The 72,089-nt window shown below is 37.4% G+C and overlaps 3 protein-coding genes across 3 annotated transcripts; 1 reads left to right on the top strand and 2 right to left on the bottom strand.

Moving 5' to 3' along the window:
- Positions 1-31,019: 31,019 nt before the first annotated feature.
- On the bottom strand, positions 31,020-32,333 carry LOC109212211. The gene has a single exon (XM_019375836.1). It carries the CDS (start codon positions 32,331-32,333, stop codon positions 31,020-31,022), a length of 1,314 nt encoding a protein of 437 aa, XP_019231381.1.
- A 17,212-nt stretch (positions 32,334-49,545) lies between these two features.
- On the top strand, positions 49,546-55,034 carry LOC109212215 (proteasome subunit alpha type-5). The gene is made up of 9 exons (XM_019375839.1): positions 49,546-49,734; positions 49,841-49,922; positions 50,019-50,099; positions 51,379-51,492; positions 51,595-51,696; positions 52,944-53,002; positions 54,080-54,182; positions 54,418-54,483; positions 54,570-55,034. Exons 1-9 carry the CDS (start codon positions 49,721-49,723, stop codon positions 54,660-54,662), a joined length of 714 nt encoding a protein of 237 aa, XP_019231384.1. The 5' UTR covers positions 49,546-49,720; the 3' UTR covers positions 54,663-55,034.
- A 136-nt stretch (positions 55,035-55,170) lies between these two features.
- On the bottom strand, positions 55,171-60,110 carry LOC109212214 (potassium channel KAT1-like). Its single transcript, XM_019375838.1, has 11 exons — positions 59,925-60,110; positions 59,520-59,735; positions 59,287-59,442; positions 58,697-58,754; positions 58,288-58,605; positions 57,947-58,186; positions 57,261-57,359; positions 57,148-57,180; positions 56,864-57,049; positions 56,166-56,733; positions 55,171-55,543 (listed from the first exon to the last, which is right to left on the bottom strand). Exons 1-11 carry the CDS (start codon positions 60,053-60,055, stop codon positions 55,422-55,424), a joined length of 2,127 nt encoding a protein of 708 aa, XP_019231383.1. The 5' UTR covers positions 60,056-60,110; the 3' UTR covers positions 55,171-55,421.
- Positions 60,111-72,089: the final 11,979 nt, after the last annotated feature.

A 72,089-nucleotide genomic window follows, 5' to 3' on the forward strand; every position in this document is an offset into this window, starting at 1 on the left:
AGACACATCTCATAGCTCTAGGATCCAATTGCTCATGAGAGGTCCCGGTTACATAGACATAACACACACCCAAAAATGGTAACATCACTGCAGGTTCATACATGAATTTCAAACTAGCGAGTGTAAAAGGAAAACTAGTCTTCTCCTTTGTACATATTACAAGAAAAAGTGTAAATTTAGCATATTACAAGACTTGGTTTATTAACACAACGTAAAACAGCAAAAACATATCACCAAGTTTAAGTTACAACCTTATGGTCATGAGATCCAACAAGCCTCTAAAATTACATACATAAGTGCGACATATAGATCATTACAAGTCCCCAAACTATACAAAACCTAGATGTATATGCAAATGGGATCTCCACAAAAGCTCCCAAAAAGTCTACTCCAAAAGGACCTCTTCAAATCTCTTCTCGCACATTACCTACGATAGAAAACAACTATCGCTAAGCATAAAGCTTAGTAGCGTATAAACTTTAGTCTTGGAGCCATTAGATTCTCCAATTCACCTTTTTCAGCCATAGAATGAAACATAAATTTAAAGCAAGTACGCAAATATACCAAAGGTATCGAATATCAAACCTTGAAGTGATTCCAAATATCAATATCAATGTTCAAGATTCAAGTGTCAAGAAAGCGTATAACATCAATCCAAGAGAGTTTGCAACATATCCATTTTCGCCCAATATAAACGTCATGCCATTACACTAAGCATAATTAGATTTCAAGATGGACCAAATCCCCAAATCAAGAAGGGTCGAAACCCAATAGTCAAGAGAATCAAGAACCATATTAAAATTGGCTTTATAGTTTGTACTTAACACCGGCAAGTTCCATATTTAAGACGAAACACAAATCCAAAGTCAAGATGCCAAAAGATTCAAATTAAGAGGCATGTCAATATAGGTGACAAAGTCACTACCACAAGAAGGGAAAAGTAGCAACAAGGATGCAAACTGATCAAGCAATCCATACAAGTAGGCGAGTTTACGGATCTCTAGCAATACTTGATATAAACGAATACAGCGATATAAATTGAAGACAAGGAACACAAAAGTTAAATTTATCTCAAAATATTCTAGTACGTAAAAAGTGTACAAAGTTTATACACAAAACTTGGTGTTTTACCATAAAACAGTTCTACCACAATTTGAGAACGTTCGAATTGTCTACGCCATAGACCAACCAAATCCGTCCACTTCTTCAAATACTTTCCCTTAGCTTTAAAAAGGGAATATATACCTTAAATATATGATCAAGTATCTATATAAGTTCAGTGATTTAGCATTTCAAACTAAATATGATATCAGTGAAATCACTCTAAATCGTCAAAATAGAAATTCTGGACAGTACCATAATCTGGTATTGCGACTTTGTTTTGAGGTTGTAAGTAAAAACACTAGAATTTTTAGTCTTCATGAAAGTTGTATATATATGTCTTAGGGTTCTAGATAATCTTGAATCACCCCCATATCTGTTGCATACAAAACGTTAGGCTTAAACTACTAACAATAGTGCATGGAGGGTTTGTAAAACAAAAAATCTGGGCAGCACCTGTCCTATAATTCATCACCTTTTTCGGATAAATACAAGCATAACTATATTTTTGAGCCTGAACAAGAGTTATAAAGCTATGGACTTATAACCACCCGACCGGTCGTTTTGAGCATTTACACTCTGCTCGGTGGTTTGAGGGCATTAGTAACTCCGTATGATGTATTATGACTTGCGTGAATCACCGTTTTTGGTTATCAGGTTATTCAGAATTGATTTGGAAGAATTATTCTCAATTAGGAAGCATTAAACTGGAAAAGTTGACCAAGTTTGACTTTTTAGTATTTGACCTCGGATTAGAGTTTTGATGGTTCCGTTAGGTCTTGATGGTTATTTGGACTCGGGCGTATGCCCGGATTTGCATTTGGATATTTCTAGAAGGTTTCGTCGCTAATTGGCGAAGGTTGGAAATTTGAAGATTTGGAAAGTTCATAAGTTTGACCGAGAGTTGACTTGATGATATCAGATTCATATCGTGATTTCGGGAATCAGAATAGCTTCGTTAGGTCATTTGGGACATGGGTGCAAAATTTGGGTTCATTCCTGGTTGATTTGCTATGTTTCGGCACGAGTTATGGAAGTTGAAAAGTTCAAAGTTTATCATGTTCGGATTGAGGTGAGACTCGTCATTTCGATATTGTTAGGTGTGATTTGTGGCCTCGAGAAAGTCTGTATTACGTAATGGGACTTGTTGGGATGTTCGGACATGGTCCCGAGGGTCTCGGGTGTGTTTCGGATTGTTTTCGGACCATTTTCCTACATTTTTACATTGTTGGTGTGATCTAGTTTCTGGTGCTCAATTGATCTTCGCAATCGCGAAGTATGTGATGCAATACACTAGAGGGATAACTGGAGCTTGGACGTTTCTTAATTGCGGCCTGGATTAGAGGGGGCGCGATCGCGTACCTTGGAGCTGGTCACTGTTCGTGTTCGCATGGTGTAAGACGCATAGAGCTAGGAGAGGGCAACTGGGAATTTGAGTTTCTTCTACACGTTCGCACATGAGCTGACGCGTTCGCATAATGTGGGAGCAATGTGTTTCGCGTTTGTACGGCTCAATCCGCGATCACGTAGTGTATGTTGAAAGGCTGCTGAGTTTGTCTTTCGCGATCGCGAAGGATGTCCTGCGATCGCGTAGAGTATTTTTCCCCAGTGATTGTAAAGTACTCTATTTTGGGGACCATTTTTGCATTGTTGGAGCTATGGAGCTCGGATTGAGGCGATTCTTGAAGCAATTTGCACCTTATGGATTGGGTAAGTGTTCTCTACTCATTTTTAATTTTACATCATGAATCTATCTTCATCTTTGACATTTGATTGAGGGTTCCAAAAGAGAAATTGGAGGGTTTTAGCCTAAAGTTTCATAATGTGAATTTTTGAGTTTTGAACATCGAATCGGTGTCGGATTTGAGTGAAACTAGTATGTTTGGACTCGTAATTGAATGGTTATCGGATTTTGTGAGTTTTGTTAGGTTCAGAGGCATGGGCTCGGGTTTGACTTTTTGGCCGATTTTGGGCTTTTGATTAAAGATTCGACCTTTATTGATTGGGTTTGTTTCCTTTGGCATTTCAAAAGGCGCACCGTATTTTAACTTACGGATGCTTCATTAGTATTACGGTACTCGTCTGATTAAGTCGACTATTGATATTTAGAATTTTCTAGTGGCACGGAAAAAGTATAGAAGTATTCCTCGTGGGATGATTGTGTATGAGAGAGGTGTTAAACATTCGGGCGGTGGAGTTGGGATCAGATGTGGTGATTCATATGTTCTATGGATGTTGGAGACCAGGAGTTCTCAGATCAGGTTATTTTGTGGTTGTAGACTCTGAAGATGTGGCCAAAGCTAACCAGATGATAGCATGTGTGATGGTTCAGTCATTGTGGACTTTTGGAGGGTTAGTTATCTATTTGTGGATGGACATGGTTGATTTGGGAGGCCTAGTGAGGACGTATATGGTACCCCGGGTTGGATTTGCTGGCCCCGTACTGCTATTATCGAGGGATGTGTCATTTGGTTAGAACTGAGCTTATTCGTGTTCTAATATGTTCTATGTGCTACCCTTCTATGCTACAAGAGGTTGTGATCCGTTGGTTATATGCATACATGGTGTGGTTCTATTCGTGCCTTATAGCAGAATTTGAGTGAGACGGGTATTTGGGTGATGCATGATTGATTACGCATTGGTTATATTTTTGGGTTTGTGTGGCATTGTGTCAGTTTTTTCTCCGTGGTTATGGTCATGCACCTTGGGTACTTGATGTCGAAATACGCGTGGTTATTGATTTTGAGCAGGGTGGCTGGAGGTATTTCATATGGACCAGTGTTTGGATGGGGTATTGCAGTGGCGCTATGTGGAGATATGGTCCTTTGTGTTAGGTTCGTGTGTTGTGGTTATACGATGTGTGATGGGATTTTAGCATTTCGGTTGTGGTGGTACTTGTGAGCTTGCGGGACGGTTCTCTCATTGGGGACATTTTCTATGTTTGTGGATCTGAGTAGTATTGGCGTGGCAAGTCAGTAGAGTAACTTGTATTTGATAAGATGAGGTCGTCGGATCTAGAATTGGTTCTATCAGATTGGATTGCAGTATACTTAAAAGGATAATGTTGTTGATCGGCTTAGAAAGTTGCTATAGTTTTTGTCGAATGAAAGGGAGCTCCGTGACTTGTTGATCTGATGAATGGTTATGAGTTCTGCGTGTTTCTTTCATCATCGGCAGTGTAGAAAGATTTTAGAACGAGGTTTCATTTGATATGAGGTTTATTACCGGAATTGGGTTATTTTGAGCAGCTAATTTGATAAGAATTTTTTTATCGATATTTGAGTTATGTTGTATATCCTGTGATTGTGTCTTGGGTTATGGTTATGGCTTGATACAACTTATTCAGACTTATACAGTGTATAGATGAGAGATTTGGGTTTCATAGGAAATTTCGGATGTTGGAAGATTGGATTCTAAGGCTTACGGGCTAAGGTTGAATTAAGGATTTTTAGTTATGTTGTGTCGTCAGGCTTATATGGAATAGGGTGACGTGGGATCACCCCCGAGTATGTGCATGGTAAGGTTACAAGGTGATCTGACGGCTTAAGAACAACTCCTGGCATGTTCGAGGACGAATGTATGCTTAAGTGGGGGAGGATGTAACGACCCGACCAGTCGTTTTGAGCATCTATACTCCGCTTGGTGGTTTGAGGGCATGAGTAGCTCCGTATGATGTATTATAACTTGTGTGAATCGCCGGTTTTGGTTATCAGGTTATTCGAAATTGATTTGGAAGAATTATTCTCAACTAGGAAGGTTTAAATTAGAAGAGTTGACCAGGTTTGACTTGTTAGTATTTGACCTCGTATTGGATTTTGATGGTTCCATTAGGTCCAAATTGTGATTTTGGACTGGGCGTATGCCCGGATTTGCATTTGGATGTTTCTAGAAGGTTTCGGCGCTAATTGGCGAAGGTTGGAAATTTGAAGGTTTGGAAAGTTCATCAGTTTGACCAAGAGTTGACTTTGATGATATCGGATTCGGATCGTGGTTCCGGGAATCGGAATTGCTTCGTTAGATCATTTGGGACTTGTGTGCAAAATTTGGGTTCATTCCGGGTTGATTTCCTATGTTTCGGCACGAGTTATGAAATTTGAAAAGTACAAAGTTTATCAAGTTCGAATTGAGGTGCGATTCGTCGTTCTGATATTGTTTGGTGTGATTTGAGGTCTTGAGTAGATCCGTATTATGTTATGGGACTTTTGGGATGTTCGGACGTGGTCCCGAGGAGCTCGGGCATGTTTCGGATTGTTTTCGGGCCCTTTTCCTTCATTTTTGCATTGCTGGTGTGATCTGGTTTCTGGTGCCTCAATTGGTCTTCGCGATCGCGTAGTATGTGATGCGGATTGCATAGAGGGAGAACTGGAGCTTGGAAGTTTCTTAATCGCGGTCGCAATTAGAGGGCACGATCGCGTACCTTGGAGCTGGTCACTGTTCGCGTTCGCATGGTGTAGGACGTGCTCGCATAGAGTTAGGAGAGGGCAGCTGGGAATTTGAGTTTCTTCTACGCGTTCGCACAAGAGCTGACACGTTTGTGTATTATGGGAGTAGTGTGTTTCGCGTTCACATGGCTCAATCCGCGATCACGTAGTATATGTTGAGAGGCTGATGAGTTTGTCTTTCGCGATTGCGAAGGATGTCCCGCGATCTCGTAGAGTATTTTTGCCCAGTGATTATAAAGTACTCTATTTCGGGGGTTTCGGCCATTTTTGCATTTTTGGAGCTATGGAGCTCGGATTTAGGCGAATTTTGAAGCAATTTGCACTATGTGGATCTATCTTCATCTATGCGAATTTTTCATTTTACATCATGAATCTATCTTCATCTTCGGCATTTGATTGAGGGTTCCAAAAGAGAAATTGGGGGTCATAGCCTAAAGTCATAATGTGAATTTTTGAGTTTTGAACATCGAATCGGTATCGAATTTGAGAGAAACTAGTATGTTTGGACTTGTAATTGAATGGGTTATCGGATTTTGTGAGTTTTGTTGGATTTTGAGGCGCGGTCTCGGGTTTGACTTTTTGGCCGATTTTGGGCTTTTGATTAAAGATTCGATCTTTATCGATTGGGTTTATTTTCTTTGGCATTATTTGATGTATTTGAGTTGCTTTTTGGCTAGTTTTGAGCCGTTCGGAGATTGGTACACGCTAGATGGCATTTTTGGAGCATCGTTTGGCTTGCTCGGTATTAGATTTTGCTTGTTCGAGGTAAGTAACACTTCTAAACTTGGTGCTGAAGGTATGAAACCCCGAATGACGTGTTATGTGTTTGGTGTTGAGGTGACGCATATGCTAGGTGACGGGCGTGTGGGCGTGCACTGTGTGAATTGTGATTCTGTTATTCCTGTGGTATGGTGTAATTCCCTGATCGTATTTGTAACCATGAAATATCTATGTACTAGAGCTACTAAGCTGTGATTCATGTTAGAAACCATGTCTAGGCTGCATGTTTATTCTGTTGGGACCCGATGAGGTCATATTACTGTTGAATTATTTGATTTAGATTGCAATTTCATACTCAGTCATGTTCATTCATTTCATATCATATCTCACTCTCTGTTGCTATTTATTGACACATCATATCATCATTTTGGGCTAGCTTCATGGCATTGTGAGCCTGAGAGACTGGAGAGATTGATGACTGAGTGAGGCCGAGGGCCTGAGTGTGAGTGATATTATGGGATCGGGTTGCACGTTGCAACATGTTATATTGATTTATGCCTGGATCTGGCTTATTATGGCGCTTGGGCTGAAGGAGCCCCTCCGGAGTCTGCAACACCCCCAGTGAGCACGGTTGATTTATATTGAGGGATGGATCTTCCGTGGACATGGATCTTGTCCAAAGCATTTATATTTGAGGATGGATCTTCCCCAGGCTGCATTGGCCTCATACAGTACTGAGTGGCTGACTGTCAATTGCTATGTATATATTCACGATGGATCTTCCCTGGGCTTGATTGGCCATATACAGTACTGAGTGACTGAACATGTCGACTGGTTGAGCATGATGAGTGAAAAGTGTGAGACAGTGAGATTGAGTACTCTGAGAGTGTGAGTATATGTTCATCTCTGAGATACATTGCATTCACATGCACATATGACATACAGGCATAGAGATGCATTTTTCTCATGTTGTACGGTATCACGCCATTCATGGCTTCTCACACATATTGACATATAGGCATAGAGATGTATTTTTCCTCATGCCATTGAAAAAATAAAACATTTGCCTGGTGAAAGCTTTTGAGAAAAATTACAGTTTTTAAACTTACTCATATTTTCGGCGGTTTCGGCAAAAGATTTGGGTTTTCATTGATATACTTGAAAAACAGACCTATTTTCTAGAACTCTAAACAGGCTGAACATTTTATCTCTGAGTTACTTCTTCTATTACTTTCATTATGTTGTTATGAACTGTTGTTGGGTACTGGTGTTAGACTCTGACCTTTGTTCTAGCTCGTCACTACTTTCAACCTTAGGTTAGGTTTGTTACTTATTGAGTACATGGGGTCGGTTGTATTCATACTACACTTCTGCACCTTGCGTGCAGATGTTGGATGTTGATATTGCTGTGATCGAATGGAGTTGGAATTGAAGACGTACCTAGTTCCGGATGTAGCTGCCGCTTGTTCATGGTAGCCTTAGATTTGTAAAAATCTGTTTATGTACATTTCAAACAGATGATGTATTTATTTCATACCAGCTTTATAAATTCTAATCTTAGAAGCTCATGATTTGTACTACCAGTCCTTGGTAAATGTATAAGATTCAGATATTTTCTTTTATTTATTGTCTCATTAAATTTCATTAGAATTGGGTTATTGTAAATTGGCTTACATAGCGGGTTGGGCTAGGTACCATCACGACTTGTTGGATTTTGGGTTGTGACAGGAATAGATTTCCAACAAAGCTTGACTCACTTAAAAAGGATTTCTATATAAGAAGATATGATAAAAGCACTAACAGTTGTCTAGTGTAAAAACGGGTTTAGTAACTTACCATAAAAGAGAGGAGCAACCTCAGCTTCGCCACGAACTAGTTTTGTTGGTTGGTTTAGTGAAAATTTCTGATGGTTTTCTAGTAGTATTTCATATGATAATAAGTAGTGAGGGTAGGGCTTTTCTTTGGCATGAAGTAATGAAAAATGATAGGAGGTTATGAAAAAGCATGTTACAGAAGTAATATATAAACTTTAGATAAATATGAAAAAGGTGACTGCCCAAATACTAAATATCTCTGATTAATAGAAGGTTTTTTTTCCCAACATATTATATATATCTAATGTATTTTATAACAATTCATTAAAAATATATTAAGTGTTAAACATAGCAACACCGTGAAACTCTTTGTACATATTGACACAATCTAAAGTAGGCAATTTTTATATATCGTCAAATTCACGTTTAGGAAGTGCGAAGTAAAATCTATCCACATTATAAATATGGTCAATTGAGAATGCAAATATTAGTGTCACGATCCCAATTTTCCACATTCGGGACCGTGATGGCGCCTAACATTGCACTCGCTAGGCAAGCCAACGTTACAGAATATTTCACCTTTTTCCTTTATCCTTTTATAATTAAAGTTCAACAAAAACTAAATCAGCGGAAATAAAAGCGAAAGTGCATGATTTAACTAATTACCCTTATACTATTAACGAAAATAAAAGTAAATACCACCCGGAAACTGGTGTCACAACTCATGAACAGTCTACGAATACTACAAGTAATGGTTTGAAAGAAATTACATCTGTCTCGGAGAAAGTAAAACAGAAATGAAGTAAAGATAGGAGGGGACGCCAGGGCCTGCGGACGCCTGCAGGACTACCATGGGTCTCCTGAATGCAGTAAAAGCAGCCAACCTCTCGATCACCCACTAGCTCCGAAATCTGCACAGAAAGTGCAGAGTGTCGTATTAGTACAACCGACCCCATGTACTGGTAAGTGACGAGCCTAACTTCGATGAAGTAGTGATGAGGCTACGGCGGGGTATAACAATGTATAACCTGCAACAGTTTATACTAAAACAGAAAGGAAATACAGAATGAAATATAAAAGTAACTTGTATAAAATAAATACAGAACCCAGTCGTTCTACCAATGCTCAGCTATAACCAATCCTTAAGGGAGTTTCAACACCACAATAATGAACCTCAGCAGAAAAAGAATACATAAACAACAAATGATGCGGCGCGTATCCCGATCCCACCATATAATCAATAACAGTATAAATATTCACCCTTATTACTCCTTGTTGGCGTGCAACCCGATCCCACCAGTCCACCCTTATTACTCCTCAATATATCACCCTTATTCCTCCTGTTGCGGCGTGCAACCCGATCCCACCCGTCCACTCTTATTACTCCTTGTTGCGGCGTGCAATCCGATCCCACCAGACAATCACATTTACCCTTATTCCTCCTGTTGCGGCATGCAACCCGATCCCAATATACATCAGCACCAATCGAAAAATAAAGACAAGTGTTTCACAAGTTAACTCAAATCCTCCACAACACTTATACCTCAAACCAACACAATGGAATATCACTATAATTATGAAACTTCACCAGTTACAACTACACAGCGAGACCAACCAAAGTGTACCATGAAGCACCAATAAACCAACATAAGCCAACAGTGTGATATAATGGAACTATGGAATAATTAACAACACCAATAGAGAAACAACATTTAACATGAAGCAATTAGTCATGGAAGCATCAATAAGCATAACAACACCAATAGAGAAACAACATTTAACATGAAGCAATTAGTCATGGAAGCATCAATAAGCAAGTAGCAATTAAGACAGGAAAGCAATATATAGGGAAACGGGGAAAGGGAACAGGCTAAACAGGTAATTTGGCGACGCATAGGTGCTCGTCACCACACCTATACGCCACACACATGGTATTTCACATAGCAAGCAAGTCGGGGATCCCTAATCCCTCAAGTCAAGGTTAGACCAAACACTTACCTCAAGCCAACGGGTAATTCACAGCTCAAATACCACTTTACCTCTCGATTCCTCCACCAATCCACTCGTATCTAGCCGTATTTAACTTAATAAAATCAATAAACGCTAAAGAAACCAATTCCAATGCATAATTATAGATTTCCCAACATTTTTCCCAAAAAGTCAAAAATCGACCCTGGGCCCGCTTGGTCAAAACTCGAAATTCGGACCAAAATCAAATTACCCATTCACCCCCGAGCCCGGATATACAATTGGTTTTGGAATCCGACCTCAAATTGAGGTCCAAATCCCCAAAGTTCGAAATTCCTAAGATCTATCCAAAAACACCCTATTCCACCATGAAAAACCGTAGATTCTAGGATGAAATCTTGTAAAAAGATGAAATAGATTGAAAGAAACAAGTTAAGAATCATTTACCTATGATTTGGGGAAGAACTAGTCTTTGGAAAATCGCCTCTTGAAGTTTAGGTTTTGAAAAATGGGAGAATGAATGAAAACTCCCGTCCAAAAATCGTTTTGAACAGTTGCAGGTATCGCATTTGCGATCACAGGTTCGCAAATGCGAACTCGCAAATGTGGACATTACTTCGCAATTGCGAAGCTTGGCCTGGCATGCTAGCATCGCAAATGCGAACAAGTGTTCGCAAATGCGGCCCCTGTTCTCATCGCAAATGCGAAGGTCCCCTTCCCAGCCTTCTGATCACAAATGCGAAGCTTCTTCGCAAATGTGATGCTCGCATTTGCGAGCCAGACTTCGGAAATGCGAAGTCTGCAGACCAGCAACATACCAGAAAAATTCCTTAAGTTCCAAATCACTCCGTAGCCTATCCAAAACTCACCCGATCCCTCGGTGCTCCAAACCAAACATGCACACAAGTCTTAAAACATCAAACGAACTTGCTCATGCGATCAAATCGCCAAAATAACACCTAGAACTATGAATTCAACACCAAAACACATGAAATTTTGAAGATAGTTTCAAACTTTCTATTTTCTCAACCAAAGGTTCGAATCACGTCAAATCACTTCCGTTTTTCACCAAATTTCACAAATAAGGTTTAAATATTATAACGGACATGTACCGGGCTCCGGAACCAAAATACGAGCCCAATACCAACAAGATCAAATCATTTAAATCATTTCATTTTTAGTCTTATCAATTTTCTTCAAAAATTCATTTCTCGGGCTAGGGACCTCGGAAACTCGATTCCGGGCATACGCCCGGATCCCATATTTTACTACGGACCCTCCGGGATCGTCGAAATACAGGTCCGGGTCCGTTTACCCAAAACATTGACCAAAGTCAACAAAAATCATCTTTTTAAGCCAAAAATCATCTTATCTTAAATTTTGCACATAAAGACTTTCCGGATACACGCCCGGACTGTGCACGTAAATCGAGGAGAGGTTAAATGAGGTTTTCAAGGCCTCGAAACACAGAATCGGATTCTAAAACAAAAGATGACCCTTTGGGTCATCACATTCTCCACCTCTAAAACAATCGTTCGTCCTCGAACGGACATAGAAAAGTACCTGAGTCGGTGAAAAGATGGGGATATCTGCTCCGCATATCGGACTCGGACTCCCAGGTAGCTGCCTCAACAGGCTGACCTCTCCACTGCACACGAGCCGAAGGGTAACTCTTTGATCTCAACTGTCGAGCCTACCGGTCCAGAATAGCTACTGGCTCCTCCTCATAGGTCAAATCCTTGTCCAACTGGACAGTGCTGAAGTCTAACACGTGGGATAGATCGTCGTGATACTTCCGAAGCATGGACACATGAAACACTGGATGCACAGCTGATAAACCTGGCGGCAACGCAAGTCTGTAAGCCACCTCTCCCAATCGATCAAGGATCTCAAAAGGCCCAATGAACTTAGGGCTTAGCTTGCCCTTCTTCCCAAACCTCATCATGCCCTTCATGGGCGACACTCGAAGCAACACTCGCTCTCCGACCATGAATTCTACATCACGAACCTTACGGTCGGCATAACTTTTTTGCCTGGATTGAGCTGTACGAAGTTTATCCTGAATGGTCTTAACCTTATCCAAGGCATCCTGTACTAAATCTTTACCCAATAACCGAGCCTCCCCCGACTCAAACCACCCAACTGGCGATCGACACCATCTACTATATAATGCCTAACAGGGAGCCATCTGGATGCTCGAGTGATAGTTGTTGTTGTAGGCAAACTCCGCTAACGGCAAGAACTGATCCCAAGAACCTCCAAAGTCGATAACACAGGCGCGGAACATATCCTCCAAAATCTGAATAGTACGCTCGGACTGTCCTTCCATCTAAGGATGAAATGCTGTGCTCAACTCGACCCGTGTACCAAAACTCATGCTGCACTACCCTCCAAAAATGCGAGATAAACTGCGCACCTCGGTCAGAAATGATAGACACGGGCACACCATGAAGACGAACAATCTCTCGGATATAGATCTCAGCCAACCGCTATGAAGAATAGGAAACTGCCACAGGAATGAAATGCACTGACTTAGTCAGCGTATCCATAATAACCCATACTGCATCGAACTTCCTCTGAGTCCGTGGGAGTCCAACAATGAAATCCATAGTGATACGCTCCCACTTCCACTCAGGGATCTCAATCTTCTGAAGCAAACCACCAGGTCTCTGATGCTCGTACTTTACCTTCTAACAATTCAAACACCAAGCTACATATGCAACAATATCCTTCTTCATCCTCCTCCACCAATAGAATAACGGGAACTATGGGCCTCCTCTAGAATCAACTCACGAAGTCCATCCATATTAGGCACACAAACTCGACCTTGCATCCTCAAAACTCCAGCATCTCCAACTGTAACCTGCTTGGCATCTCCGTGCCACGTTGTGTCCCTAAGGACAAGAAAATGAGGATCATCATACTGTCGATCTCTTATATTCTCAAATAATGAAGATCGAGCGACTGTACAAGCTAGAAAACGGCTGGGCTCAGAAACATCCAACCTCACAAACTAATTGGCCAAAGCCTGAACATCCAAAGCAAGCGGTCTCTCACCGACTGGAATATACGCAAGGCTACCCATACTAGCCGACTTTCTACTCAAAGCATCGGCCACCACATTGGCCTTCCCGGGATGATACAAGATGGTGATATCATAGTCTTTCAATAGCCCCAACACCATCTCTACCTCAAATTGAGCTCCATCTACTTGAACAAATACTGCAAACTCGTGTGATCCGTGAACACCTCACACGACACGCCATATAAATAATGTATCCAAATCTTCAATGCGTGAACAATGGCTGCTAGCTCCAAATCATGAACCGGATAATTCTTCCCGTGAATCTTCAACTGTCGTGAAGCATATGCAATAACCTTGCCATTCTGCATCAACACTGTACCAAGTCCAATACGAGATGCGTGACAATATACTGTATATGGCCTTGAGCCTGTGGGCAACACCAACACCAGCGCCGAAGTCAAAGCTGTCTTGAGCTTCTAAAAGCTCGCCTCACACTCGTCCGACCACCTGAATGGGGCACCCTTCTGGGTCAATCTGGTCATCAGGGCTGCTATGGATGAATATCTCTCCACAAATCGACGATAATAACCCGCCAAACCCAAGAAACTCCGGATCTCTGTAGCTGATGTGGTCTAGGCCAGTCCTTGACTGACTCAATCTTCTTAGGATCCACCTGAATACCCTCTACTGACACAACATGACCCAAGAAAGCCACCGAACTCAACCAAAACTCATATTTCGAAAACTTAGCATATAACTGGCTGTCTCTCAGTGTCTGAAGAACGACTCGAAGATGCTGCTCATGCTCCTCTCGGCTGCGTGAGTAGATCAAGATATCATCAATGAAAACAATCACAAAGGAATCCAGATAGGGCCTGAACACCCGGTTCATCAAATCCATAAATGATGCTGGTGCATTTGTCAACCCAAATGACATCACTTGAAACTCATAATGCCCGTACCGAATGCGAAGAGCTGTCTTAGGGACATCGGATGCCCTAATCCTCAACTGATGGTAGCCAGATCTCAAATCGATCTTCGAAAACACCTTGGCACCGTGAAGCTGATCAAATAAGTCATCAATCCTCGGCAATGGATACTTGTTCCTGATGGTGACTTTTTTCAACTGCCGATAATCTATGCACATCATCATCGATCCATCCTTCTTCTTAACAAACAACACTGGCGCACCCCAGGGCGAAACACTAGGTCTAATAAAGCCCTTATCAAGAAAATCTTGCAACTGTTCCTTCAATTCTTTCAACTCTCGGAATAGAAATGGGCTGAGCGCCCGGAGCCAAATCAATGCAAAAGTCAATATCCCTGTCCGGTGGCATCCCCGGTAGTTCTACAGGAAATACCTCTGGAAACTCCCGAACAACTGGCACAAAATCCATAGAAGGAACCTCAGCACTAGAATCACGAACGTAAGCTAAATAAGCCAAACACCCCTTCTCGACCATACGCCGAGCCTTTATATAAGAGATAACCTTGCTGATACAATGACCAGGAGTCCCTCTCCATTCCAATCGAGGCAACCCCGGCAATGCTAAGGTCACGGTCTTGGCGTAACAGTCCAATATAGCATGATAAGGTGATAACCAATCCATCTCCAAAATAATATCAAAATCAACCATATCGAGAAGTAGGAGATCTACACTAGTCTCAAGACCCCCAATAACAACCACACACGAACGATAGACACGATCTACAACAATAGAATCCCCTACTGGCGTGGACACATACACGGGAGCACTCAAAGAATCACGAGGCACGACCAAATATGGAGCGAAATAAGATGACACATAGGAGTATGTAGACCCTGGATCAAATAGAACTGAAGCATCTCTACTACAAACTGAAAATGTACCTGTGATAACTGCATCAGAGGACTCAGCCTCAGGCCTGGATGGAATAGCATAACATCGGGGCTGGGCCCCACCACCCTGAACGATATCCCTGGGACGACCTCCTACTAGCTGGCCTCCGTCTCTAGCGGCCAGGCATCCACCTCTAACGGACTGACTTCTACCTCTAGCGGGCTGACCCCTACCTCTGGCTCCCTGACCCTTACCTCTAGCTGGCTGGGCATACGGTGCCGAAGCCATAGCACGAGAACTCTGCTGCTGCGACTGAACACCCACTAATCTCGGACAGGTTCTCCGAACATGCCCATACTCATCACACTCAAAACATCCATCTGAATACTGCTACTGGGGAAACTGAGAATGGCCCTGACGGGCCGGCTGACCGCGATAATAACTCTAAAGAGGAGGTGCTCTGATGGGAGCTGGCGGTGCACTATAAGCTGGCTACCCTAAAGGAGGTACATAAGGACCACGACCCCCTGAAGCTCCATATGATGCCTGAAGCGCTGAATGAAACGGCCTGGGATGATGGCCTCTACTAAAAGTACCTCGACCTCCAGATGAGGTCCCACTGAATCCACCGGAGTGATGAGACCTCTTGTCAAACCCCTGACCGCTCCCCTAAGCTAAAACCAGCTCAACTCGTCTGGCCACATTGGCTGCATTCTGAAAAGAAATCTCACTCCCTATCTCTTTAGCCATCTGCAACCTGATAGGCTGAGCAAGTCCCTCAAGAAATCTCCTCACCCTCTCTCTCTCGGTGGGAAGTATAGGAAGAGCATGACGGGCCAAGTTCACAAATCTGGTCTCGTACTGAGTGACAATCATAGAACCCTGCTGAAGGCGCTCAAACTGCCTCCGATAGTCCTCTCTCTGAGTGATACGAAGATACTTCTCCAAGAATAGCTGTGAGAACTGGTCCCAAGTGAGAGCGGGTGACCCAGCTGGTCTGGCTAAACAATAATCCCTCCACCATTTCTTGGCGGAACCTGACAGAAGAAAGGCAGTAAAGTCGACCCATTGGTCTCCACTATCCCCATGTTCCGTAGAACCTCGTGGCAGCTGTCCAAATAATCCTGGGGATCCTCTTGAGATGTACCGCTATAGGTAGTAGTGAAAAGCTTAGTAAACCTGTCCAATCACCACAACGCATGAGAAGACATATCTAATCCATCACCGGTCTGTGCTTCAACACCCGGCGGAACTACCCCAATTGGCTAAGCTGTTGGAGTCTGAAACTGGGGAGCCATCTGCTCCGGAGTGTGAGTAGCGGGAGTCTGTGCTCCTTCCCCAGCCCGAGAGACGGCTGGTGCTACAGGAAGTATGCCGGCCTGAGTAACACTCTCTATAAGGCCCACTAGATGGACCAAAGCATCCTGGAGTACCGGGGTAGCGATGAACCCCTCTGGAACCTGAGCTGGCCCTGCTGGAACGGTCTGGGCCAGAACCTCATCATCAAACTCTACCTGAGGCTCCGCTGTTGGTGCTGCTGCTCGAGCTCTGGGCTGAGCCCTACCCCTGACTAGGCCTCGTCCTCTGCCCCTCATAGGAACTGCCACAGGGGGCTCGGGCTGCTGCTCAGCTGATGAAGCGGTACGTGTTCTCGCCATCTTCGAAAGAACAGAGTAGAGAGTTCAATTAGCATTGAGAGATCAAACTGCACAACAGAGATAAATATAAGTGTAATTGTTCCTAACTCTGTAGCCTCTGGGGGATAAGCACATACGTCTCCGTACCGATCCCTCAGACTCTACCAAGCATGTTCGTGAATTGTGAGACCTAGGCAAACTAGTGCTCTGATACCAACTTGTAACGACCCGAATTTCCCACCTTCGGGACTGTGATGGCGCCTAACATTGCACTCGCTAGGCAAGCCAACGTTATAGAATATTTCACCTTCTTCCTTTATCCTTTTATAATTAAAGTTTAACAAAAGTCAAATCAACGGAAATAAAAGCGAAAGTGCATGATTTAATTAATTACCCTTATACTATTAACACAAACAGAAGTAAATACCACCAAGAAACTGGTGTCACAACTCACGAATAGTCTACGAATACTACAAGTAATGGTTTGAAAGAAAATGCATCTGTCTCGGAGAAAGTAAAACAGAAATGAAGTAAAGATAGGAGGGGATGCCAGGGCCTGTGGACTCATGCAGGACTACCTTGGGTCTCCTGAATGCAGTAATAGCAACCAACCTCTCGATCAACCACTAGCTCCGAAATCTGCACAGAAAGTGCAGAGTATCAGTACAACCGCCCCATGTACTGGTAAGTGCCGAGCCTAACCTCGACGAAGTAGTGACAAGGCTACGGCGGGTAATAACAATGTATAACCTGCAACAGTTTATACTAAAACAGAAAGGAAATACATAATGAAATATAACAGTAACTTGTATTAAATAAATACGGAACCCAGTCGTTCTACCAATGTTCAGCTATAACTAATCCTTAAGGGAGTTTCAACACCACAATAATGAACCTCGGCAGAAAAAGATTACATAAACAACAAATGATGTGGCGTGCATCCCGATCCCACCATATAATCAATAACAGTATAAATATTCACTCTTATTACTCCTTGTTGCGATGTGCAACCCGATCCCACCAGACAATCACATTCACCCTTATTCCTCCTGTTGCGGTGTGCAACCCGATCCCAATATATATCAGCACCAATAACAAAATAAAGACAAGTGTTTCACAAGTTAACTCAAATCCTCCACAACACTTATATCTCAAACCAACACAATGGAATATCACTATAATTATGAAACTTCACCAGTTAAAAGTACACAGCGAGACCAACCAAAGTGTACCATGAAGCACCAATAAACCAACATAAGCCAACAGTGTGATATAATGGAACTATGGAACAATTAACAACACCAATAGAGAAACAACATTTAACATGAAGCAATTAGTCATGGAAGCATCAATAAGCAAGTAGCAATTAAGACAAGAAAGCAATATATAGGGAAACGGGGAGAGGGAACAGGCTAAACAAGTAATTTGGTGACGCATAGGTGCTCGTCACCACACCTATACGCCACACACATGGTATTTCACATAGCAAGCAAGTCGGGGATCCCTAATCCCTCAAGTCAAGGTTAGACCAAACACTTACCTCAAGCTAACGGGTAATTCACAGCTCAAATACCGCTTTACCTCTCGATTCCTCCACCAATCCACTCGTATCTAGCCATATTTAACTTAATAACATCAATAAACGCTAAAGAAACCAATTCCAATGCATGACTATAGATTTACCAACATTTTCCCCAAAAAGTCAAAAATCGACCACGGGCCCGCTTGGTCAAAACTCAAAATTCGGACCAAAACCCGATTACCCATTCACCCCCAAGCCCGGATATACAATTGGTTTTGGAATCCGACCTCAAATTGAGGTCCAAATCCCAAAATTTTTAAATTTCTAAGTTCTATCCAAAAACACCCAGTTCCACCATGAAAAACCCTAGATTCTAGGATGAAATCTTGTAAAAAGATGAAATAGATTGAAAGAAACAAGTTAAGAATCATTTACCTATGATTTGGGGAAGAACTAGTCTTTGGAAAATCGCCTCTTGAAGTTTAGGTTTTGAAAAATGGGAGAATGAATGAAAAATCCTGTCCAAAAATCATTTTGAACAGTTGCAGGTATCGCATTTGCGATCACAGGTTCGCAAATGCGAACTCACAAATGCGTACATTACTTCGCAATTGCGAAGCTTAGCCTGGCCAGCTGGCATCGCAAATGCGAACAAGTGTTCGCAAATGCGGCCCCTGTTCTCATCGCAAATGCGACGCTAAGCTTCGCAAATGCGAAGGTCCCCTTCCCAGCCTTCTGATCGCAAATGCGAAGCTTCTTCGCAAATGCGATGCTTGCATTTGCGAGCCAGACTTCGCAAATGCGAAGTCTGCAGACCTGCAACATACCAGAAAAATTCCTTAAGTTCCAAATCACTCTGTAGCCTATCCAAAACTCACCCGAGCCCTCGGTGCTCCAAACCAAACATGCGCACAAGTCTTAAAATATCATACGACTTGCTCATGCGATCAAATCGCCAAAATAACACCTAGAACTATGAATTCAACACCAAAACACATGAAATTTTCATGATAGTTTCAAACTTTCTATTTTCTCAACCAAAAGTCCGAATCACGTCAAATCACTTCCATTTTTCACCAAATTTCGCAGATAAGGTTTAAATATTATAACGGACCTGTACAGGGCTCCGGAATCAAAATATGGGCCCGATACCAATAAGATCAAATCATTTAAATCATTGCATTTTTAGTCTTATTAATTTTTTCAAAAATTCATTTCTCGGGCTAGGGACCTCGGAATTCGATCCCGGGCATACGCCCGGGTCCCATATTTTACTACTGACCCTCCGGGATCGTCGGAATATGGGTCCGGGTCCGTTTACCCCAAACGTTGACCAAAGTCAACAAAAAATATCTTTTTAAGCCAAAAATCATCTTTTCTTAAATTTTACACATAAAGGCTTTCCGGATATACGCCCGGACTGCGCACGCAAATCGAGGAGAGATAAAATGATGTTTTCTAGGCCTTGAAATACGGAATCGGATTCTAAAACAAAAGATGACCCTTTGGGTCATCATAACTAGTCTAAAACTTTGGAGTGTTACAACTCTCTCCCCCTTAAATAAATTTCGTCTCGAAATTTACCTTATACTAGTCCCGAAATGTGACGACCCGGCCCGTCGTCACGAGAGTTACCGCCCTGTTTCCCCCATATTGTGTTGCTTTATGTTTCAATATCAGCGTTTGAGTTGATCGGGTAGAGTTGGATTGGTTTTAGTTGGAAATGAGGCACTTAGCCTCTTAGAAGGAAGCTTGTTTTGGAAAAGTCAACCGGAAGTTGACTATGTGGTTAGAGGGCTTGGATGTGAATTTCGGTGGTTCAGTTAGCTTCAGGGGATGATTAGTGACTTAGGAGTGCGATCGGAATTGAATTTGGAGGTCCGGTATAGAATTAGGCTTGAATTGGCAAAGTTTGAATTTTGGCGAATTCCGGTTGACAGGTGAGATTTTGATCTGAGGGTCGGAATGGAATTCCGAGAGTTGCAGTAGTTTCGTTAGGTGATTTTGGATATGTCTGCAAATTTTCAGGTCATTTGGACGTTGTTTGGTCGGGTTTTTGATTGAATGCGCATTTCGGAAGTTTTGATAAAACTAGGCTTGAATCCGATGTATTTTAATGGTTTTAGCATTTGTTTGACGTGTTTTGAGGATTGGAACAAGTTTGAATAAGGTTATAGGATGTCTTGGTGCTTTTGGTTGAGGTCCCGGGGGCCTCGGGGTGATTTCGGATGGTTAAACGGGAGTTGGAAGCATTTGTTGCAGGTCAGATTTTTCTGTCTTCTGGTATTTCCGCATCTGCGGAAAAGGAGCCGTAGAAGCGGTTCCGCAGATGCAGCGGAGAGGTCGCAGAAGCGGGCAGGTGTGGCCCAGTGATTTTTCCGCATAAGCGGACGTGTAGGCGCTTCAGCGAGTCTGCATAAGCGATTAATATACCGCAGAAGCGGTTGGAGGTAAACCGCATAAGCGGGTGTTTGGATCGCATAAGCGGTCCCAGGTGTTTTAAGTGAGACCGCATAAGCGGTCAATTTGTCGCATAAGCGGCACCGCAGGTGCGGTTAAAGGACCGCAGAAGCGGAAATCTGGACTGTGTTTAATGAACAATGTTCGCGAATTTCAGAAGTTAAGAAAACATTTTAGACTTCGGGAAGAGGCGATTTTGGGCGATTTGGAGAGGATTCGAAGGGGATTCCATCAGGTATGAATTTATAGACTCGAATAATGTTGTTATGGTGTAAAAACAAGGATCTAAACACTGAAATTCAAGGAATTAAAAGGGTAAAAATGGAGGTTAGGGCTTGAAACCTAAGAAGGTTTGATTGTTGATTTGAGGGGTCAAATGGACTCCGATTCTTGTGTATTTTATATGTACGGACTCGTGGCGAGACGAGGATCCCGGTGATGTGAATTTCGTAATTTTTTGAGAAGTTGGCCCGGGGCTCCGGTTTTGCCAACTTCGTGTTTTTGGGTGTTTTTCGAGTTCTTTCGATTGGGTTATGTTTCATTAGCATATTATAATGTATTCCTTGTGGTTTTGATCAGATTCGGCGCGTGAGGAGGTTGATTCAAGAGGGAAAGGCATAGCGAGCTAGATTTTGGGTCGGCTTGAGGTGAGTAATGAGTGTAAATGATGAACTGAGGGTTTGAAACCCCGGCATTTCACATCGTGCCGCTATATTGAGGCGAGGCACGCGCTCTATGACGAGTGCGGGGCTGTTGGTTATTGGGGATTGTGACTCGGTCCGTCCCGGTGATGCTTTTTACTGTGTTTTTCTACTAGAACTTGCTGGAAACCATTGTTACTTGGTTTGACTATTGTACTTGGGCTTCGTGCCGGTTATTTGGATCTTTCAGGGATTGATTTTACGGATTTGCATACTTTGCACATTGTTTAACCTTTTTTCTAAGGTTTTCAGTATTGTTTTGCAAACTCAGCCCCTTTTTTTTTAAACTTGGAAACTCAAATGGTATATAAATAATATGTTGGGCTGTGGATTACCATTTTGAAAGTGCCTAAAGGGCTTATATTGATTTTCTGGAAATTATGGATGGCTCGGGCTGCACGTCGCAGCAATGGTATATGATATTGAGGCCGAGGGCCTGGTTGGTGCCACGAGATGGCTTGTTATTGCGCTTGGGCTGTAGGAGCCCCTCCGGAGTCGGTACACACCCCCAGTGAGCGCCGTCGACGTAATATATATATATATATGGTTGGCTTGGACTGCACGCCGCAGTGGGTACCTGAGTGTACCGGTATTTGTATATGGTTGGCTCGGACTGCACGCCGCAGTGGGTACTTGAGAGTACCGGTATTGCATTGCATTGCATCATTGCATCATTTCTTACCTGTTACCTGTCATGGTTATTTTTCTGTCCTACTACTTTATTGACTCGCCGGTTTTACTGTTAAAGGTTTGGTACTGCCTGTTATAGATGCCTTGTGTTTGCCGTGAATTTCTTACTTTCAGTTGTTATTTATGCTTATTACTCACTGAGTCGGAGTACTCACTTTACTCCCTGCACCTTGTGTGCAGATTCAGTTGCATCACAGTCTGAGGGAGGACCTATCTAGCTGAGCAGCATTTCTTCGGGAGCATCGAGGTAGCTGCTTGGCGTTCGCAGCCCTGATTCTTCCCTCCTATCCTTATCTTTTATCATTCTGTTTCTTAGATAGTATTGTTATAGGATGACACTCTGTATTAGAGGCTCATGGTCGTGACACCGGATCCTGTTTTGGGCTTATATTTTCCGTATTCTGTTGGATTTCAGTACATTTTCTCCGTATTTATGGCCTTTTGGTATAATGGTTTGGCGAATTTGATATCTGTGTTTAAACTCTTGAATCATCAATAGTTGGGCTATTTGAATGGTCGGGCTTGCCTAACAAGGTGTTGGGCGCCATCACGACCGGGGTTTGGGTCGTGACACGAAATAAATGTGGATATCGGACTCGCATATCCTTTTCTCGCTCCGAAGTAGTTTTCTTGCCAGAATGATTTTCCCAAAGGACTTTCACTAAGGGGATTCTATTATTTCTAAGCTCTTTTATCTCAAGCGCTAAGATTTGTATAGGTTTTTCTTCATATGTCCAATCAGGATTGACCTCAATAGATTCAACAGGAAGAACATGAGATGGATCTGAGAGGTCTCTTCTAAGCACAAAAACATAAAAGACGTTGTGGATATTGTCTAACTCTGGTGGAAGAGCTAGTTTATATGCAACTGGGCCAACTTTCTCAAGCACTTCATAAGGTCCAATAAATCGAGGATTAAGTTTACCTTTTTGGCTAAATCTCATATTCTTCTTCCATGGAGAAACCTTTAAAAATACCTTATCCCCGACTTGATGCTCAATTTCACGCCTCTTAAGGTCAGCATAAGACATTTGTCTATCCGAAGAAATTTTTAAGCGATCCTTGATGATTTTTATTTTATCTTCAATTTATTCCACAATTTCAGGACCAGCCAATTTACTTTCACTAACTTCACTCCAACATAGAGGAGTTATACATTTCCTCCCATATAAAGCTTCATAAAGAGGCATTCCTATATTTATTAATAGCTATTATTGTAAGCAAATTCAATCAGGCGAAGTGTATGTCCCAACTACCCTCAAACTCAATAATGCAGGCTCGAACCATATTTTTCAAGATTTGTATTATCCTCTCTGACTGGCCGTCTGTCTGCGGATGGAAAGAAGTACTAAAGTACAACCTGGTACCTGATGTGCCGTAGAATTTCGGCACATTTGATACCAATTACTTAGATTTTAGCTCGTCTTTTAATGCATTTTTAGTTAATTCTTATCAAGTTTGGTTGTTTTGTAGTGCATGAGCTTGAAGACCCAAAAACATGGAAAAGAAGTCAAAAAGTCACAAAAGGATAGAAATGTTGCAAGTATGCGACCGCGTAAGTCAGATGTTGATCACAAACTGAAGCAGACTTGTTGGCCAAATGAAGAGAAGAATATGCGGTCCATTATGCGGTCACACAACACTTTTGCGAGCCGCAGAATGACCACACAATTCCAGTAGAAGAAGCTTCTCAACATGATTTGCGATGGGATAATTCTAGAGGTTGGATCAGTGATTATATTCCCAATGGGATGGGAACTTTGATACTTGTAAGGTTTCACAACCACCTGGTTTTCTCTAGATGTTCCTTCATTGTTTTGTTGATGAGGGGCAAGTTTATGGATAGTTCCCTCGAGGTTTGAGGATCAGTTCCTCTCTGGTCAGTTCCTCCTGTCGGGTTACTTTGAGTGGAAGGACCTGATCCATCACCTGTTTCTTCCTGTGATTCAGCTCCAGGCTGGAATGTGGTTTCACAATTTGAATTTCTTATAATCCCAATCTCTTCATCATCTTGTTCCACCTCTGCTCACTTTCCTCATTGGTCCATACAGATCCATATGGACCAGTTCCAACGACCTGGTAGTACTCACTATTTTCTTACTTTTGAAAGAAGATTTTACCTGCTTCCCCCTTGCACAAAACTCACAAACTTTATCTTCCTTGAACTTAATATTAGGTAGCCCTATCACCAAATTCTTAGAGACTAGTTTGTTAAGTTGACTTAGACTTGCATGCCCAAGTCTCTTATGCCAAAGGAGTGGATTACTATCCATGACACTCAAGCAAGTGAGTTTATTATCTGAAGTATGGACAGATCCACCACATATATATTGTTCACTCTTCTTCCCTACAAAACTTTCCAACTCCAATAATCTTGCCTTTCTTTCCATTTCCAAAGGAGATGTTACCTCCTTTAAAGGCCACAAGTGAAAGGAACCTTTTCTTGTTTCTTGTCATGTGCTTTGAGTAACCACTATCTATGTATCATAGTTGGCTGCTCTCCTTCACTTGGACCTGCAAAAGGAAACAAGGGGTTAGCCTTAGGAACACAAACAAGTTTGGGTCCCTTTTTATAGGCAAAAGGATAAATCAGATTTTTTTTTTGCCCAACTTGGCAGCCTATTTTTCCCTGGAACAAAATTTTTGTTCCTTAAACTTGCTTTTTCTTTTGCTACACATTCACTCTTATAGTGTCCAGTGTTACCACAGTGAGTACAAATCTTATTTTCAGGGAGTGTTAGGTACTTATTTTTGGGATCTCATTTGGGTGCAGAATTTCTAAAGCCAAGTCCCTTTCTGTCAGTACAATGGTGTTCTTGTAGCCATGAAAGTGCATCGGAGAACCTGTTCCATTTACATATTCTATTACGCTCGTGTTTAACCTTTGTCAATTCCTCTTTCAAAGATCTTACATTTTTTCCTTTTTGTATAGCTCATCTTTAACCTTCCTTCAGTCATCCTCTAGTTTGAGTTGTTCATCACTGGCTATTCCTTTACCTGTTCCTAACTTTAACTTCAAATTTTCTAAATCTATGTTCTAAGATAAATGTATCAAGTGAATGAACATGGTTCTTTAAAATTGTATTTTTCTTTTTAGTTTTACAATCTTTTATTTCCCGATTTTTGCATTCTGCTTTTAAAAAGTTACACTCTTTTGACAACTGTTCTTTTTCAGAAGTTAATTCTTAGATTAATCAATTAAAGTTAGCAACAATTCCAATAGTCTATCTTCAAAAAGGAATTTAATTTTCTCCTTTAGGTCCAGAAAACTTATCTCAGGTTATTTTAATCTTCTTCCTAAGGATAAGCCTCTCCAACGATAACCTAGCTCTGATACAAATTGATGTTTTATACTCCAATACTACACAAGAGGGGGTGATTTGTGTGGTGCCTAATTTTCGCGTGTACTGAATTATTGAAGGACCTGGTTTTTCTATCCGTTCCTTATACTACGGTTGCGAAATAAATAATGTAGAAAGTAAAGAACACAAGAATTTTTATGTGAAAAATACCCGACTCAAAGATAAAAAAATCATGACCTACTACCCAGTAGGATTTTGTCCAAATACTTCACTACAAATCTGAGCCAACAACAAAGTTTACAAACTCTTGCAAACCTTAGGATTAACTCTAACCCTTGTAGCAACACACTACAGTCTGTTGCGACGACTTCAAGTTAACTCTAACTTGAATGATACAACTCAAGTACCTAGTACCATTTGCTTCTAAGAAAGCTGAAAGGTACAACTAAAATGCCTACTACACTTTGAACTAGAAATAAAGAAAGACACATTAAATACTTTATGAAACTGGTTCTTCAATCTGTTTCGTGTAGCTTTAGGTTCACACTCTTGAATCTCACAGGAATTGCTCACAAAATATCTTGCTATTTTTCTCTTAGTTCTTGCTTTTACTTCAGTACATATGTGTCACCTATAAAAGAGAATAACAATGATATTTATAGAGTTTGTAAACAAAGAGTAACTAGACGTCTAATGCTTTACTCTTTCTTGGTGGAAGAGTTCTTGTTAACTTCAACCTCTAACTCTTTCCTTATCTTAGATAGAGTTCTCTTCAAGTTATAAGGAGTACTGCTCCTTATCAAATATGTAATATTTTCGTTCAGGGATTATCAAAAATAACCATTTATACTTATCCCTTGCACGTGCATGTCTTTTGCTTGATTTTGACCGTGACATGTATACAGTGTCTATAAATCTGGTTCATGTATATATTTTTGTTTCAATCATTAAAACATATACCGCTTAGATCAACACACAGTAATCTTATAAGATGAGTTGTAAAGTGAAATAAGAGGGAAAATAGGCATAATTCCACTACCATTCTAGGTTTCTAACCTAAAAGGAATGGAAAGCGAAAGAATTTTTATGTATCAAAAAGTAGGTTTAGACTTGTGTGGGAGTGCTAGAAATCTGATCTCACCTCTGAACGAACTAAGGAGAGATGGGCTCATACTTATGAGCTCAAGTTTCACAGTTAGCTTTACAGGGATGAAGTCATAATTTTACTAGAGCCTGTAAAGAATGTTGAAGTAGCTTGAAAAGTTAGATGGAGAAGAGAGCTTTATTATAGAGATGAGAAGGCAAACCTCAAGTTTTAGTTACATATTTGAACCTTAATTGCAGTTACCACTACAACATTATGCATCTATAACTACGAATTCTCAGTTACAAATATGAAAGTCGTGGCTAATACCTAACAATAGCTACAAAAATTAAAATTTCATAGCTATTTACAATTTCGTAAAATTTATTAGCTACAAAAATATATTGGCAAAGCTAATTCTTTATTTTTGCTATAGTTGCTAATTACCGTGGCAATAATGATCTGAATAGCTACAAATTTATTGCTACAACAAAACTTTGTAGCTAATGGTATATTTTTTGCCACGCATTTGAAGTTATTATAGCAATAGCAACCTTATAGCCACAAAGAATTACTTGAAATAAAATGTTATAGCTAAATAGATCTTTTTTGCTTCAAGGTATAAAAATCCATGGCAATAAGTGACTTAATAGCTACAGACTTATTCATACAATTCAATTTTGTAGCTAATAGAAAGTTTTTGCCACGTGTCTGAAGATATTGTAGCAATACTAACTTTTTAGCCACAAAAATTACTTGAAATTAAATATTGTAACTAAATAAATATTTTTGCTTCAATTATAAAAAATTATAGTAATAGCTGGCTAAATAGCTACAGATTTATTTTCAGAATAAAATCCATCGCTAAATATAAGCTCTCATCACGCATTTGAAAATATTGTAGTAATATTTAGCCATAATAAATAATTTAAAACAAATTTTCAATCAAAAAGAAATTGTTTTATTCAAGTTATAAAAAATCGTGATAAAAATTGGATTAATAGTTACAAGTATTAATTATGACAACTTGATATAGCCACAAATTGAGGGACAATATACTTACGTAGCTAAGTTATAACTTTTTGTCATGCACATGAAATTACCATATCAATAATATTATTTTGAATCACTATAAATTATTCATAACAAAAACTTATAGTTAAATAACTATTTTTACTTGATTAAAAAAATCATTACAAGAGTTTGTCCAAAAAAGATAAATTTTATGAAAAATGAATTTTAAATATAAAAGTTAGATTACACCTAAAATATTAAAAAAAATTCGTAACTGTATATAAGTTAAGTAAAATAATTCTCAAATAACAAAAATTAAGGTACAAAGAATAATATTCAATAATACATCATTCGCATAGTAACTTATGGCCTCAAACTTCTTGTTTATCAAGCTCATACATTTTATATTTTGTTGTTCTTTTTAATTATTAACTATATAATTGTATATGTAAATTTTAAATTTTTATTGTTGTAGAGGCATTTATGTGTATTTGATCCTTTATTTAAATAAGCTTTATAACTTTGTATGTCTAAGCACTTCTTAAAAAAATAAGTTCTCATATAGCGAAGATTTTGATAGTTTGAAGAGATATTTATATATGTGCGGTTCTTAATTATTTAAAATAAATATTTAGAGTAATTTTATATACTTTCACTCATTTTTAATATAATTACTTGTATATTAAGAACTATGTGGTAAATTTGGTGAATTTAATTTTGACAGATGACCAAAGGTCGCAAATACACATAAGAACATACTAACAGTAAAAGAAAACTTAGTTTTAGTGACAGATAGAATTCTGTAACCGCAGAATAATGATAGACTTAGGATAACTAAAATAAAAACAAAAAAATATTAAAAATATTATGGAATTTTCACTAAAATAAAACCGGTCGCTACTTTCCACGCTGACATTTAACCAAAATCTCTTTGCTAACAATGTAGAAACTAATCATATTAGTTTTTCTAAATTATGTTTTTCTAGTTATGTAATTTAAGAAAATAATTATAATATCTAGTTACTCTAAGAATTAAGAATTTAATATGGTTGAAGCCCATAACAAAAATAATTATATTATAAGTGTTATTTAAACTCTAAGAATTAAGAATTTAATATGGTTGAAGCCCATAACAAAAATAATTATACTATAAGTGTTATTAAATAAGTATTACCTATAACTATAAGTTCCAACTATAATTAAAGTAACAATTTAGTTATGTCTAATTAATGTGTAAATAATTAATTATATAGAATTTAAATAACGATAAGCTCATTGTATAACTTATTATATATATTTAACTAGACAATAAATATATTTATAATGGTTTGTTCCTTTATTAAATAAAGTATTACCATCTTTTGGCTATGTCCAAGTAATTATCACATTACGTTCAACAAGATTAGTAAATCACGAGGTATTTTATTAAAAATTCCACAAAGGTCAAGTCTTTACTGCATATATCACCGACACTATTGAAGCCTTCTCAATAAAACCTCTCAAATATACTAACCACTGACTTCTCAGCAAAAATCTCAGTAACCCATCTCAAAACAGTGGCATCAAACACCACACCGCATAATCCATAAAATAGAAAGAACAAAAAACTCAGCTTTAACACAAATGCCCAACTGATTGAATCAAGAAATAGTCAATTCGAGAAGGCAATATTATCAAAAACAAACTACAGTAATTCCACTGAAGTAATACATAAATTTAGTAAAATAATAAAGAATTAAACATCATCTCTCAAGCAAATGAGTAAAAGTTTCAACATTAACTGAGTATAAACAAATATGCATATAAGACTTCTAAATATTTAGAGTAACAAATCTTCATCATCAGTTTCAGGTTCTGATTCGATGTCTTCAATAATATCATCAGCTAAAGTAAAATCAGTGCTGATAACATCAAGATCATTTCTTCTCCAATACATAAAGTCTTCATCTTCCTCAAATGTACAGGAGAAATCTTGAGCATCTTGTTGAAAAGTTTCTTCATTGACAGTACCATCAGTAAAATAAGCAAAATGACCATTCAAGACAACTAACCAATTGGGATGAAGATTATCCTTGACATAAAAAACTTGTTCTGCTTGAGATGCGAGCACAAATGGTTCATTTGTTGCTAACTTTCGGTTAGTATTGACACTAACAAAGTCATATTTATCTGTTTTCACTCCTTTTCCAATGTGATCAACATCCTACCAATCACATTTAAATAAAACAATTCGTTTACCTTCGAAGTATTGAAGTTCTGCTATTTCGGTTAGAACACCATAGTAATTTGTATTTTGACCATTCGTGACTCCTCTTACTAAAACACCACTATTTTGCTTCACCCTATTACCTTCGAGTTGTTTAGTATGAAACCGAAAACCATTTATTTCATACCCCTTGAATCTTTGAATTCCATCAAAAGGACCTCTAGCCAAAGAATACAATCCGGCACTTACATGTGAATTTCCTTCCTTGCACAGTTGCATGATCTGTACAAAAATAAATTATTGAATAATCTAATGATACTAAATAAGTATGAAAAATTGAATAAAAAATACAGTGAAAACTTACTCGATGAAAAAACGAATCATCAAAGTCCATGTTACTATTACTCTGCTCGTACTCCCTGTTTAAAAATAAAAATAATAATTGAGAAAAAGCTAACAAAATCAAATTGTGATGTACAATGCCATGAAGAAATATACCGTAAAAATGGTTGAACTTCTTCACAATTTCTCAAAATATAAAGATAAGCTTGTTTTCGCTCAAGCTCTTCAAGATTTCTAGATGTATCACTTAACAAATGGCAGCCTTTTTTTTCAAATATTGATAATCCACAGTCTGACTTAACATGATCATCTTCATCATTTTTTTCCACTCGATTATACCCTTTCTCGTTTACATGTAAATATCTTGAACAAAATATTAGACTTTCTTCAACAATATACCCTTCAGCAATAGATCCTTCAGGTCGACTTCTATTGCGAACATAACATTTCAGTTTGCGCAAGAATCTACAAAATATAACATTCAGTTAAACGCTTAGCATGAAAATTAACAAGCCACATAAAATTAAACTGAAATTATAAAATACAAACATACCGCTCTATTGGGTACATCCATCTGTATTGTACAGGTCCAGCAAGCTTAGCCTCTCTTGGAAGATGAATGACCAAGTGCACCATAATATCAAAGAATGTTGGCAAAAATATTTTTTCTATTTTGCTCAACGTAATTGGAATTTGAGTCGCAAGTTGATCCAACACATCAACACGTACATTTTTTGAACATAACTCTCTGAAGAAAATACTTAGCTCAGTAATAGCTTCATAGACATGGTTTGGCAGGATTCCGCGGATTGCAAAAGGAAGCAGTTGTTCCAAAAGAATATGAGAGTCATGACTCTTCAGTCCATAAATTTTACGATCCTCTAACTTTACACACCGTGATAAATTGGAAGAATATCCATCTGGAACCTTAATAGTTTTCAAGAACTTGCATACTTTAGACTTCTCATCTGGTGGTAAACTATAGCATGCTGCTGGATAATACCACTTTCCATCTTTTTGAGTTGGATGCAAATCTTTTCTTATACCCATTTCCTTCAAATCACGACGAGCATTCAAATTATCTTTCTTTTTCCTTCCATATCTAATAACGTCCCAATAATATTGTCACACACATTTTTTTCAATATGCATGACATCTAAATTGTGACGTATTAGATTATTTTTCCAATAAGGAAGTTTGAAAAAGATGCTTTTCTTCCTCCAATTATGCCTTTACTTTTTTCGTATCTTTTTCTCTTTTGGGTCTTACCAAATTTAATGTCTTCCAAGCTATCCAACTGGTTTAAAATATCATCTCCAGAGAGAATTTTTGGAGCAGGTCTTCTTTCTACTTCCCCATTAAAATCACGTTTATTTCCCCGCCACCTATGATTAGGCGATAAAAACCTACGAGCACCTATGTAAGAGAACTTACGACCATACTTTAATCGAGTAGACGGAGTCTCTTTGTTGCATGAAGGGCAAGCCAAAGCTCCCTTTGTGCTCCATCCAGACAAGTAGGCATAAGCTGGAAAATCATTTATAGTCCATAAGAGTGATGCCCGCATACAGAAGTTCTCCTTTCTCGAAGCATCATATGTATCGACTCCATTATACCACAATTCTTGCAACTCATCCACCAAAGGTTCTAAGTACACATCAATATCATTTCCAGGAGCTTTAGGGCCAGGTATCAACAAAGACAAAAAGCAATATGGTTGCTTCATGCACATCCAAAGGGGTAGGTTATACACAGTAATAATTACTGGCCAAGTGCTATGAGAAACACTTAAATTGCCGAAAGGATTTATTACATCAGATGCTAAACCAAGTCTAACATTACGAGGATCTCTGAAAAAGCCCGGGTTAGATGTATCAAAATGTTTCCATGCATCTGAGTCGGCTGGATGTCTAAGAACCCCATCTTTTAAACGTTGATCATGATGCCATGTCATGTCTGAAGCTATTTCTGATGACGTAAACAACCTTTGCAATCTTGGTTTCAAAGGAAAGTAACGTAAAACTTTTCGAGGAATTTTGCTCCCACTTTTTTCTGTAGTAGCCCCATTAGCTTTTTGACCTTCCCTTAATTTCCACCTAGACTCGCCACAAACCAAGCAAGATTCAGCTTTTGAATTATGTTTCCAAAACAGCATACAATCATTTTCGCAAGCATGTATTTTTTCATAACGAAGACCTAAACTTCGAATCACTTTTTTTGCTCCATAGAATGATTCGGGTAAAGTTTCACCAGAAGGAAGTGCTCGTTTAATTAACTTCATTATGCAGTCAGTTGCTTTATCACTCAATCCATAAAGGCACTTAATTTGGAACAGCTCCACAATTAGTGACAACTTGGAGAATTTCTCGCAACCAGGATAAAGTTGTTGTGCAGCATCCTCCAGTAATTTGGAAAATTCAAAAGCTGGTTCAGAAGGATCAACCCCACCAGAATTGATATCAGGGCCAGTAGCATCATAAATCATTTCAAATATACCATCACCTTGCTCTTTTCTTACTTCCTCTTGTCTTATTTCATTATTGTTAGTGATTTGATCTTTGGGTGCAAATTCTCCATGAAAAAGCCAACGAGTGTACCCCTTGACATCCCAAAAATTATTAAATGTTCCTTTACTTCGTCTCTAGTTTTGTGAACAACATTGTTGCATTTTTTACAAGGGCAAGGAATTTCACCTTCTGGTTCTGTGTGCTTAAAAGCAAATTGAAGAAAATCCTCAACTCCTTTTAAATATACATCGCTCAATCTATCGTTACAGCGCATCTAAGTCTTGTCCATTTCAAAATTTCCTATAAAGAAAAATAAAATAAGATCAAGATGCTTAAAAAAGAAAGATCACTTAACCATGATTATACAATTTAGAGGCTAATTTCACTTATATATCTTGAATCAGATAGCAACTTTTACAAAAGATAGAGAATAAATCTAAAGCAAATAAATTTTGGAGCACGAAAAAACAAAGCGTCAAGAGAAAAAAAATATATATATATTTTGCGAATACATAATTTGAAAACAATCCATAATCACATTACTAATTCTTACAGTAAGTGTCACGACCCAAACCCCCGGTCGTGATGGCGTCCAACACATTGTTAAGCAAGCCCGACCATTCAACAACAAATCTCAACTTATGATAATTCAGGAATTCGAACACAGATACTAAATTACCAAACCATCTTATCAAACTACTATAAGCACGGAGTAGTATACTGAAAACCAACAAAAATACTAGAACATAACTCAAAACAGGATCCGGTGTCACGATCACAAGCCTCTAATACAGAGTGTCATCCTATAACAAGACTGTCTAAGAAACGGAATAATGAAAGATAGGGATAGGAGGGAAGGATCAAGGCTGCGAACGCCATGCAGCTACCTCGATGCTCCCAGTGAAATGCTGCTCAGCTAGACAGGTCCTCCCTCAGACTGCGATGCACCTAAATCTGCACACAAGGTGCAGGGAGTAAAGTGAGTACTCTGACTCAGTGAGTAATAAGCATAAATAATAACTGAAGATAAGAAATCACAAGGAAAACACAAGGCAACTATAACGGCAGTACCAAACCTTTAACAGTGAGACCGGCAAGTCAATAAAGTAGTATTACAGAAAGAACCATGACAGGTAACAGGTAAGGAATGATGCAGTGATGCAATGCAATGCAAATACCGGTACACTCAGGTACCCACTGCGGCGTGCAGACCGAGCCAACCATATATTTTATGTCGACGGCGCTCACTGGGGGTGTGTACAGACTCCGGAGGGGCTCCTACAGCCCAAGCGCAAATAAGCCATCTCGTGGCATCAACCAGGCCCTCGGCCTCAATATCACATAGTACTGCTGCGGCGTGCAGCCCGAGCCATCCATAAATCCAGAAATCACAATAAGCCCCTCGGGCACTTTTAAATCAGTATACCACAGCCCAAAATATCATTTAAAATATCATTTGAATTTTCAAGTTTAGAAAAAGGGGCTGGGTTTGCAAAAATAGTACTTAAAACCTTGGAATGAGGTTAAACAGTGTGCAAAGTATGCAAATCAGTGAAATCAATCCCTGAAGGATCCAAATAACCGGCACGAAGACCAAATACAACAGTCAAATCCAAATAACGATGATTTCTAACAAGTTCTAGTAGAAAAACACAGTAAAACATCACCGGGACGGACCAAGTCACAATCCCCAATAACCAACAGCCCCGCACTCGTCATAGAGCGCGTGCCTCGCCTCAATATAGCGGTACGATGTGAAATTCCGGGGTCTCAAACCCTCATTATATCATTTACACCCATTACTCACCTCAAGCCGGCCCAAAGTCTAGCTCGCTATGCCTTTTCCTCTCGAATTGACCTCCTCGCGCGTCAAATCTGATCAAGACCACAAGGAATACATTACAATAGGCTAAGGGGATATAACCCAATCGAAAAGACTCGAAAAACATCGAAAATCACGAAGTTGGCAAAACCCGAGCCCCGGGCCCACTTCTCGAAAAATTATAAAATTCACATCATCGGATTCCTCGTCTCGCCACGAGTCCATACATATCAAATTTATCAAAATCGGAGTCCATTTGACCTTCCAAACTCCATTTTTAACTTATAATTTCTCAAGCCCTAACTTACCCCCTTTTTGATGAATTTCCACTAATTTCTATGTTAAATTTATCATAATCTCATGTATTTAGGCTAAGGGACTTACCTCCAATCGATTCCCAGTTAAAACTCCCTTAAATTCTCGCCAAAAGCTCTCAAGGTCGCCCAACAATGGTGGAAAATATCCCAAGCTCGCGGATGAAATATTCAATAAAACCCCTTCTAACCAGTCCAGTTTTCGCTTCTGCGGCCAAAATCACGCTTCTGCGGATATTCATTTAAAAATGCCCAACCGCTTCTGCGGCTATATTTCCGCTTCTGCGGAACTTCCTCTCAAGGTCAACACCGCTTCGGCGACTACCAGTCCGCTTCTGCGGACCCGCTGATGCGAAGAATGGTTTGCTTCTGCGGATCTACCTTACCAACCCATGGACCGCTTCTGCGGTGACTCCTCCGCTTAAGCGCCTCCGCTTCTGCGGTCCAAGACCCGCAGAAGCGAGAATACCAGATGCAGCAGATCTTCAGCTATATGCAAACTCCCAAAACTCCCGTTTAACTATCCAAACTCACCCCGAGGCCACCGGGACCTCAACCAAAAGCACAGACATGATCCAATACCCTATTCAAACTTGTTCCAAATCTTAAAACACATCCAACAACACAAAAATCCTCATTTCTCATCAATTTCAAGCCTAAGTTCTTCAAATTCTTCTGAAACTCACATTCGATCAAAAACCCAACCAAAACACCTCCGAATCATCTGAAATTTTGCACACACATCCAAAATCACCTAACGGAACTACTGCAACTCTCGGAATTCCATTCCGACCCCCGGATCAAAATCTCACCCACCAACCGGAATTCGCCAAAATACTAATTTCGCCAATTCAAGCCTAATTCCATACCGGACCTCCAAAATCACTTCCGATCACGCTCTTAAGTCACAAATCATCCCCCGAAGCTAACCGAATCACCGGAAATCATATCCGAGCCCTCTAACTCAATAGTCAACTTCCGGTTGACTTTTCCAAAACAAGCTTTCCTTAAAGAGACTAAGTGTCTCATTTTCATCTAAAACCAATTCAATTCAACTCGATCACCTCAAATACTGATAACGAAGCATGGAGAAACATAATATGGGGAAAACGGGGCGGTAACTCACGTGACGACGGGCCGGGTCGTCACAGTAAGATGTTTGTGATAATGAAAAACTGGAAGGTATTATGTACTGGATGAAAGAATCCGTAGCAATTGCTACTGAAATCACCTTCGAATTAATATTTAAAGCAAGGGAAATAAGAATTGCAGAAAGAATAGGGAAAGAGAATGAAAAAAGGAAGTAATGACAAGATAAGTCAATGTCATGAATTCTTTATATGCAATACCCTCTTTAAAAAAATCTGCTTTCATGAGACATCTCTCACAACAATAATCACGACCAGATAGGTATTCATGCTTATTGGCCTTCAAGTTGGATGTGATAACAAATTATGGCTTCTATTCTCTTAGGTGAGAGTTTTTTAGTTTGTAGTACTAAATTTAGCTGGTTAAGATTCAACCAAAAAATAGTTGACAGAAAAGTTTCAGCTTTTTCTTTTTAAATTTATGGATCTTTTATACTGTAATGAAGCATTTGTGTGCCGATTGAAGTTTTGAAAGTTGGTTTAATGCTCTTTGTCCATTTGTGTTCTTATTCTTGGCAAACCGAACTAGTGAAACTGAAGTCGAAGCCAATGACGAGATCCTTAGAAAGTGTGTCATATAAGTTGTAGATTAAGTGTTGCAGGCTGAGAACAATTCCTCCAAAAGAGATGATTTTTCTTTGAACCAAAAGACTACAGCAGCTGTGATTCTGTGATTCTGTACGTAACAATTAGTCTGAGATAGCCAGAGTATTTGCCCATAAATTTTTATCGCCCAACTCATAAACTCTATTAATCATTGTTAATTAATGTACATTACTTGACCTAATTTTAATTCTTTTGAGGACTCCAACAATACACACAAAGTGATAAAACAAAATCACATTAAACAAGCAGTACATCTTTCATACTGGAAGAGGCCATATGCCATAGCAACCCCGATACACAAAATCCCACTTTTTGCTCCTAAACAACAACTATCGGTATTCAACACCAAATCAATATTCACCACAACAATTAGCATTCTAAGCAGCCCAACAGTGAACCTTCGACTAGAAAGAAACAGAAGAAAGAAATTCTGATTTTAAGCGAATAAGAAGAAAGAAACTTCAGAAAACAGAGAAAAAATAAACTTACTCTGCCGGATAATATCGCCAATTGCTGCCAGCGGAGATGAAGAATGAGGTTGAGGCTTCATCTTTGAGAGAAATTTGGAAGAGAAATTAATTTTGAGAGATGAGGGTTTAGGGATCTTTTGGTACGGTGTAAATTAGATCAAATAGAGGGACGCTTATGGGGATTGTACGTCCTGTTCTAAGGAATGCACATATATGTCAAAGTGGCATATTATACACTTTGGTCCCATAATACTTTATATATGTTAAGATTTAAAATTTTAGAGGTGTTCATTCTTGGATTCAACTTAATTTTACGGGTTCTTTCTTGTAAGTCTCAAATTAATTTAAATAAATAAGGTGATTATCTCTAATTAATCGAACATGTTCTATCAAATAATACCTTTTAGGGTAATTAGAGGTGTTCATCGTTTAGTTCAATCCAGTTTTACAGGATCTTACTTGTAAGTTTCTAATATAATTTAAATAAATAGGATGATAATCTCTAATTAACATTGATAACCTCTTTTATCGAATTTAAATAAAGCTTTATCAAGTTCGCTCAAGCTTCACCACGATCAAGTACTTTGAGAATAGTTATTTTGGGTGGACATGCTCTACCGAAATAATACCTTTTAATGTAATTTGTGGTGTTCATCGTTCAATTCGATCCAAATTTGCAGGAGCTTACTATCTTAACTACTTGTAAGTTTCACATATAATTAAAATAAATAGAGTGATCATATGGAACTATTAGTGATTAACTATTATATTAATTTAAATAAAACTTCACCAAGCATCGCTCAAGTTCTATCATGATCAAATATTCGAGATAGTTATTTTACTCCGACGTGTTCTATCGAAACAAAATCATTTAGGGTAATTAGAGGTGTTCTTTTGACTTAATTTCACAGTATCTCTAATTGACTTTGATTAACAATTATATCAAGTTTAAATAAAAAATTCACCAAGTATCGCTCAAAATCTATCTTGATCAAGTGCTTTTGATTCGTTCTATTGAAACAATACTTTTTAGGTTAATTAGAAGTGTTCATCATTTAGTTCGACCTAATAGTACACGATCTTACTCATAAGATAATTTAAATAAGTAAGGTGATAACATTGATTAACTCGTATCTCGTTAAATAAAAAAGTCTCGACCCAAAAACTAACCATGTCGTGATGGCGCCCAAGAGGCAAGCCGACATTACCAAAACAAAACCATATTTTCATTTTCAAGATAATCCCAAAGATATTTAATATAAAATCTTCATAAGAAGTTCAAATCAAAAGAAAAGTGCGAAAAAGAAAACCCGACATTGGGTGTCACTAGTCTACACCGAAACCTATCAAATCACGTCCGAATGACCTTAAATTTTACACACAAGTCAGAATGACACCACGAACCTACTCCAACTTCCGGAATTCCATTCCGACCCCGATATCAAATTTAAGAGACTAAGTGGCTCAATTCACTCCAAAACCACTCCGGACCCGAACCAAATAACCCGGTAAGTCATAATACAGCTATAGCGACACAAAAGAAGCAAAAAATAGGGGAACGGGGCTATAACTCTCGAAACGACCGGCCGGGTCGTTACAAAAATTTCACCAAGCATCGCTCAAGATTTATCCTAACAAATGCATGCTTCGAGAATAATTATGTTACTCGGACCTTTTTTTTAATCAAAACAATACCTTTTAGTGTAATTAGAGGTGTTCATCATTCTATTCGACTTAATTTTGCAGGAGCTTACTAGATTACCAGTAAGTTTTACATTTACTACAAATAAATAAGGTGATCATCTCTAATTAATATTTATTAACTAATGTATCGAATTTAAATAAAACTTTCACTAAGTATCACTCAAGCTTTATCCTGATCAAGTGCTTCGAGACTAGTTATGTTAATAAAATATAGTTACATTAATAAGTTACAAACTAAAATAGATAAATATAATTAAATTATATGGAATAAAAATATGTTTATATTAATAATATTCTTATCTAACTTCTTTTTGTTGGTTTGATTTTAGGAGGAGGGAAATATGAATTTACAACTTGAAAAATAAAATATGATTTTACCAAAAGAAAAAAGTTCCCTCCAAATTATTTCCCTTTAATTTTTTGTGCCTAAATCACAGCTTCTTTTCCTATTAGAGACATCAGTGAGCCAAACATAAACTAAAAGAATAAAAACCCTAAAATACTAAAAGCTACCAGAATTGAGGAGCAAAGGGGTACGCCTCTTCCTTGCATCAAAGGTACGCATATTCACTCTGATCCGTTTTCTTTGCTAGAAACCTAAAGAATTTCTTTACTTTCTCCTTTAAGCTTCTTTGATTGTAGTATTACGAACTCATTGGTTCTTCACATAACAGAGACGAGCTACATCAGAAATGCTTTTAAAGAAGGATTCTATTATGTCGTGTCCGCATTCATATTGCATATGCTTAAAATTCTTTACTACTAACTTACTAGAAAAGGACATGTTGCCTCAAGCAAATCTACATGACTAGAATTAACCTCTTGATTTCGAGCAATTGTTTTATAATATTACTTTTTAATTCATTTCAGATGTAAGTAAAAGAACAAGTATTGACATATTTTACTTTTACGTTCTTTTCTTTGCTAGAGATCTTATTTTTTGCACTTTAACAGAGACAAGAAAATACATGGATACATGGATATTTTTTGCACCAATTTTTTGCACTTTATATTAATGATTGATCAACTAGTGTAATTTTTCTTTAAACTTATTTACTCATTAGTCTAATTCTCTTTAATGTAAAGCCGTGATGGGTTTCGGTTAGCACACTAAGCAACTTGAATAATATTTTAGTTTGAACTTATGATCATTATACTGGTTGAGTTTTTCATTCAGTTTATTTTTAACATTAAAAAAATTATAGTTTGATAACATTGCATCTTGAGTTTCTACTTAATTATAAATAGTTTTACACTTTGCTTCAATTACTGATATGAAAATAGCTTGGGACCTAGTGAATAGTCCGCAGCCTTTCTTGTGGGTAATTCGGTCTGGTTCTATTACTGAAAATTATTGAAAATATATTGATGTCTTACAAATACTTGTTTATAATCAGACATGGGTAGAAATGGTCTTCGAAAAAGAAATAATCGATTGACTGATGAACGGAACCTCCGAAAAGTTCCAAGAAAGCATCCGTTACAGAAGATTTGCTCACACAACATATAGAGGAAGTTGTTTATTCGGGTAATTGCAATAAGCTTTTATAAATTATTGAATTCTTTATTAATTCCTTTTCAATTAAACAATATTTTATATTTGTTTAATCATCTAGCTAACTTATATCATGAATTTTCTAGGAAACATGAATATGACCAGAGAATTGGAATTTAGCTTCCATTAAGGTGGCCATTTATATTTTCTCCTTCGAAAAAATATGTAAGTGGTCAGTTGGTGAAAGCAAACATTGATATTGATTTCATAGCTTTCTTTGATCTGCTTGATGAAATGAAAACGTTATGTAACTTTAATATTCTTGAGGGAGATAAGTTTGCTTATTTGAGAGGTGATAGACTTATCAGTGATTGTGATGGGTTAGTGGAATGTCGTGACGATTCAGATGTTAAGAATATGCTTCTTAGTTACGAGAAGCATAAGGATAAATCAATTGATATTTATACACTCCGAAAAAATGATATTTTCATGAGTTCTTTTCTCAGAGAAAATAGTTCTAATGAGAACTTGTCTGAACAAGTGAGTGAAACGGTTGTGGAAGAACATGAATCAACAAATTCAACAGGTATTCTTTTTCATTTATTGATCTTTGTCAATTCTTTTGATATTTTTACATGAAGTATATTTATGTAATCTATAAATGTAGGCCCTAACATTTTGAAAAGAAAAATCAGAGGGCCTACACGATGCGTGAATATAATCAATTTACAAGAAGGACAAAAATTAATCGTTCAATTTGATGAAGATCACCAAGCTATTGGTGAGAATGCAACCGATTTCACTTGGTTTTTGGGTCAAACAGTGAGAAGCCGAACTTGTTGCTCATTAAAAGTAAATGGTTGGAAAGAAATAGAGCAAGATAGGATCGACCACATGTGGGACATTATCTTGGTAAGAAAATTAGTAAACTAATAAAATTTATATTTTTTTTTAATTTTGATGGATTGACAATCTGAGATACTGAGCAAGTTTGGTTTTAAATCACTACTTCTAACTTTTGTAATGGTATATTTTATTTTTTATAGGAAAAGTTTAATGTGGATGTTTTCGAGGGAAGAAAAGGTGCAATACTTGGTCATATGAGTGACCTCTAATGAGACTATAGGCACAAGTTGAAAAATAAGTATTTTGACTCAAAAGCAACTTATGCACTTCGCTTACAGAATAAGCCTAAACTTCTCACTATAGATGAAAGGAAATATTTGGTCAACCTTTGGAGTGGTGCTGACTTTCAGGTATTTTAATTAATCTATTTATTCTTTTTAAATTATTATATGTTGTAGAAACTAATATTATCAAATTTTTTTAAACTTTTGTTCAGAAGAAAAGCACGCAAAACAAGGCAAATAGATCGAAACGTTCCTTGCCTCCATATAGTGGAACCAAAAGTTATGCAAGACTTACGAAATGGTATATATGAACAACATGATAATTTTTTAGAACAAAGTTATAAGAATTATATTTACATGTCTTATTCAATTAATGAAAATGATTATTATTTTCACAGGAGAAAAAAATGGAAAAACTCCATCTCGTGTTGAAGTTTTTCTGGAATCTCGCAAGAGAAAAAAAGGAAAACAAGTTGATGCTTTCCAACAAGATATCATTGTAATGTCAATATGTTCTATTTTATATTTATCTCCTTTTAGAATATACATTTGCACTTATGTTTAATTAATTTTCATTATTGATTGTAGGTTCAAGTTGACCAATTAAAAGAGCAGCAAAAGAAGGAGAAATTTCTTTAAATGATGATGATATCTTTGAGAAAGTACTTGGGGTAGAAAAAAATGCATATCTTCGAGCATACGGTCCCGGAAAGAATATCAGTGAATATTTTGGAGGTAGACCAACAAAGATACAGCTTATAAAGCAAGTAGAAATGGCCAGAAAAGAAGCAAATGAGCGTGTGGAGGAAGTTAAAAGGGAAGCTAAGAAACAAGTCGAAGAAGTTAAAAGGGAAGCTGATGAAAAAGTTGAAGAAATCAAGAAAGAAACTGATAATAAATTAGTGGAGATTGAAAAACGGTGGGAAAAAAGATTCCAAATGATGCTTGCAGCTCAAAATCGACAGCCAAATGATGCAAATTAAATCGTAAGTAACTTATTACACTATTTACTAATATATTTTTATATCATCCTTACAAAAAATTATTCTTATTAACAAGTAAAATTTATTTTTCTCAGCTAAAATACTTTGTTGTACTATTTTTTTATATATATTTCTAATTGTTGTTGCAAGTTGTAGAGTAGTGCCGGAAGCATCAAGATTGACAGGGACATAAATAATTACTATTTCTTTTGTAAAAGCGTATTGATATGTTAGAGTAAAATAATATTCCACTATTTTGAATGATATTGTTGAACATTTTTTTTAATATCACATTTATTAGATAATTACAATTGAAGGTATATTTCATGCCAAAAATAGTTTCTTACCTGCATTATATGAATTATTGTGGCTAATAGTATTCGAGGCAAAATTCTCAATTAGTAGCTATGAATTTTTGAACCGTAGCAAAACATATATACAATTAAACATGGCTACCGATTTTTATTTTCATAGCAAATGAAGAAGATCTTTTGCAACAATTTTGTGTTTCGTGGCAAAAAAGTATGGAATTTAGCTATGTATTTTTGTCACGACCCGGATTTTTCCACCCTCGGGAGTCGTGATGGCGCCTACTAATAGGAGCTAGGCAAGCCAATCATCAATTACCTCTTTTAGCGAACGTCAACAGTATTAACAATAATAAAGCGTTTAACAATAAAGCGGAAGTCTCAAATAAAATTTACTAAAAGAAACGCGGAAGTTTAACAATCCTCTACCCAAGACTGGTGTCACAATACTCACGAACGTTTAGAGAATACTAAATACAAGGTTTGAATGAATCATAAAACTGTCTGTTACGGTGCAACGATAACAAACTGAATAAAATAGAAAGGACTCCGGGCCTGCGGACGTCAGCAAGGCTACCTCGAATGTCCCTGGACTGGAAACTCGCTCCCAGAATGTTACTGCTACTCAAATGCTGCTCCAACACCTGGATCTGTGCAAAAAAATGCACAGAGTGTAGTATCAGCACAACCGACCCCATGTGCTGGTAAGTGCCTGGCCTAACCCCGGCGAAGTAGTGACGAGGCTAGACCGGATTACCAAACAAACCTATGCAGTTCAAATATATACATACGCAATAGAAGAGAAAACAGAAATTTAACAAGCCAAGAGGGAGGGGAGCATGCTGTAGGGGCTATAGCAATTTAGAATACAAGGTCAATAAATAAGGAATGAAACGGTACAACTACAAAGTCAACGAGAGTGATAATCAAAACATGGCACGGAATGTCCCTTCGTGCATTACTAATCAAAACATGGCACGGAATGTCCCTTCGTGCAATAATAATCAAAACATGGCACGGAATGTTCCTTCGTGCAATAATAATCAAAACATGGCACGGAATGTTTCTTCGTGCAATAATAATCAAAACATGGCACGGAATGTTCCTTCGTACAATAATAATCGAAACATGGCACGGAATGTTCCTTCGTGCAATAATAATCAAAACATGGCACGGAATGTTCCTTCGTGCATTAATAATCAAAACATGGCACGGAATGTTCCTTCGTGCAATAATAATCAAAACATGGCACGGAATGTTCCTTCGTGCATTAATAATCAAAACATGGCACGGAATGTTCCTTCCTGCAATAATAATAAAAACATGGCACGGAATGTTCCTTCGTGCTTTATCACTCTTCCTCACCCAAGCAACAATCACNACATTTTGGGATTTGGATTTGGGTCGCATGAAATGCACACCCGTATTTAAGAAGGTAAAATTATTAAAAGCACGCCTAAAGTGGCTAGCGTCTTATCAACTTTGCGGGAGGCCATGAAAATTTGCTAAATGGCACGTCCCGAATTTCTAAAATATTTTAATAAAGCATTTAATGAGGGCCCCGCAACTTATGCATTTTTATTTGGTGAGATGTAGTGCATTGTTATTTGAATTGCGACGATTTTGTCTAAACAGTGACACATGGTTTATGATTGTATGTTATACTTACCCAATAAAATAGAAGAGATAGAGTTCAAAGTTTCTTTTCGCAAAATCTAATTTTTATTTCTTCTCAACCAAACAACACTTCAATATTTTCTACATGAATTGAGCAAATCCTCACTAGGCAAATTTCGTTCGACCGTGAAAAATGTAGAGAGAGAAAGAGAGAAAGAGAGAATTGGGGAAACAAAAAGATGGTGGGCTGAAAAAAATAAAGAGAAGAATATAACGACATCTCTTTATCACAATAGAATTTTTCAGAGATATGGTGATTGAATTGGATGGTAGAATACCACAAAAGATAATTCAATACTATTTGAAATCTCACTCACAATAAGGGCATGCTCAACAGCTCAAGTCTCATTGTCTCCTCTTTCCTCCCGGCCATCTCCTTTACCCCATGTAATAGACAGTTTAATTTTTTTTTTTTTTTTTTTTTTTTTTTTTTTTTTAAAGAACCTAGAAAGTTGTTGGCCTAGATTCTTATTAGTCCTCAATGATATGCTCCCTAGTTTCTAATTAGATCTTGGGAGCCGCTAGGTGGACTTTGTATATTGGATATCTGAATTGTTTGTAGATTTTCTTTGTAAAAATGACACTAGGTAGTCACTCTAAAGGGCTGTTATTTAGAAATTAACCAATATAGCCTAAATTTCAGTTTTTCGATTTAATTTTTCTGAACAAAAATATTCAGAATTGTCCTGAAGTTAAGATTTTTAGTTTAAAATTTCAGGGCAAAATAAGTAATGGCTAATCTCTAAATAGCATCTGAAAATGGCTATTTGTGCGCTTGCCCCATTTTCTTATGCTGGATTTTAGTACACGGGCTTAGAGTTCATTTGGCGAAGCAGTCAAAAACTACTTATTTTGAGAAGTGCTTTTTAAAAAAGAACTTTTGAAAAATTACAGTTTATGTTTGGCTAGTTTTGAGAAGTACTTTAATAAGCAAATTGTATTTGGTCCATCTTTTCAAAAAGTACTTTTGAGTGTCAAATTACGAAAAAAGACAGTACATAACCAATTTACAAGCAGTTATTATTTAAAAGGGAGAAATGAATTTAAATTTTAATTATAAAATAATTAATTAATTTTTCTTTTTCTTTAATTGGAATATAAAATATAACGTAAAATATATATTAAAGATTTTATTAAAAGGGAGAAATGAATTTAAATTTTAATTATAAAATAATTAATTAATTTTTCTTTTTCTTTAATTGGAATATAAAATATAACGTAAAATATATATTAAAGATTTTAATCAATATAATATTTATTCAAAGCAACAATATTAGGTATCCGGTATTAATTATTGTTTAATTAACGATTGAAATATATCAAAATATAGTTATTCAGTATAGAATTAGAATCTACTTCATTAATCCTATATTAAAAAAAAGAGATTTATTTATGGTGGAGAGACTATTTCAAAGAATAATAGGAGAAGGAGAATCAAAATACAATAGAAATAAAATAAATAAAAAGAAAGGGATGGTAGAAACAAAAAAAAAAAGAAGGAAAACAAATAAAATTAGCTATCTAGATACCATTTGCTATATTACGGATTGTAGATACGTTTTCTGTTGTTATAAGATATATTAGATGTATTTAAGCTACTGTATTTATGAATACAGTAGCAAAAATAGGCGTGAATCAAGGAAGTTCAGCTAATCAGTTGTTGTATTCGAGTGTATTCGACTGTATTCATGGCGTGAAACATGGGATTACAGCTGGACAGATTATTGTATTCGACTGTATTCACGGCATGAAACAGAGGATTACACTGTTTTTAAACAGGAAGTGAATCAATTAACATAATAGACTCCTAATATAACTCAACAAACTCAATTATAACACACAAATTTTGTATTTTCAGTTATAAAAAAGACTCTCAACCGAAAAATACCCCAAAAATATAGCAATCTTCAGAGAAATTATATAATACATCCGAATACATAAATTATATTAATTAAAAAAAATATATGAATACATTCATGGCATATAGAGAGACAGTGAATACAATGAAATACATAGAACACAACGGGCTACATTGAAAAACAATGAAAAAAAAGACAGTGAATACAATGAAATACAGCGAGATACATTGAATTACAATGAAAAAAAAGACAATGAATACAATGAAATACATAAAAATACAGCGTAAAAACTAAGAACCAGCAACTCTTTTCATCGCAAAAACCATAAACCCAGCAGATCTTCGTCCCTCTTGTCTTCCTCTGGCTCAAAATTCACCGTCTCCAAGTTTTAATTTTGAATCTGATTCTTCATCTATTTACTAAATAATAATGAAGATGAATCTTCATATGGCTCGAAATCTACTGTGTCCTCTCTCTTTGTCTCTCTGTTTTTGTGTTTTGGACCTCCCTTCCCTTATGTTGAAGAACTGAAGGGTCGTCTGAAAGTGCAGGAGGGAGGAGAGAGCTTGAGATTTTTGACTAATGGTAGGTGATGTGGGTGAGAGGAATTTTGAGATTGAGCATCCTGTTTTTAGGGAAAGGGGGAAGAGAATGGCATGTATCAAACTAGAGAGAGAAAGAAAATAGTGTAACTGAATAGCATATTTAGTTGCTTAGGGGTAGGAGGTAGCCAAAATTAGATATTTTGCTATAAACATTAAAAGGTATCTATAGAATATAATTTTTTAAAATGGTATTTATTTAAAATAAATAAGGTGTTAACCTTTGCTATAGGAGGTAAAAATTCCTTCGATTTACCAATGAAAACTATTACACTTATTTTGGGCCCAAATCTCTTTTCCCCTTGGGAAATTTTCGTTCCTATACCATATAGGAAACTATATTACCAAATATGTTCATAGTTGGCATATTACCCGCCATGCTAATAGTATTTCTACAAAATATAGACAATTCATTAAATAAGGAATCATTGTAGCTGTAGGCTTCCTTATTTAGGCGCGCTAATATTGGGGAATTAAATATTCTTCCAGATATTTTACAACGCAAATCACGCATTAATATTTCCTTTCTCTGTATATTTTCATACGTTGTTTGTTTGGATTGGAATTTTCATACGTTGTTTGATTGGAATTTGTTTTTACAGAGAAACGGAATTTTCATACGTTGTTTGTTTGGATTGGATATGGTTGCAAAGAATTGAGAATTCTCTCTACGTCTCTCTCTATCTCTCAATCCCAAATTTCAGTAATATAAAGCAAAGGAAAAGAGAGCAGCAATTCCACCATTGACAGCCATTAAAAAGCTTTGAAGCTTTGAATTCGAATTTGGGTTTTCAAAAATCATATTTTGTTTGGATTGGGTGTTGTTGCAAATAACTGGGAATATAGTTTGGAGTTTATATCTCAATTTTGAGGGGTTTTGGTGAAGATTAGACTTGGTTTTGGCTGAATTTCAGATCGAAACTCGAAGAAGAAGAAGAAGAAGAAGAAGAAGAAGAAGAAGAAGAAGACGACATGACATACATTATATTGCAGAAATTGTAGAAAAATTGTAGACTGTTGTTTATTTATTTTTCTTTTATTCATTTAACTATTGTATGAAAGTTGAAAAATATTGTATAAAAATTATATTTAAGTTGTATTATATTGTATTTAAGTGGTTTAACGACAGTCGTAACATCTCTTCCCATTTCTTACTTCTTCTCTAGCATAATACATATTTTCTTCATATACTAGTCTAGTTTTTTCAGTTGCATACCTAAATTTTGTGGATATTCTATGACACCAATAATTATTTTGAACTGAAATTAATACCACACCAAGAGACCAACATCAATGGTAAGGAACGCATTATATGTCACTCGTTCAACTGTATTTTCAAATTCCAATCAGTTTTTTCTTTCTTTATTAAAATTTTTAAAATCTCATAGTCTAACATTACTATCAATTTTAATTTCTTTTATCACCATTTTCCTCTCATCATCTCTTCCAATCAAAGCCCACCACTAGAGCACCAACAAATTATTTTATGACATTCGAGACAAAAAGAAACGTTTTGAGTTAAGCAAACGTTGAAATTTGTTGCTGCACAAACAAATTCTATCAAATTCTAGTTGTATATCAATGTCCTACACTTTATCTATATTTTATCTACAAAATAAACTACATGTCAGAGTAAAATATAAATATCAGTATGGTTTTCACAATATCTATAAAATTTCTACATTTATTCTACTATAAAACTACATATCATTTGAAAAATTAATATGAAATACAGAATTTCAATGTTTCTACAAATTATCTACAAAATTTCTACAAACTGTTCATAACAGAATTTATCTTTATTTTCATGCAGCTTCGTCTGGAACACTAAAGTTACTTGATATGCCAACATCTCCCGTTATAGACGAATATGAAAGTATAATAATAACAGATAGTACACCAAGTTTTATTGAAGTAGGAAAATATACCAAGACAAGCAAATTTCATACAACTAATTATACATAGTAAAAACAAATTTCATACAACTAATTATATATTATACAACTTATCTACTACTTATCTATAATTTTCTACAACTTTCACACATTATTTCCATCCAGTTAAATACAACTACAATAACTTACAACTTAAATACAAATTTTATACAAAATTTATACAACATGTCTTTTGTATATTTTGTATCTGATTTATACATAGTAAAAACAAATTTCATATAACTAATTATATATTATACAACTTGTTTACAAATTATCTACGATTTGCATACATTATTCCTACTCAGTTATATACAACTATTAATATAATACCACTAAAATATAATTTTTATACAATGTTGTTCAACTTTCATATAATAGTTAAATGAATAAAAGAAAAATAAATAAACAACAGTCTACAATTTTTCTACAATTTCTGCAATATAATGTATGTCATGTCTTCTTCTTCTTCTTCTTCTTCTTCTTCTTCTTCTTCTTCGAGTTTCAATCTGAAATTCAGCCAAAACCAAGTCTAATCTTCACCAAAACCCCTCAAAATTGAGATATAAACTCCAAACCATNATTGAGATATAAATTCCAAACCATATTCCCAATTATTTGCAACAACACTCAATCCAAACAAATAATGATTTTTGAAAACCCATATTCGAATTCAAAGCTTCAAAGCTTTTTAATGGCTATCAATGGTGGAATTGCTGCTCTCTTTTCCTTTCCTCTTATATTACCGAAATTTGGGATTGAGAGATAGAGAGAGACGTAGAGAGAATTCTCAATTCTTTGCAACAACATCTAATCCAAACAAACAATATCTTTTGAAAACCCAAATTCGAATTCAAAGCTTTAAAGCTTTTTAGTGGTTGTCAATAGTGGAGGGGTTACAGATTTTCACTGGTTTTAGAAGAGGAAATCGTGGGGATTTGAAGAGAGAAACTTGGGGGAGTGGAAATATACGGTTGAGTAAAATTAGGAGACTAATTAATACCATTAAAATTCTAAAATGGTACATAAATGGTAATTAAGTATATAGAAGGTAATTATATTAAAAGTTAAGCATGAAGGGTAATATAGTTTACAATATGGAAATGTAAAAATTTCTTTCCCCTTCCAAGTAAACGGGTTGAGAAAATCCGACCCGGTAAAGACCGAAGCTACCTTGGTTTTGCAGAAATGGCTTGTCACTCAAGTAAAAACAAGTACTAGAACAAATCAATTCTCCGTCTAAAATAAAACAGCACTCTTAGCTACTAAGGATTTTTCTTTTCTTTCTAAAGCTGTAACAAATCAGATCAAAGATGTTTCTCACAAGGTAAACTTCATTATTGGGCTTAATCTAGGGTTTTTTCTCAATGCAGTTATTTTCTTTTCAAATCTCTGAAGATTTTGTTATTTTCTTTTTGTTACTTTTTCTCCAGAACTGAGTATGATAGAGGTGTGAACACTTTCTCTCCTGAAGGAAGATTGTTTCAAGTTGAATATGCTATTGAAGCCATTAAGGTAAATTAAGCTGGAATTATTAAACGGATTTATTTATATGATGTAAATGGTTTAATTTAGATTAAGGTTTTTGTTGTTTTTGTTGGTGTAATAAAGTTGGGATCGACGGCAATTGGGATAAAGACTAAGGAAGGCGTTGTTCTTGCTGTTGAGAAGCGAATTACCTCTCCGCTTCTGGTTTGTACTCTTCTTGTTTCCCTTTAATATGTTTGTGTTTAATAAGTTAATTGGGTTGGATTTAAATTATATGCACTGATAGTGTAAAGATTTTCTTTCAATATCAGTGTATTTTGACCTATTATAGAAGATATCTTCCCATTTTTAAGGTTACCAATCAAAGTTCTTATAGAGAATTACCTGCAGCTTCCTTTTAAGTGACTTGATGGTGTAGAATTTTCTTTATACCGTCATTGAACTTATACTCGATTGGGTTATATATGTCGAGGATTTAATGTTGTAACTAATCATTGTGTTATGAACTTTTAGTTCTCCATGGACTATACTGGGGTTGCAGAACAGAGATTTCATCAGTGGGTTACCCTGTGAAAAATTTCTGCTCCAAATTTTCTTTTAGGTCGCACGCGTGGGGTGTGGGGGCATAATCCACTATGTGCCTATGCAGTTTGTCAAATAATTTGAACAATTAGATTTGGATGAATAGTAAGATAAGAAGTTGGAGTCTTTTTTATTCTCTTGAGAAGCAAAAATTGGGATATTCTGAAAATAAGGGACTGGTGCTTTTTAATGTAATAGGAAGTAATACATGTTTAGGAACTTGTTTGTTTGAAAGAGCTTTCCCTTTCACTGCAAATATTGGAAAAGCTCTCTTTGTTCGAAGTTAATGTGTAGCAAAATAATTCTTTTGGGTTCTTTGTAAATTGACCATTCACAGCGAATGAACCATGAATGTGCTTGTACATTTGCAAACAAAGATTTCATATCTTTGGAGAAAATAACATGTTGGCTTGAAATTTAAATGGAGGTGTAGTACACAATCAGTGGATTACCTGCCATGTGACCTTTCTCTATCTCTAAATATCTTTAATAACATGGGACATACATAGGTGGAACCCTTATTTTGGTCGAGAGGGGAAGCTAGCCTGTAGGTCTAAACTTGAATTCTCTACTTTCTTGTGATGCCATGCCCTTTAATCAAAAGACACTATCTAGTGCTAGGTACAACGTTAGGAAGAGCTTTTTAGATACTAATAGCTAAAAGAGGTAGTGGCTATGTCAAAAGAAAAAGGCTGAGCAAGTTTTAGATCAGGAATTTTGAGAAGTAAGGAACTACTGTCCCGTTTGTTGCCTCTTGCTCACCTTTTTAGCTTGCTTGGCTATAACTTTTTGTGAGTTTACTACATTTCAAATTGAAGAAATTCTTTTCCTTTAGCTAATCCTTCAGTTTATCTGTGTTTATTGTCATTCATAACTCAATTTTATAATCTTGATCTTGCAGGAGCCAAGCAGTGTGGAGAAAATTATGGAAATTGATGAGCATATTGGCTGTGCGATGAGTGGATTGATAGCTGATGCAAGGACTCTTGTTGAACATGCACGAGTTGAAACTCAGGTATTTAGAGCTAAAGGTTAAACCGTTAAAATTCAAGTCATTCTATGCAAGGAAAAGGTAACTGGCTAAGCTTGCTTATTCTGTATTCCCCCTTTTCAATAGAACCACAGATTTTCTTATGGTGAGCCCATGACTGTTGAGTCCACAACACAAGCTCTGTGTGATTTGGCCCTGCGATTTGGGGAGGGTGATGAAGAGTCTATGGTAATAACTTTTTCTTTACTTAGCAGTTTCGCTCTTGTTTCTTAGGGACAGGTATATTTCAAGCAGAACCATTCAAAATCCCAATTCATTGCTTTCTAATTTTGATCAAAAGCATGTGCCATTCAATATTTTGCTTTTCCCATTTATTTTGATTGAACTTTAGGAGCTTGATTGACGACGTAAATGTACTTGTACTATTAGATATTTTGTTAGTGTTGCTACTTGAGTGGGTAAAAATTGTACTTTATTGACTGGATTGAGCTGTTTCATTTTATGTGGCTGGTGAATCATTTGTGATTACTCTGTTTTCTCTTCTACCTGTCTCATTAAGACACTATGCATGTACGTGTAACAATGCCTGTGTGTGGAATACTGTTGATTTTGTATATTATTACTTGGACAAAAAAGTTATTAACTTATTGTGAAGGTCATTAATTTACTGCTCATCTCTGTTCTCTTGTATATGTGGGGTCTCGGTATCCTAATGTACGTGAAATGCTTTAGACTTCTGTATACAGAAGCCCTGTATTGTACTGATAGAACTAGAGGCTGACTGATGGATCTAGAGATCTTCATTTAAGCTGGCATTTGCTTTTATGGTAGACTAATAATGACTATAGAGACTATTGGGATTATTTCTCGGATTATATAGTTCTGTATACAGAAGGTCTTGAAAGATGTTTTTTGATCATTTTAGTGTGTATAGATAGTCTGTGTTGGGTGTATATGGATACAAATATTCTCTATCCAATTGCATAATCTGTAGTTATGTTTTCTAGCGCTGACTTAGTGCAAGCATTTATAAATATTTGATTACTTATCGAAAAAAAAAAACCTTTGTCCAATTTCTACATTCTAAGAATATTAGATATCTTGTAAATAAAATAAAAAGAAAAATTAAGGAATGAGATCAGAAAAAAAATTCTGCTTTATAACATGTATTTATAGATGATAAATCTGAGTGGAGGACCTGGTTAGTTATGGTTGTTTTCCGTGAGTGGATCTGATTCATCGCGTAGAACATTTTGCTAGTGCTCACACATAGTCTCTGTCATTTTGTATTTTCTCTCTTGAAAAAATCTTAAACAGTAACGTGGTGAGCTAAGGTCTGGATCCTGTTAAAACGCACGCTATCTAGAATAATTGACTTCTCGTCAACATATATGGATGGCACCTTGTTTCTTCTGTTTCGACTAGAGTAAGATTCAAGTCTTCCACTAAAATTCATTATCTTTGATTTTATGCAGTCCAGACCTTTTGGTGTATCACTTCTCATTGCTGGCCATGATGAGAATGGTCCGAGCTTGTAAGTATTTGCTTTCAGTGAGATTGTTGGAAGTATTGCATTATATTCTAAGTTTTCTTCTCTTTTTGTGTTTGATCATGCTTGATGACGCTGCACGCAATCATCTATTAGTTTGTCATCTTGTTTTGTGTTTGTGCATTAGATACACCCCTAGATATTTTCTGCTGATTAACAGTTGGTTGCGTGCTAGTTGAACCCTTTGCCAACATGGCATAACTTTCTGTTAACATGCTACTCTACAGTTTCCAACCTAGTAAATCTCGCCAGTCATCCAATCTACATACAAGAATCATGATCCAAGCTTCCTCTCTCTCTTTTAGTTTCCTTTTTCCATTTAACTTCATTTGTGTGTGCACATGCTTTTGTGTCTGTGTGCATGTCAATTGGTCTTAATTGTAACTTTTCATCAATGATCCTGAGTTATTCTGGAAAAGGACAAAAGGATTCATTGACTTAATTTTAGCATTTGGTGACGTTTCCGGCTTTCCCTTGTGTGAATATTCTCCCAATCGACATTGCTTAATTAGGAAGTTCATATTTTGGTAAAAGATGAACACAAGTGATGACTGCTGTGAGTTGCCTGGAAATACCTCTGACAGCTTAACACCTAGTAATGAGCTTGTGTTAATCCAGACATGGATACGACTTGCCTTAGTTATTTACTTTCATGGGAATCACGAGATCAAAGAAAGTCTGAAATCAGAAAATGAATGATGCCACTAAAATGTTTTAGTAATGCTAAAAGTAGGTATAGAATGCTCCTATTATGGTATACCTATTTAAACATGAGAATTGTAACTGTTAATTTATGTTATTCCAAGAGTTAAATAGAAGGTAGAGGGGCGACCCATTATCCACCGAGTTTCGAAGGGTGGCCCTTGAGCTTTCTCAGTTATAAAGAGAAGAATTAAATGGGGTACTGAATTTTTCCAAATATACTATGAAGGGAAAATAGTCGTTTTGAGCTAGTCGGCTGCCCAGCCATCAGTTGAATCCTCATTGCAGTTATCCTTTAAATTCGTCCTAGTAACCATCTGGTACCCTGTTGCCACTAACAATATGCCGTTTGATATGCAGATTTTATACTGATCCTTCCGGCACTTTCTGGCAATGCAATGCAAAAGCCATTGGTTCAGGTTCAGAAGGTGCTGACAGCTCTTTGCAGGAGCAATTCAACAAGGTATAAGAATTAGCAACTTTATTTTCTACTTAAACTGTCATATTTTTGTTGAGTTAACCTATTCTTCATGGGTTTTAGATATTTCATGCCATTAACCGCCTCGAAACCCAAACCTCCTCCCTTCGGGAAATATAAGAGAAAAAAAAAACCTAACTATAATTAGAGTGGTAGATCAGCTATTCCTGGATAATTGGCTTGATATGGTTTTTGAAGTGCATTATTTGCTATTCTACAGGACCTCACCCTAAAGGAGGCTGAAACGATTGCACTGTCAATTCTAAAGCAAGTGATGGAAGAGAAGGTAAGCTCCATGATAATAATGTATCTTTATTCTGATCTGTGTACTCTACTACTATTAACTGAAAATTACCTGTTCAACAATTTCAGGTGACTCCCAATAACGTTGACATTGCGAGGGTATCTCCAACTTATCATCTCTACTCGCCTTCTGAGGTGGAAACTGTTATCAGCCGCCTATAAGAAGAAAGCTCTCTTGTTACGCTTGTTAGCCATTTCTCTATTATGGGCAATGTTTACTTCCAACTGTTTTAGAATTTGTGGATTGTATTGCCCCTTCTAGCATGTTAAATTACCCTTTATGTTGCTTGGAAATTCCCTAGGATGGGATGGATTGTTTTCTGACGAGGTCTAAGATTCAGGTATGGTCGAAAAGATACCTTTTCCATAGAAAGGCTTGAGTTACTTTCTATGCAATATTGTGTCTGACGAAATGCTTAAAAATCCCCTAGATATGTCTGTTACCTAAAGAAAAATATGTTATTAATGGCCTTTTGTTATGTGGCTCTTCAAGCGAGGGAATTCTATTATTCCTTGGAATGAGTTTGTATTCAACACAGAAGCTCATCCTTTGCCCAATCAAATGAATTTCTTGAAGATAATGATGCTTTGATTGCAAGAATGATTTGTTAACAAATGGAATTAGAATGTGAGCTGAAAAAGTGGAACCAATTAGATTAAATGTTGGTGGCTGGAGTTTCATCTGAAGCTCAATGTTCATCTTATTATGTGGATCACTCGAAATGGCTACGATCTTGTAAGGTGTTAGTGTTGTAGTTTTTCAATGGAACAACTGGATAGATTGTCATCCTCCAGTAGTACTTGGCAGACAATCTTGTAAACTTTTAAGTGATACTTAAAATTTATTTCTCCCTGATTCATGTTGCCTGACATTTATGTAACGAGATCAATATATGAACATCAGCCTTTCGCAATCAATTATCACGTCACATTAGTTGAAAGAAGATACAAATGATCACCATCTCTAATGACATCTACCTCATCTATTTCTACATTTTCTGCATTTACAACTTTCTTGAGATTGTACTCCCCAAATCTCTCACCTGCATTTACACAAAATTGCTAGGTTAGTTGCTCGACCAATAGTATCATGAAGGAGTACTTCATGGTGAAATGATTTAGCATTTTTGCTCAACTTTTGTAGGATCAATCCTAATCCTCCCACCCCCTTATAGAAAAAAGGGGAAAAATTCATCTCCCATTTTTGTATAAGTTCTTGGGCTCAGTCATGTTAGTGGGTAAAATCATGGATAACAGGATTCAAATCTCAATGAAGAGCCAAAAAAAAAAAAACACTATTAGGTGATTTCTTTCCATCTTCCTAAACCTTGGTAGGTAGAGTTACTCGGTACATATGCTGATGGGAGGTAGCAAGTACCCGTGGAATAATGGAGGTGTAAATTTAGCTAGCCAAGACACCACTGCTTTTGAAAATAAGTATTTAGAGAGAGAGAGCACGATGCACTAAGCTTCCGCTATGCGCGAGACCTGGGGAAGGGCCAGACCACAAGGGTCCATTATACGCACCCTTACCCTGCATTTCTGCAAGAGGCTGTTTCCACGGCTCGAACCCGTGACCTCCTGGTCACATGGCAGTAACTTTACTAGTTACGCCAAGGCTCCCCTTCATATGAAGATATATAGTAAGGTGAAATAGAAGCTCACCTGCTATTTTGAATAGCTCTTCAAGTGTATCAGGTAGTATTATTAGCTTCCCATAATGCTCCTTCAGTGAACTGTTCCTTTTCATATGAATGGTAACTCTCTTCTTTGTTGATTTTGTCCCTTTTGCACCAATAAAGCTTGTGGAAGTGGATCTTCTATCGCTTGAATAAGAACAGCAGGGGACATCATTTCTGGAATTCTTGAATTGGCTGCTCCTTATTTCTTCATCTAAGCTAATGAAATTACCTTTCTTCTCATTTAACTCACTGTAATTTTCAAGATTTGATAACAACTCATGCATGCTTTCGTTTCCTTCATGTTCTGCTTGAGTTATTGCTATCAACCCTTTCGCGTCAAGTTGATCTTCATTACTGTCACCTTTATCTTCTTCTTGTTTCTTAACTCTAGCTTCTAAATTTTGGATATTTATGCTAACCAGAGGTGTATCTTGTTGTAAAACATGAGAGCAGCATTCATCTCTTTGTCCTCCATTTGACCAGTTGTTGAAGACTAAATTTTGATCACTTTCTTGGTCCACATAACCTAAACCTCCAAAACTTTGCAGCTTCTATTTTCAAGAAAAAGAAAATAGTTGATACTATATTTCATTTTGCTCATACATAGAACAAAAAAATAAGGAAAAACCAAGGAGAAGTTGGCTGAAAACAATTCATTCATATATAACTTTTTACACTCACCAGAACAAGATTTTTCATTATAATCCCTTCATCTTCTGGATTTGCTCGAATAATGTTCAACAAGGTTGTCGTCTTCAGGCGTAAAATTTGAGAAAGCTGAGTTGTTCTAACAGTATATGGTTGTGGCCTTCCAAATAAAACCCCTATTTCTCCAAATGATTCTCCAGCAACAGCCTTTCCAATGATCTGTTCGCGGACAGGTTTCAAAAAAATATAAGTTAGGATAAAGTATTTGAATTCTATATTTAAAATATGAACATAATGTTGTTGAGTGTTATACTTACTTGTTCATTTCCATTGATATCTGCTATCAAATCCTACAATAATACATAACTGATTAATAATATGAACTGCAAATCCAAGAGTTGAAGTAATTATTCACAATTTATTAACTTACCATTTGTCCTGAGACTATTATATACAATTCTGTTGGAGCCTCATTTTGTAGAATCACATCTTCCTTGGGAGGGATATATTCAGCTTCCATTTCAGGAACCTTAAAGCAGGACAACACATCATTGTTTCAATAAATTTTAGTATGTCATAGTGGTAAATAATAGTTAAAAAAGAGCGCTTCCCCCCCGAAAGGGGCCCTACGCGGTGCAAATCCGGATATAGTCGGGCTCCAATACGGGCACCGGACACCGGGTGGGAAAAAAAAAAAAAATAGTTAAAAAAGAAGGCCAAAATACTTTTGAATTTGATAGGTTCGACCTTTAAGTTTATGGTACGGAACACATTATACTTTTAAAATTACGGGTCCAGAATTTAATATTTGTTGAAATTTATTAGTCTTTCACATATATATCTAGATACTGTATCGAAAATACTGGTTCCGTTTAATCCATTGAGTATAGGCTGTATCTGGCTAAGGGGAAGGTAACAGGTACCTAGTGGAATAATGGAGGTTCAAATTTAGCTAGCCGGACACCATCATTATGAATTTAATATTTGTTCAAAACTTATTGGTCTTTCACATATATATATCTATATTCTATATCGAAAATACTGGTTCAGTTGAATCCATTGAATATAAGTTGTATCTGCCTAAGGGGAAGAGGGTCAATATAGAACAGAAATTACCAGTTGGAAAATCATGTCCCTGGAAACACCTTGGAACAGACTGATATTTTGAACTATTGGGAAAAACAAGTAATTTGCAATGCTTGTTTTGATTGATTTTGGCAGGACATTCAATGTCTCATCTTGTTGTAATGCTTCAGTTTTGAACTTGAGACAGATATGAGACAAAATCTGATCTTGTATCCGCGGCGACAACTGATTTCGTCTTGCAAATTCTTGAGCTGCTTCGACTTTATCCCTCTACACAACAAAATCACGAGGGTTAATAATTTTTACACTATCAGTATATTTGAACATGTTATAATACGCGCTAAAGAGAGAGAGAGAGAGAGAGAGCATACGAAATTTCTGGTGTAGCCGGTCTTGTGAACAACAAGATTTGTCATGTTACCAATGATATAAGATGTCAATCCTAAGTTGAATAACATGTAAAAGATATCAAAGAGCATCTCTCTTGGATTTTCAGCATGTAAATCTCCATAACCAGTTGTTGTTAGTGTTACAATAGACCAATAAAGTGAAGTTATATATCTGTCCCATAGGCTTTCTTCTTTGAAATCAGGATTTGATGCACCAATCCATGTTTTTTTGGTATCAGGATATCTATCTGCAATCACATAGTTAAAGCATCCAGCACAATGCACTGCAAATAAAGTTACCTGAAACAAAAGAAATGCATATTTTTAGTAAGAAATTAGTAATAAAACTTGATGTTTAGGATCCTATGGTTACATTATAACAGTAACTTACAGATATCAATTTTGCATATCGCGTCCAAAAATAGTTAAAACGGATGTCCTTTTCAAGCCTGAAGGAAAGCAAAAACCAGCTTTATGTGAGAATATGGTTCAATATGCAAGCATTAGAATTTGGTGCAATATGCAAAGGATTAAGTATATTTAAGAATAAATTACGCTGGATGGACCTTTTTAAAATTACTATTTATATTTTGATCTTGTTGAGAAATTCTGAGAAAATAGCCATGCGTCAGAATTTTAAAGCACGTTGGTCAAAATTTTCCAGCCATAATGTGAAAAATTCTGGTGATCGGTCAGAATTTTATGGCCAGCCAATTGCACAAAAATATGGCAACTGTTAGAATTTATGATGATCGCCTAAGAAATTCTGACCAGCGTGCTTCAAAATTGTAACGGGAGATTATTTTCCCAACACTTTTCTTACGGGGGTCAAAATTTAAATGGTGGCACGAAATGATCCTATTTGGGTAAATCACCAATTATTTAATTTATATATATACTAATAGTAATTTTATATTATCGGCGATGTAGGGTAAATAATTTTTACACTACCAGTGTAAAATATACTGTGTTCGAACCAACCTTGCAAACAAGGCACTGACTCTTCTAAGACGCCAAAGTCTGAGCATACTGAGCAATTTGAATCCAACTCCATCACTTTTTTTGTGATCAATAAAGAGTAAAGCATGAAATGGCACAGTGGAACAAACATCAAACATGAACCAGGTCGATAAATACCTGTAGTTAACCATGTAAAACCCAATATTAGAACGAGTCGCAGAAAGAAAGAGAATATTTGAAAGTTGAATATATACCTTATTGCTATCTTCTTAGGATCATCAACAAGAATATAAGATTCTGGATGAAGATAAGCCATGAAAAAGGTAAGGAAAATGTCAATAGCAAAGAAGCAGTTGACACTGTTGTCAAATATGACAAAGCCATCTATTTTGTATTTCAGAAATGCAAACTCGAAAGGCGTAATCCAGGCCGTATATATGACAAGAATCAGTAGAAACATCTCCCAAGCCCTGCAAAAATATGAGCTTTTCTATAAAACAATACTAGTAGTATCATGAAAAAGAGACGGATTCAGGATTTAAATTTGACTGGTTCGATACTTATGTTCTTCTCACTACCGAATACATTGCACTTTTGCAACTACGGGTTGAGGTTGTAGTAATTCTTTTACATATATATATTTATGCTCCGTGTATTACCTGTAACGAGGATCGAAGGGCGAAATGATGTATTTTCGAAGCTTTGTATCATGGTTGATTCTTGTTCCGAGAGAAGGAAGGAGATGATCATTGGAGAAGAAGTCACAGTTTTTAGTATAAGAAAATGACATTGTTGAACTTTTATTGTTGGTGGGGTTTGAGATTATGGATGCTATAATAACTAGAGTTCATTAAAAAACTAGTTTTTATTGGTGGTAAAGTGGCCTTTTGAAGAGCCTTATATATAGATATGGTGAAAGTGAAGCTGTTGACTGTTGCAAGTTTAGTCACTAGTCAGCCTTATCTTTTTTCCTTAGAATTATTCTTTTGATATGCTTTGAACTTATGAAAAGTGATAATGCAACATCTGTGGTATCATTAACGAGAGTAAAAGAAAAAATAAAATGAATGGTAAATACAAGGGAATGCATTATTTGTTGAGTCGTGTTTGAACAAGAAAAAGTTAGTTTATTATCATGCCAATAGTAAGGCCGCAACTTTATTTCTTAATCAAGCTCATCGGAGGTTGATCCGGAATTTAAATTTAATGAGTTCAGTTTTGAAGTTTTTTTTAATATTAAACTCATTAAACCATTAAAACTTTGAGTTCTTGTTGAGATTTTAGTATGTTTTTACTTATAAATCCATATTCAATATCAAAAGTTATAAGTTCAGTTGAATTCATCCCAACCTCGATCCATGGGCTTTGCCCTAAGCAGGATGTCGGCATTACCTAACAAAAGTAAGAAATGGCAGACGTGACCATCGCTTTATGCAGTTTCAGAGACAAGGGAAACAGAGGAGGGAAAGGAAATGGTGATGTCCCTCAGAGAAAGTTGGTGGAAATTATTATTATTATGGTATTAAAAATGAAACAATTATAAAGCAATGACAAGTTTGAGTGACAAGCTAGATTGGTGTTTTCACTTCATGCTCAAGGATTGGATTCACCCAAATTTCATGCACGACCAATAGGCTAAATCCGTTGAGGAAATTTAACAATATTTGCACGAATCTAAATTGTATGTACTAACAATGTAATCTTTTCTAATATTACAAGTGTTATTCAACTTGTAATAGCATATTAAGTGCAATGCTACTAGGTTACCGATTAGTAACAATAATCATATAAATTTACCAATAATAACTTCATAAATATTTTTTTTCGGGCACTTATTTATGGAACTTAGCCCCTGTTTGGCCATACATTTTCCCAAATTTAATTTGAAATTTATTTTCAAATCCCATGTTTGGCCATAAATTTGATCCACATTTTGGCCAAAACTCAAATCACATATTTGAAATCTCAAATAAGCTGAATTTGGGCCAAATTTCCAAAACTTGGGAATTATATATATGTTTTCCCAAAATAAAGTTGAAAAATATGTTTTGAAATCGTATGTCCAAACACATTTTCATCTTCAAACTAAACTTCACCCAAATCAGATTTTTCAAAATAAATTTGGGATCTATGGCCAAACGCTAGCTTAAACTCTTGATTCAAACTTGTAACCTCAGATTTGTTAATATTTTTTCTTTTTGCAGTTTAATCAGATCCATATGTTCTGGAAACAGACTCCACAATATATTGAGCCGCAATATTCATAAAATTATAGTTTTGGATTTTGTGGAAAATCCAGATTTCCTCTTTCCATCTCCCTCTATGTGTTTGCCCTGTTTCTCTTATTATTATCATTAATTAATTAATTAATCCGCCGACCTCATCTTCTCTTTTTGATAGCTTGCATGTGATACTTCTATGGGCTATTCAATCCTTTTCGCATAATTCTTGGAATACTATCTTCCATTACAATTATTTATTTTCTTTAAAGATTTTACACACCCTAAAGAAAGATATTTAATAATTTTATGCACAAGAATTTTTATCTAAACTCCTTATCATTTATCTCTTCTTTAAATGTCCTAATTAATTAACACTCCACGAAAAAAAGTAGTAAATAGTCTCCTAAAACGTTAGATATTTTGACAAATATAGTTTGACGAAACGACAGAGCCCAGAGGGAGTATTATTCATTAATTAGTAAATTCTTCATTTACCTCTCATGTTTCAGTGTCTAAGAGATATATATACTATATGACATTGTGACTAAAACTTGTATTCTTTATGTGTTTAATATAATTTTAGCCCATTGCTCTTCTTGTCATAAGAGGAAAGGAAAATGACAAAATTTGAGAAAAAAGGTATAGTATATGAGGGGCAGGGGCGACCCTTCCATAAAACAAATAAAGCAACTGCTTTAGGCCCCACATTTTTTGGACCCTATTTTTTGTTACACCTAATAGGTTATGTATAAGTTAAAAAAGGTTTTGTGAAGTGAAAAAGTCTAATTTTTTTCTTTAACAAGTATAGAGAAGAAGGATTTGCAGCTGCTATGATTTCTGCCAAGAAAATTGTAACTAAATGAATATCGAACCCGAATTTCGTAAGAAACGTATGATATATATAGGAAGTAACAATTTGATTAGAATGTTGAGAGTAAAATCTCAAAATCTTTCGAAGAGTCCTTTGGAGTTGATTACTTTATACATAGCAGACAAGACTATTTTTTTGACTTCAAAATAGATTTGAACAATTCGAAGCATATGAAAATATTTTTGGTTTTCTATTTAGCAGTTAAAATTATCACTAGATGATGAAAATTTGAAGAAGTATTGCCTTCATATTGAATGTTCCTTAAAGCATAATAATCAATTCAATATTAATGGTTTAGATTTATTTTCAGAATTAAAAATATTAAGAAAAATATATAGTACAATTAGAAGATAACAATTTAATTGATACACTCGGTCAAATAAAAAAATTTGATTCTTTTTCCAATGCCTATAATACTTATGGATTTTTTTTTTTTGTAATTAATCACTTTTATATTAATCACCGAATAAAACTATACAAACCCATAGCATCGCTTACACAGCTAGCTATCTCATTTCAACTCTATCTTCTATTTCATATGATCCTCAATACACTCAAACAAAAATATAACTATGTACTAAACTCTGAATGCCAGTAGTAGTTCTAATGTTGCATATGTATGCTACCTCACGAGCAATAGTAGTCCCGTCTCGTGCGCTTTTCTCAAATATCCTCAGATTTCTCTCAATCCAAATTGCATGTGCTATTTCTTCATATACCAACCGAAATATCTTTGCTCGTTTGGTCTTGCCTTTAGCATGCTGCAAACTCCATTCCAGATGCTGCTCCCAGGTCTGTGTACTTCTATAGTCATGTTGCATCCATTGCATAATCTTCCTCCACAGGTTCTTTGTATACTCACAGATGACAAACAGATGATCCCTATTTTCCTTATGGTTGTGGCATAAAGTACATTGTTAATAACTCTTGTTTTCGTCGTTTCACCAAAAAAAAAAAAAATTCAAAATTAAAATTGATAAAATCTCACTTAAGATCAACAATGTCTCAATAAAGGTTAAATGGATTAGCTATATTGTCAATTAAGAAAGACTTATTAGGAGTTTTTGATTATAAGAAAATCATTAATAACTTTGTATCTAAGAAACGCTAAAAAAATAGACTTCAAATAAATAAATATTAAAAAAAAAAAGTTAAGGCCCCTCATAAAATTTGCTTTAGGCCACAAAACTCGTCGGGCCGCCTCGCAGGGATTGAGGCTTCATACAAACATATTTAATCACATGTACACATGAAGTGTTTTTGAAAGTGAGATTTTGTCCAGGTCAGAGGGTAGGTGGAAGAGACTAATTGGAAAAAGGTTTTTATTTATTTTTATTTGATGAAGGGGAAAGTGAAGGGCCAAGAGGGCGAAAAATGACCCCATTTGGTAGGACTTAGAAAAGAGCTATAGTTCGAAAAATATTATTCGTGGCATGGGCAGATTTTTTTCTACTTGCATAGTAGCAAATCCACTTCAATTGATAAATTAAAAGTATTAAAAAAAGTTTAAATTAAACGTGTGTTGTGTTAATATTTTAGTTTGAAAATTTGTGGGGGCTGTGGGAGGAAGGTGGGATTCCCTATTTTAGTATTTTTCATTATATTTTGAGGACATTTGAATATTTTGTTTATTGTCAACGACCTTTTGGTGATACTTCCAAAAAAAGAAAAAGATGAGATAAAGAGAATCAATGTGTTATTTTATCAGGAAAGACACAAAATGGAGCAACAAGGCCAAATTTCGTTTGATGAAAAAAAAAAGGAAAAAAGAAAATTCAATTAGCTCTATACACACATATATCTGGTGCAAGTCAATATGGTCTACGTTTGTTAATCTATAATTGCGTAGGACAATAGTCTGTTAATTACTCCCCCGCTAAGATTCTAAAGATAGGCTTCGTCGAAGTTAAAAAGACAATGTTAAACAATTATATGACTTAAAGCTAACACCCATGAATATTCTCAAAATAGCTTGTGCAAACCACGTTATGTCACGACTCAAAATTCCATCATAAGGGTCGTGATGGCACCTAGTTCCAAATAACAAAACGGACCTATTTCAAGTCCAGAAACCAAAATCCTAAACAAAATCAATCCATGGTCAAACTTAGGAAATTTCTAAACCTTCAAATTGCCAACTTTCAGCAAAAGAGCCAATTGAATTTAGGAACTTCCAAATTCAATTTCGGGCATACGCCTAAATCCAAAATCACCATACGAACCTATTGGATCCCTCAAAACACCGTTCCGGGGTAGTTTTCACAAAAGTCAAACCTCGGTCAACATTTTCAACTTAAACTTCCAATCCAGGAACCAAGCATTCTAAATCAACCCAAATCCTCCCCGAAACCTAACCAACCATCCCCGCAAGTCACATAACCGCAAATACACCTACGGAGAGCTTCAAAAGAAAAAATGGGGCTCAAATACACAAAACGACCGGTCGGATCATTACATTTCCCCCTCTTAAACAAACGTTCGTCCTCGAATGAGTACAGATACATACCTGAAATGCCAAAAAGGTGAGGATATCGACCCCACATATCATGCTCGGTCTCCCAAGTCGTCTCCTCGACCGATTGACCTCTCTATTGGACCTTTACCGATGCAATGCTCTTCGACCTCAACTTTCGAACTTGTCTGTCCAAAATATCCACCGACTCCTCAACATAGGTCAAATCCTTATCCAATTGCACCGAGTTAAAATTTAACACATGAGACGAGTCCCCATACTACTTTCGGAGCATGGAAACATGGAACACTAGGTGAAATCTTGATAAGCTGGGTGGTAAAGCAAGCCTGCAGGCCACCTCACCCACTCTCAAGAATCTCAAAAGGACCAATATACCGAGGGCTCAACTTCTTCTTCACGAACCTCATCATACCCTTCATGGGCAAAACTCTGAATAGAACACTCTCACCCACCATGAATGCCAGGTTACGAGCTCTCTTATCAGCATAACTCTTCTGCCTGGACTGTGCTCTACAAAGCCGCTCTTGAATCTATTTCACCTTCTCCAAAGCATCACGAGCCAAGTCAGTGTCCAACAACCTAGCCACCCAGGCTCAAGCCAACCAATTGGAGAACGACATCGGCTCCCATATAATGCCTCATATAGAGCCATCTGGATGCTCGAATAATTTTTGTTGTTGTAGGCGAAGTATGCTAGCGGTAGAAACTGATCCCACTGACCCAAAAAATCAATGATACAGGCTAGTAACATGTCCTTCAAAATTTGAATAGTGCGCTTTGTGGATGAAATGATGTACTCAGCTTGACCTGTGTGCCCAACTCACCCTGCACGACTCTCCAAAACTACGATATGAATAGCGTGCCTTGATTGGAGATAATAGACATCGGCACTCCATAAAGACGAAAAATCTCACGAAGATAAATCTAAGCCAGCTGAGTAGGTAGTCATGATTGGAATGAAGTGTGCAGACTTGGTCAGTTTGTCCACAATGACCCACACACCGTCAAATATCCTCAAGGTCCATGGTAGCCCAACCAAAAAGTCTGTTGTGATACGCTTCCACTTCCACTCCGGAATGTCTAGCCTCTGAAGTAAACCACCCGACCTCTAATGCTCATACTTAACCTACTGGCAGTCAAACACCGAGCCACATACTCAATAATATTTTTTTCATTCTTCTGCACCAGTAGTGCTGCTTCAAATCATGGTACATCTTTGCAACGCCCGGATAAATAGAATACCGCAAGCTATGGGCTTCTTCAAGAATCAGCTCGTAACAATCCGACCGGTCGTTTTTCTTCTAGATCGCCGTTACCCTAAGTAAGGCTCCCGATATATGCTTTTACTGTTTTATGACTTGCGGGGATGGTTAGTTCGGGATTTGGAAGGGTTTGGGTTGAAATCGGAACACTTGGTCCCTTAAGGTTGGTAAAAAAAGGGCTAAGTTTTACTTGAGTCAATGTTTTGAGCAAACAAATTGAGAATTGGGATTTAACGGTTCTAATAGGTTTGTTTGATGATTTTAGACCTGGACGTATGTTCGGATCGGGTTTTGGATGACCTGGGGGCGTTTCGGCGCTTAATATTAATAGTTGGCACATTAAAGGTTTTAAAGTTCTTTAAATTTGGTTTGAAGTAGAATTTGGTGTTATCGAGGTCCAATTGGGATTCCGAGCCTGGGAATAGTTTTGTATGGTGATTTAAGACTTGCATGCAAAATTTGGTGTCGTTTCGAGTAGTTTAAGTATGTTTCAGCGCGTTCGGAGTAAGTTGGAAAAACCTGAAGTTCATAAGTTGATTCAATTTGGTTTGGGGTGTGATTCTTAGATTTGATGTTGTTTTCCGTGTTTCGAGGGTGCGAGCGAGTCTGTTTTATGATTTCAAACTTGTTGGTATGTTTGGACAGGGCCTCGAGGGCCCCAGATGCCATTCAGACGATGCACGGAAGTCATTTCAACTTAGTTGAACAGATGAAGCACCCAACTTCTGGTGCAATTGCACCTGCTGAGGGCTAGCCACATGTGCGAGCTCATAGAAGCGAGCCAACGACCGCACAAGCGGCCCTGTGTAGGCTGCCCAGTGATCGCAGAAGCGGGACAGGGATCGCACCTGCAAAGGCGCAAGTGCAAAGCGAGCTACCGCAGAAGCGGGGGAAAATGCAGGTGCGGGGTGCTCACCGCAAAAGCGGTCTCGCAGAAGCGCTCCGCTTGTCGCAGAAGCGAGGGAGCCAGCTGAGGGGGAGGACCGCATCTGCGAGGCCCTTTCCGTAGATGCGGCCAAAGAGCCGCAGAAGCAGAAGTCCTGGAGGTAGTGAGGTCGTTTAAAGACGGACTTAGGCCATGTTTTGTTCATTTATTTCACATCTTGGGGAAATATTGGAGCTTCTTGAGAGGGTTATTCACCTAGCAACTTGGAGGTAAGTAATTTCTACCTAATATGAGTTAAGTACATAGATTATGGGTAGATTTTAACATGTAAATTTATGAAAATTATGGGTTTAGATAAAAAATATAGGTTTTGATAAAAATGGGATTTAACCACGAAAATAATTATGGAATTGAGTGAAAATCATCTATTTGGGTTCGTGAGGTTATGGGTAACAACTTTCTTCGAAAATTTCCGAAATTCGGGTACTGGGCCCGGGGGTGAATTTTAGGAATCTTTCAATTTTGGGTTGGGTAATTACTCTAATAGTTAAATCATGAACTTTTGAACATGTATTGACTAATTTATATAACCTTTGACTAGTTTCGAGTCGTTTGGCACCGAGTTGAGGATTTAAAGCATATTTGTGGATCGGAAGTGAACTTGAGAATGAGGTAAGTCTCTTGCCTAACCTTATAAGAGGGAACTCATCCCCTTAGGTGTGTTTTGTTATAAATTACTTGTGTGGGGAGCTACGTACGTACTAGGTGATGAGAGTCCGTGCGTAGCTATATTCCATGTGATGTCCGGGTAGTCTTAGGTTTACATTATGCTTTGTTGACACCGTTGTTTGATTATGCATATTAATTGCCTTAAATAAAGCTGAGAATGAGGATTCTATGATTTAAAGTTTCCTGTTTAGACTTCTTATTTTTGGAAAGAATTGAAGAATTTTATAATATAACTTTGAGAAATCTATGTTCACTCGCATCGCAAGCATTTCCGCGAGCGAGGTAAATTCCACAACTCTCATGGGAGCGGGTCGTTCGCCTCGGTAGGCAATAGATGCATCTATGGTTCGTGTCGTTCGACCCTCAGCAGTGCACACAGTATATGTATATGTATTTTGGATCGGGTCGTACGACCTTGACATAAATCGTGTGTAATAATACTTGGAGCCCAATTATACTTGATATCGTTTTATTGGATTAAGAGGTTAAAGTTGTGAAATGATGGAAATTGACTTGGAATTTACTATCAGTGAAAGAATTGTTTATTTATTGCTTGTATTGTGTTTTCATTATCATTTATATAGCACATGCTTATTTAGAATTTTGGTATTTTATTGTTAGCCCATAGTAAGTGTCGAAGTCGACCCCTCGTCACTACTTCTTCGAGGTTACACTAGATGCTTACTGGGTACATGTTGTCTATGTACTCACGCTACTCTTCTGTACTAACCGTGCAGGATCTAAGGCAGGTGCATCTGGTTATCATCCCGGCGCGCACCCCTGATACTTCGAGACTTTGCGGTGAGCTGCCTTCCGAGCCCGTGCTGCAGCACCCGAAGTCTTTCTTTGCTTTTACTTTCTGTTTACTTTACTTCAGACAGTAGTTTAGTATTTTTTTATATTCTACTAGTAGCTCATACACTTGTGATACAAGGTCTTGGAAGTTATGATAGTAGACACTTGATGATTTTTGATTATTTACTTCATCTCATTTGCTCTTAAAATTGTTTATTTCTCATTTTATCAAATTTTTCACCTCTTATTTATTCAATAATTGAAAATCAACTATTTCTAAATTTTTAAAGGAAACAATCACATGGTTAGTTCACTTTTGGCTTGCCAAGCAATAATATTGGGCACCGTCACGGCCTATAAGAGAAATTGGGTTGTGACACAGCTCCCTGAACCCATCCACATTGGGCACACAAATCCAGCCCCGAAGTCACAATACCCCATCACCACCAATAGTTACCTTCTTAGTATCACCGTGATGTACTGTGTCCTTAAGGTTAAGCAAGTGGGGATTATCATACTATCATGTCTTGATGCGCTCATGATACAACACAAGGAAGAAATCTGCTAGGCTCCGAACGTGTTGGCCAAATCCTGAACATCCAAAGGTAATGGTCTCTCCCCAGCTGGGATAAAAGCAAGACTCCCCATGCTCTCAACCTTCCTATTCAAAGCGTCGACCACCATATTAGCCTTCCCGAGATGATAAAGAATAGTGATATCATAGTCCTTTAATAGCTCCAACCACCTCTATATCCTCAAGTTCAGATCCTTTTGTTTGAATAGGCACCGAAGACTCCTGTTATCCGTGAAAACCTCACAAGACACACCGTAAAGATAGTGCATCCAAATCATAAGCGCGTGAATAATGGCTGCTAACTCCAAATCCTGCACTAGGTAGTTCTTCTCATGGGGCTTCAAATGACGCTAAGCATAATCAATCACTCTACCCTTCTACATCAACACACATCTAATGCCAATCCGTGAAGCATCACAATAGACTTTATATGAACCCGATGCTGAAAGCAAAACCAGGACTGGAGTTGTAGTCAAGGCAGCTTTGAGCTTCTGAAAGCTCTCATCACACTTGTCAGACCACCTGAATGGGGCACCCTTATGAGTCAATATATTCAAAGGAGTTGCGATGGAAGAGAAACCCTTCACTAAGTGGCGATAATACCCAGCCAAACCTAGAAAACTCCGAATCTCAGTAGTGGTAGAAGGTCTGGGCCTACTCTGAACTACCTCAATCTTCTCCGGATCCACCTTAATCCCCTCACCGGACACCACTTGGCCCAAGAATGCCACTGAGTCTAACCAAAACTCGCAATTGAAGAATTTAGCATATAACTTCTTTTCCCTCAAAGTCTGGAGCATAATCTTGAAGTGTCGCTCATGCTCCTGTCGGCTGCGAGAATACACCAGTATATCATCAATAGATACAATGACGAAGGAATTCAGATACAGTTGAAACACGTTGTTCATTAAGTGCATTAAAGTTGTCGGGGCACTGGTTTGCCCAAAAAATATCACCAAGAACTCATAGTGAGCATACAGGTCCTGAAAGCATCTTCGGAATATCTGAAGCCCGAATCTTCAACTGATGGTACCTCGATCCCAAATTAATCTTTGAGAATACTCTAGCACCCTAAAGTTGATCAAATAAATCATCAATACGGGATACCGGGTACTTGTTCTTGATATTAACCTTGTTCAACTGCCTGTAGTCAATACACATCCTCATAGAGCAGTCTTTCTTTTTCACAATTGAACTGGAGCACCCAAAGGTGAGACACTCGGTATGATAAAACCCTTATCAAGCAACTCCTGATACTGTTCCTTTAATTCCTTCAACTCCACTGGTTCCATGCGACATGGTAAAATAGAGATGGGCTGAGTACCTGTTATCAGATCAATACCAAATCAATATCTGTATCGGGTGGCATACCTAGTAGGTCTGCAGGAAACATATCCAGAACTCCCTCACTACCGGAACTGACTCAACGGTAGAAGTATCAATACTAACATCCCTTACAAAGGCTAAGTATGACAAGCATCCCTTCTCAACCATCCGTTGTGCCTTCAGAAAAGATACCATCCTACTAGAAACATGATCCAATGAACCTCTCCTCTCCAACCTCTGCAACCCTAGCATAGCCAGAGTCACGGTCTTAGCGTGACAATCAAGAATAGCGTGATATGGTGATATAACCAATCCATGACCAAAATTACTTCAAAATCCTCTATATTGAGTGGCAGAAGGTCAACCCTAGTCTTGTAGCCCCTAATAGTGACCAAACAAGAATGAAAGACCTAGTCTACCATATCCCCAATGGGTGTAGACACATCAATAAGAGTACTCAAAGAATCACGAGACATATCTAAATATGAAACAAAATAGGATGTCATATATAATAAGTGGAACCCGGATTAAATAAAACTGATGCATCTCTATAATAGATCGAAATAATACTTGTAATGACGACATCTGATACAACTTCCTTAGTCCTACCGGGGAAAGCATAACAACGCGCTTGGCCTCCACTCTAAGACGTCCTTTACCCGCCTGTCCTCCACCCATATCTGGTTGTGCAGGTGAAGTAGCCACCGAAGCAGAAACCATTGCCTGAGTAACCTGCAGAGGTCCATCCCTCCAAAGTCTGGAAAAATCTCTCACAATGTGTCACCACACTCAAAATAACCTCTCTATGGGCGTGGCTGCTGGTATTGAGTCTGTGCCGGATGGTTAGAATAACTGTTGTAGGAACCCCGTGCAGAAGGTGCACTGAAAGATAGTTGTCCGATATGAGTACCTTGAGGTCCTTGACTAGCTGGAGCACTACGAGTAACCTGAGCTGCAGACTGAACTGGCCGACTGACAAAGCCTCTGCCATTACGAGCTGAAACCGCAGAGCGGGAACCACTAAACCTTCCAAAATCTTGAGGCCTCTTGGCCTCCATATCCTCTCTCTCCCGACCACGGATATGCTCCAACCTCCTAGCGATTTCCATAACCTAAAAGAATGGAGTCCCAATCTCCAACTCCCATGCCATCCCAATCTGAGGCTATAATCGAGTCCCTCAATAAATCTGCGGACCCTCTTTCTAACAGTGGAAACCAAAGCAAGTGCATGACGAGATAACTCTGTAAACTTCATAGCATACTCCCCTAGCACAATTGCTCGAACTTGGTGCGCAACTCATCCCTGTAGGTCTGTGGAATAAAATCTATCAAGAAGAGATCGGTGAACTAGGACCAAGTAAGTGGCATTATGCCAGCTGGCCTTCTCGCCTCATAAATCTGCCATTATCTATATGCCGGCCCCGTCAGCTGGAAAGTAGTAAGGTCGATCCCGCTCAACTTCAATATGCCCATAGGACACAAAATACAGTGACACTGGTCTAAGAAACCATGTGCATCCTCAAAAGCCCCACCACTGAAATGAGGACGATGATACTTCTCGAACCTCTCTAACCTCTTCTGCTCCTCAACCGATGCAACTGGCCCGACCTGAAGCTGAACCACAATCAGGGGTTGCACCTGTATTACACCTGGAGCCTGATCAACATGAGCCTGCTGCTCTGGAGT

This window comes from Nicotiana attenuata, unplaced genomic scaffold, assembly GCF_001879085.1.
Source record: "Nicotiana attenuata strain UT unplaced genomic scaffold, NIATTr2, whole genome shotgun sequence".
NCBI lineage: Eukaryota > Viridiplantae > Streptophyta > Magnoliopsida > Solanales > Solanaceae > Nicotiana > Nicotiana attenuata.

Coding starts and splice junctions, on each gene's coding strand:
- LOC109212214 (XM_019375838.1), bottom strand. CDS start 60,055: ATGTCATTTTCTTATACTAAAAACTGTGACTTCTTCTCCAATGATCAT. Junction 59,736..59,924: donor CCCTTCGATCCTCGTTACAG/GTAATACACGGA, acceptor ATATTTTTGCAG/GGCTTGGGAGATGTTTCTAC. Junction 56,734..56,863: donor TAATGAAAAATCTTGTTCTG/GTGAGTGTAAAA, acceptor TCTTGAAAATAG/AAGCTGCAAAGTTTTGGAGG.
- LOC109212211 (XM_019375836.1), bottom strand. CDS start 32,333: ATGATTTATGATGCTACTGGCCCTGATATCAATTCTGGTGGGGTTGAT.
- LOC109212215 (XM_019375839.1), top strand. Junction 51,493..51,594: donor ATGCACGAGTTGAAACTCAG/GTATTTAGAGCT, acceptor CCTTTTCAATAG/AACCACAGATTTTCTTATGG. Junction 54,484..54,569: donor AGCAAGTGATGGAAGAGAAG/GTAAGCTCCATG, acceptor CAACAATTTCAG/GTGACTCCCAATAACGTTGA.